Source organism: Pygocentrus nattereri, chromosome 1, assembly GCF_015220715.1.
Source record: "Pygocentrus nattereri isolate fPygNat1 chromosome 1, fPygNat1.pri, whole genome shotgun sequence".
NCBI classification, from domain to species: Eukaryota; Metazoa; Chordata; class Actinopteri; order Characiformes; family Serrasalmidae; genus Pygocentrus; species Pygocentrus nattereri.
Window position 1 is genome coordinate 55,740,753 of NC_051211.1, and position 72,089 is coordinate 55,812,841.

Here is a 72,089-nt window from a genome sequence, read left to right on the forward strand (position 1 = left end):
ATCTGAATTATGAATACGACTTTATTCTAATGTATATTGTGAAAAACTCACTGCTGAGGGAAGCCCTAAAACTTCACAGTGCTGTATTTTTCCCAACCAAGGATGTGCAAAAAGTAACAGCAAGGAAAATAAAGCCAAATCCGTTTTCCTTCAATCACATAAATAAATAAATAAATAAATAAATAAATAAATAAATAAATAAATAAATAAATAAAATGTCCAACTTTCAGTGCTTGTTTTAAACAGTGCAGTCTGAGCTCTGAGCTCTGCTGTCTGTCTACACTACAGCCGCAGGTCTGTAAGGAAGTGGAGGTAAGGCAGCCTCTCTGACTCTCCTGTAGAGGAGACGCGCTCTGAGCGGAGGGGAAAGTGCGGCGAACGTCTGTATGGACAGTTAAACGTCAACGTTGTGTGTAAACGCTTCATTTCAGCGGTCACCCTCTGTCCAGCTGCCCTGAGCGTTCCCGGAGAACTACCTCCTGAAACGGTCAGTGAGTGGAGCCAAACGCTGGTGGAGAACAGAGACCCGTCTGGACCGCCCGTGACCGCAGAGTTTGACCGCACCGGCGGCCTCGGCGCCGCAAACGTAGTCATGTGGAAAGCGAACCGGGTCGCTGTGAAACAGTTACCGGCTCCTCTGGTCCGAACTCCAAGAACGATTCCAGAGAACCGGCATTCCGACAGAACATGAAGCAGGACGGAATTGAACACCAACATCAGTGATCTAGAACAACTATCGCCGCGTCCCAAATCACACACACAATGTGAGAGGGACGCGTGATGATGTCACCAACTAATCTGGTCACCGATTTTAGTCGACCAAGTCGATTAATCGTTGCACCCCTAGTAGCTAGCTAGCTCGCTCATTTTCCTGTTCCACCTTAAAACAGTCCAGCAGTTTGTAACTGCTGCTCCATTTAAGGTGGAACGGGAAAACTCAAAACAAGAGTAGCTGACTTCAGCTTCGTATCATCAGTGAATTAACGGCAGGCGATAAATAGTTGTCTCATACCGTCTCGAGGAGCCGAACATGTCTCTTCTCTACCACCGCTGAAGTCGGGCCGGGGCGCCTACAGAGCACCTCTGGTAGCTGTTAATGAGCGATGTTTTCCCATTGGCCCCTTTCACCAGCCAAGATTAACCAAGGGTTTAGGGTGACACTTGAAAACAAGGGGTAGAGGTAAAAAGAAGAAATGGGACTGGGCCCAAGCCTCCTGTGAAACGAGTGCGGGAGAGTCGTGTTAAACCCTCCAACCAAAGCACACCCCCAACACTAGAACTGCAATGTCCTGCCAAAGCCTGCAGGCAAGATGGCAAACAGTGCTTACCAGACAAGACAAGCTCTTGTAAACTGAGTTGAACAAGGTGTTGGTAAAACATCTAAACCCAAACCCACTCCTAACACAAAGGATTAAAACCACAGCAGAGCTCAGGTCAGCAGTCTTGGAGGCCTCTTTTAAAGAATAGGCTCCTCCCCCAATTACACCAGCCAGGATTCTAATCTGGTCGCTCGCGGTCTGAAAACACAAGTGAAGTTTTACTTGTAGAATCAGTGATGCTGAGAGTAGACAGGAGGCAGGAGGCAGGAGGCAGGAGGCAGGAGGCAGGAGGCAGGAGGCCTGGGTCAGTTCCAGAGTAAGAATGGCAACCATAACAGACGGGGCAAAACAGGGCAGCGTCCACAAAACAAGCGATGAGTCAAAACCATGAATCCAATAAACCGGGCAGAAGCACAAAAGGGCAAATCCAAAAACCAGAGTCAACAGGAAAACAGGCAGAAAGTCAAACACCAGTTCAGAACAAAGGACCGCAACACTTCCCAGCTAGGATGAACTAAAGCCTGGGCTTATACGCTGGTCTAAAATAGTCATGTGACTAACACTCAGCTGAGGAAAGTTAGTATTCAGGCGCCCGTGAACGCCGATAGGAGGATAGAGCATTTTCAGAAATCATGTGACTTTGCTGAGGAGTCTGGGTAATGGAGTTCGAGTCTGGGTAATGGAGTAAAGGGATATAGCTCCGCCTCGTGATTCCCCAGAGGATTCTGGGAAATGCAGTTCATGTCCGTTTGCGGACTGGCTGCACGCGTGACGGTAATAAAACACAAGCGGGTTGAAGTACACAGGGAAAGTCATTGCAGCGTTAGAGGCCCGTCCTGAACCCGAGGCAGCCGAGTTTTAAACTCACTCTTAACACTGTTTATAAAATCAATTAACATAATAATGACACTTAATCAGCCATTATATCTCCAATTAGGTGTGCATTCCAGTGTTAAACCTCACTGTGAGATTGAGAACATGACGACACCAGATATCAACAATCTGATTGGTCAACACTCGGTTCATTTGCATAAAGTTTGTCCAGAACTATGGATTAGAGTGAGGATGTGCATCGGTGGGTTTGATAGGGCAGTTGTGTGTATATAATGTCATCTCTTGCCTCATTATAGCACGTTATGACACATTCTGTTTGATGTAAAATGATCAAAAATAATAAATTAATAAAAAAGATAAATCCTTTTGCATAATGTCATTCTTCTCATCACACATTTGTTGTTTAAAATGTCAGCACCCCCAGCTAAAATCATATTCTTGCAGCGGGCAGCTGCGTCGTTCTTGCGATGTCAATATTCTCTAACATTTTCAAAAGGGCTTCTTGAAATGTGGGACATAAATGTGGTTGGATATATATTTAGTCCAGCACTGGTAAGATTTTTCACAGATTCCGAGCTTAATTTAGGAATCTTCTCATCTTGCAGCATCTTATCTCCAGTTAGGAAACCTTAACCTACTAAATGAAAGTCAACAATCAGCTGTCACGTCTGCTGCCAGGCAACCGACCATCAACACACAGCTGAAATGTAAGCACATCATTAAAATAACGTTAAAAATGTAAGTTAAGCTGCTGTTACTGATGTAAAAAAGGTTAAAACAGAACTAAAGTGTGATAAACGCCTCCTGCTGTTTATCAGAGCGTCCCTCTCTGCAGTTTCAGTCTCCATTTCCCAAATGCTTTAGCCAAGCGCGTTCCTCCTCCTAATAAACAGACACTCGTTCAGCTCCGCCTCCTCATTATTCACCACCATCACTGTAATCCTCCATCATCTACATTAACACAGGAAGGTGATCAGAGGGGCGGTGGAGTTCGAGTCGGCAGCATCTGAGATGTTTAAACGCAGAGTTAGAAGAGAAAAACATCTCCCAGTGAAAGCCGCGTTTTACAGTAGGAATAAATGGAGCTCATTATGCTGGTAGTGAACTACGCTGCCTGACTCAGCCGCCTCAGAACCAGAGAAACGGGCCTTAAACAGAAGTCAGGACCCTGCTGGGGTTCATCCTGAAGTCAGGACAGGATTTAGGAGGTTTAGTCCAGTGAGGATGTTTGTGTGGTGCTGTTTTCTGATCTGGAGTTAATGCTGAGATGATGAAGGTGGAGCTGGTATTCTGGAATAGCTGTTGAGCTAAATTCAGTCGTCATGGAGACCAAACAGATCAGATTTCAGAGTTAAGATTTTTGAGTAATACAGCTCCAGCACACAAAACAACAAGTGTGAACTTCGGGTCAGTGAAATTCCTCTCCTGTAAAAGTAGACCACAGTTTTTGGCCACTTTGAGCGATAAAACCCACCAGACTCTCTCGGAGGAGTCGAGACGAGTACAAGACTAGCTAAAATGGGGGCTTATAATCTCCACTTTTAATTGTTTGTTTTTGATCATTTGTTTGTTTGGGTTGCTGTCACGTCTTTGGCCATGTAACGCCACTAGACTGGTCCGCGCTTTTGAAGGATGACTGCATTCATTGACTCACTCGCAGGAGCAAGATGTCCAGCTGGTTTGGATCTCCTCTGCTCTGTAGACGGTGACGGTTCACGCCTGGCACGTCTCGTTACAACATCGTACAGGTCACCCTCTAACTAAGGCCGGCTGCACATAGTAGCTTTTATGCAACTTTAGTTGCTTGAAACCAACATAAAACAAAATCGCACTTGTGGCATATGATGTAAAGGATCCTGCAACTCCTGTGAAACTTACATCAGTTGCAGCCGTTTATGAAACATTTCAACACTCCGATTTCACTGGACAAGAAACTGAAATAGGAAGTGGACAGCTGAGAGGGAAACTCACTTGATTAACTACACAAAGCTGGTACTTTTTATTTTTGTCACAACAACAAACGAGTTTGTCAAAGCCAACGTCACGGTAACCAGCTGGATGACTCATAGCTGTGTAAACAGCTGCTTGTATCACCATCTATTCATTTATTTGTCTCTTGACGACCCCTAATTTTACACAGGGATCCAAATGATGAAAATAATGAAAACCGTGTCAAATGAGCCAGAGGGTTCAAGCGTTGGGGCTACTTAAATATTGATATTCTAAAGCTTATGCACTGAACATGTTTACCTTGAAATTGACCTTATAGGTGTCACGCATTTGGGACCTCCAATGGAGGAAATGAACTCCATCTCCCAGAATGCTCTGGGAGATCAGATGACGGAACAGTCGCAAGTGAACTCCATTTCCCAGGATACTCGGGAATCTCACGTAACCTCCAACTCGCAACCACGCTCCTTTCAGCAGTCTCAGTCTCCTGATGATATGATTCACCTGTGTTGTGTCCTATGAGTATATAGGCCGTAGATCTTTTAGGTAGATCTTGTGAAATATTGTTTCTCTGAGATTACTGAGCGTTTACCTCTCGTTCTGTTTGATCCTGTGTGTTTTGACCTAGTGCTTCGTTCGCTGACTTCTCGACTTCTGCCTTGTCCTTTTGTACCTTTGCCTGTGTTTACGGATCTGTGTTTTTTGACCCTTTGCCTGGACTTTGACTTCGTTGCTGTCTTGCCCTTTTTTGACAACTGTTGATTTGTACTAAATGCCCCTTGTCTTTGATCCACACTCGTCAACATTACAACAGGTGAGAACAATGTATCAGAAAAGACGACCTGCTTTGGCTCGCTATGGGAGCAATCACATATCTTGCTTGCAAATATAATTGTTTTTTGTTCGTATTAAAGCATTCAGTTGCAAGGAACCAACTCACAGGATGCAACTAGTTGCATGAAAGTGTCACCATGCAAGGCCGGCATAAAATCACTCCTTTTGGCCATCCCTGGTGAGTAACACTCCAAGTCCAGTATTCAAAATGAGATTTTTTTGAGGTCTTCAGAAGGAAAAGCCTGATAAAGGATTGGTTTTGTTCAGTTTCCCCTCATCACTGTCACAGCATCCCAAAGAAATTCAACTCTGTTTAGAATATTTTCCTAAAAAAAGATTATTCTCCAAGGGTTCTTTAGTGAAGGGAACAGATAAACACTGAAAGAGCTATAGTCTTTACTAAAGAACCCTTCTGTAAAGAACAATCTGTAGTGTAGCGAAAAGCTTCTTCAGATTGATGGACAGTGTGGAGTTTGAGATTCCATACAGAACCTTTTGGAAAAAACCTCTATACAGCATTAAAAAGGGTCGCTATAAGCTTGACACTTATTCATTCATATACAACACATTCTCCATCATTCTGACTGCCCTTTTCACCATGCAGAGAAGCATGAAATGGTTTTATATAGAACTCCTGATTATGAATAGAACCGTTCTCTCTACTGAAAAGCCTTTAAAGACCCATCTTTGTGGAGAGTGTAGGGTAGAGATCTGATATGGTTGCTGTTACAAAACAAACAGGCTCTTGATCTGAGAGGCATCACACGACAGTGATATGCAATCATCCTGACACGACCGTGACCTGCCTTACTTCGCCGTGCCTCCACAAATCCCGATGAAATCATTAACCTACATCACGGATGCTGCCAGCCTTCCTCAGAAGCCTGAGCGGTTTCAGAGGCAGGCTTTGATGCGGGCGTGCTTACACATGCGAAGCCCCGTGGTATCTGCGTGGCTCATTACAAAACCGCCTGCTCCTCCGACCGAAAAATTCAAACAAGTGCTCAGATGAATATTTCACATACGGTTAGAGGGGAGACTGCACTCTGGGCGGCTCTACGGGAGGACAAATTCATTTTCTTCACAACTGTTCATACAGCGCTGCGGAATCAAAACGTCACAGCAGAATGAATGGCAAGGTACGTCTGGCGCAGGAAGCCTTGATGCACTTTCCGCTCCCGAGGAAGCGTTTGAGAGGAATGATAGCAGAGTTTTCCTTTCTGTGTGCACTTCCAGCCAATTCTCACCGGATGTGGTTCTGACGACATCTGACGGAGCAGAGACACTGCCATCAAAATCAGCGCTTCAGTCCACACAAGACTCTTAAAAAAGGCCAGCAAGGTCAGTAAAGACAGTGGTTCTATACATCATTTGCAGAACATAACTCATGCTTTGAACTGGTGAACATCTTTTGGCATCTACACTTTTAAAAAAAGGATGGTTCTTTAAAGAATGTGCTTCTATACAGAACCATTAACCCTCTAAGAACCATCTGCATCTTAAATTGTTCTTTGCGTGGTGAAACGGTTCTTCAGATCGATGGAGAATGTGCTGTAAATGGCTCTATACAGAACCTTTTTGGAAGAGGTTGAAGGCCCAAGCTCAGCAGGGCTTCTGAATATTGTATCTGGGTGGTTGCCATACAGTAAATATCTGTGCCAAACTGATAATAGCTGCAATAAAAATATTCATTAATGCCCAAATAACACTTCAAGCATCATTAATTTCAGCTCTGTTCAGAGCTCCCTGGCAATAAGCAGTAAAAGCACATCCTTATGGCCCACATCATTCATATTCCCTTTCAATAGAGAAGATTATAGCCTTCTCATATTAACCTCAGCACCAAGAATGAACACAACATCATCGTCCAAATTATACTCTAGTGTTGAAAAGTTGGGTTGTAGTGAGAGTTTTAATTAGTACATATACAGTAATGATGTATACAGTGTAGATTTAACTCATAACTACACACATGAAGGGTTCTTAAGTAAAGAAAATACTAATAAACACTCAAAGAACCTTTTGTATGATTGAAGGGTTTTATTGCATTATGAAAGTGTTTTCTTCAACTTGGAGATCGCAGAATGCTAGAGATGGTTCTATACACCACCTTTTTGAAAAGGGTTCTGTGTGGTTTTCAAAAAGGTTCCATATAGAACGCATTCTCCATCAATCTGAAGAATGCTTTCACTGTGCAAAGAACTATTTAACCATGGAAATGGTTCTTTGAGTGTTTATGGTTCTACTTAGAACCATTTCTTTATGAAAGAACCCTTGAAGAGCCCTCTTTTGTAAGAGTGATGTCTCAGTGTTCAGTATTTCATAGAATCTCTTATGTGCTGCAAACGATACACTGTAATAATCTGTGTACAATACATTTTATTCAAATTATTTACTTTGAACTTTGCTATATTTGTATTTGGAAAGCAGCAATCAATGTTACACTTAATTATCGATGCTGTCTCTCTGTTAATATTGAAAGCAGTGAAACCATCCAGGCATCCTCGCTGCCTCTGTTGCTGTCCTCCAGTCGGTCTCTGCTGCCGACCCTCACTCTGCCTCTTCTCCACCATCTTTACCGCTGGTCCTCACCTCACTGCTTCTTATTCCACAGTTTTTGGCCAGGCTCTGTCTTATCTACCATCTTTGAGTTTGTAAAAGCACTATTCCTCTCCAGGGTGCTTTGGGAGAGCTGTCCCACTTCTGACACCAGTGTAGCATCAACCTCCCATCCTCCCACGGCAGCATGAGCCATCTATTTGTTGGCAACCCTATTCTGTGATGTGTTTGACAGTTTCCTTTCAACGATCCTTAAGACCCTCTCAGAAAATGGGCAGTTGTAGATAGAATGCAGTGTCTGAAATTGAATCCACATTTTATATTATTGTACATTTTATGAACACAATGCTGTGGTCTGTTTTAACCTCACAGCAATAACAAAACGGCATTGCCCTGTGCTCTCTCTGTGTTTGTCAGATAAACGTGGTGGTAGAAAGCTAACCAGCACACAGAACCGAGTTAACATCTGTCTGCTTTAAATGTATTTATTATTTAAATTTATTTTTAGATATTTAGCAGAATGAATGTGGATGAATCTGATGACAAAGAGAATTCAAAGAGAACTCAATCTAACCTTGGAGAAGGAGCGTCTCTGAGGATGTTAGTGAATTATCCACATCATCAGTATGATATTGATTGAGATCATTTGAGACGTAAACGTTGAGCTGGACCTTCTTTCTGGGTCTGTGTGTGATGTTAATATGTAAAGATGAACAATGTGGTGTGAAAAACTCGACGCCTCTGACTTTTAAATGGTTATTTCAGGCTCTACAGGGCCTCACAGCAGCACGCACTCACCATATTTTAGTCTGTTTATATTCTTACTCAGTAATGACACTTCTTCAAATTTAACCAACAAAAGTCTTACATAGAGAAGCTTTAATGAGTAGGTAGTTCTTAAAATGAATCTCTGCAAAGGAGGACCCCAAAATAACAGTGTCGGCCTTCTGGACCAACTGAGAAGATGAGCTGAACCAAATTGTTGATGTAACCACACCCACACAAGCTACAGGCTTCAAAGCTCAAACGCATAAGGAGATTTAACAGTTGAGAAATAAATCCAATATGTTAAAATTATCGCATTAAATTATTTTTTAAAATATTTTTTAGGCCACTTTGGGTCTCAGAACTGGCCCTCAACTCCACTGGCCAAAACCCGAACCTGCATGTTTGTTAATGACATGGCCTCCAAAGTGGTCAACAGTTGGTTTGGCTCAGTGTTATGAAAATGCAGCATTGACTTAAACAGTGAGGAGGGATTATGAAAATATATATGACATAGCAATAGGAGAGAAGAGCCCTCAAACAGAAGGTTGATGGTGACAGATTGGGCATAGGTAGGTAGCAACATGTCGAAACTCCCATGTAGGACCAATAAAGTACAAAATATAATAAGAATAGCCTTAAGAAAGGGCTTTATGTTCAAATTCACTTTAATTCTTTAATATTTTGCTATATTTATTTAAACAATCCAGAAATCTGGACTTCCGGTGTCCCTGTTTCACTTCATGTACACCTTTGACATCCCTTCATGCTTTTTTGCATCAGCAGAAGTGAGTGGGATTTAATTATCATTCTCATCCCTAGTGTTTCATCCTTTTACGACTTCTTCTCACGGCTTAATTGCTAATTTCACAATATCTGCGGGAGCAATGACATTTCAGACAAGTCTATGGGAAAAGGCTTTAATTTGCGTTGTAAATGGCCTGCTTGGGCTGAAGCAGGTCAGAGTTACACGGAGAAGCTGACGAGGACGGGTTGTGGCTCCTTGTCTTCCCTATCTGTTCATGCTGTGGCCTTTTGACCGTTCCATAGAACTACCCAGGCTATCCAGGAGGTCATGAAGACACACATTCTATAATAAAAGCCCTTGAAGGCATAAATTACCAAGCCAACCCACAGAGAAACTATCACCATACTGACCTTGAAAAACAGCAACTCTGATAATGTGACATTTTAATCATGTTTCTTTAGTTTCCCCCCCCAAAAAAAAAGTGGACAGTACAGTCAAATCTGATTGACTGATCACCGTCAGCAAATTTCAGTGACAGGTTTGTTGTTCATCAGTTTCACCTGCACCATCAAACTCATGTGTGGTTTAACAACCTGAAAACAAACAAATGCTTGATTTGCAGTGAACTTACAAACTACTATCAATAGATTTTATTTAGTGTGTAAATATTTGAATGCAGATACTTCTATACACCGGTCAGGCGTAACATTCTGACCACCTCCTCGTTTCTACGCTCACTGTCCACTTTATCAGCTCCACTGACCGTATAGCTGCACTCTGTAGTTCTACAGTTACAGACTGTAGTCCATCTGTTTCTCTGATACTCTGTTACCCTGTTCTTCAGTGGTCAGGACCCCCATGGACCCTCACAGAGCAGGTACTGTTTGGGTGGTGGGTCACTCAGCACTGCAGTGACACTGACGTGGTGGTGGTGTGTTAGTGTGTGTTGTGCTGGTCTGAGTGGATCAGACACAGCAGTGCTGCTGGAGTTTTAAATCCCTCAGTGTCACTGCTGGACTGAGAACCAAAAATATCCAGCCGACAGCGTCCTGTGGTCAGTGTCCTGTGGGCACTGATGAAGGACTAGAGGATGACCAACACAAACTGTGCAGCAGCAGATGAGCCGTCGTCTCTGACTTTACATCTACAAGGTGGACCCACAAGGTAGGAGTCTCTAATAGAGTGGACAGTGAGTGGACACAGTGTTTAAACACTCCAGCAGCACCGCTGTGTCTGATCCACTCGCACCAGCACAACACACACTAACACATCACCACCACCACGTCAGCGTTACTGCAGTGCTGAGAATGGCAAACCACCCAAACAGTACCTGCTCTGTGAGGGTCCATGGGGGTCCTGACCACTGAAGAACAGGGTAACAGAGTGCAGAGAAAGTACAAGGTGCACCTATATAGTAAGTATAGTTACTGGGCTTGTACAGTGTGGACTGTACAGTAAAGAGCCTTCAGGGGTTGTTGCTATGGTGACTGCATGTTCATTTTCGAGTGTCCATAAACTCGGTCACTGTACTGTCTTCCCATCGACAAGCTCCATTCTAAGAATTCCATTTCAGCAGGGCGGCCACTGCGAAGATGAGCCCCGGAGCGGTGAGCGGAAGGCTCACAGTGATGGATGCTGGGGAGAGATTAGAGGGACTGTGGGCATTGTCTCGGCCAGTGATGGATCTCGTGGCGGCTGGAGTTTGTTCACTGTGAGAGTTATGCCTTCATATTTGCTTGTGAACATTTTCCCCACTTTTATTTAATCATCTCGATCAAAGGTATATCTTTCCTACAGCCTCAGCGCTTTCTATGAGATGATCAATAAAGCCAGCGCTGACTCTGCACTCTTGGATTTAGAGCTGCGGTCAGACTGTCCAGATTGTACACACCAGGATGAAGGAAGACAAGGATCCACAGGATACGGCTTTGAAACAGTGTACTGTAAAAATGTTCGTTACGTAATGTAATGAAAGTAAATGAAGTGCAGACTGTAAGCCACTGGATAGAAATGGTTACATAAGCTCTGTTGTACACTGTGTCTCCAAAGGTCCAGAAAACATCTGCTTATCAACCAAATTTGCCATTGAGCTGTAAGAATTGAACATATTCTAAAATTTGATCATAGATGGACTCAATATGCTCATAGACGGAGCCACGAGCCAATGGGGGAGAAATGTATATTTTGTCCAGAAAGACTGTTTTTAACTATATATTTTACCTAAAAGAAGTGGAAATGTCTAAAAAAAAAAAAACTTTAGTAATTTCATAAAGCTTTTATAACTGTCTCATAATGAAATATATACATACACATAATTTATAAATCTAAAAATAAATATTGTTTCTGGCAGTGTAAAATAGTATAATAATAGTAAAATAATAGAAAAAAAATAGTAACAATAAGTAAGAAAGCACACACACACACACACACACACACACACACACTTATTTATTCATTCACTTCTTTTTTTCTTACCTTAACCTCAAAAAGGTAAATATAAATAAATAAAATAAAAATATATATAATTATTTGATATAGCTAATATTTCTCATTATGTGACTGTTTTAAAAATATTGTAACTAATTCTTATTTGTTTTGACTTGTACTTTAATCTAATGAAAGTGTCCTGTTCCATTAGCAGATTTTACTTGTTTTAAGCATTATTTCTTAAATTAAAATCAGCTAAATTCTCAATTATTTCTCAAAACCAGAAATGATCTGACACTTTCACTACATACAATTACTAAATTGACACTAAGGCGTCATTTTCTGTGGTGAATTGTTGCTCGTGATGTTAAAGCGCTTGTGACAAACTAGTTCTAGAGCTAATGGCTCAGTAAAGACTTCACACACAAAACCATGAACTCTCAAAGAACCATCTGCATGATTAAAGGGTTCTTTAGATCCTGAAAAGGTTTTTCAGATTGACAAAGTTCTGCAGCAGTAAAAGGGTTTCTCTATTACGACAAGCTTGAACTGAACATAGAAAATAGAAGAGAACTACATTCTCCATCAATCTGAAGAACTTTCACCATGCAGAGAACCATTTAATCAGGCAAAGGGTTCTTTGAGTGTTCATGGTTCTATATAGAACCGTTTTATTGAGTAAAGTAATGAAAGTGTAGTTTGACTCAAACTCAAATTTAGTTTACAGACACTAACATTTACACAGTGGCACCAAGTAACAGTTTCTGTATGCACTCTTTAAAAAGATGGTTCTTCAAAGGTTCTGTGGTAAAGACAACATGACACCGAAAACTTGTAACAATACCAGAACCTTTTTTGGTGATGTACAGAACCACGTTCAAAAGGTTCCAAATATCTGACGAACCATTTCACCGCATAAAGGTTTCGTTTTCTTCACCAAGAACGTTCAGGTTGTGCCACTGGCCAATCATCTCTTTATTACCATGTTCTTCAAATGATTTCACTCCATTATAAATGGGCTGAAATGTAAACAGGGCGGTTTGGTGTAAAATACTCTGTTCTAGATAAAATTACTGAGCCAGAAATGTTCAGTGGTGGTGATGGGAACCAGACGTCCATCTCTAAAAGCTCCCTCACAGAAAGTTGCATGAAATTCTTAAATTATTAATAAATGGAATTGAAGTAACACTCTTGACCCAGAATGGTGAAGTAAGCCAGCCTGGCTGCCTCATTTGGTTTTTTTATTGAAGTTAATAGAATGTAACACATTGATTACGGTTCTGTAGACTTACTATTAGAGGTTCAGTGAACTGGTCACCGCCTTCATGTTCTGTTGCTTAAGTAAAATCTGCACACAAATTGTATCATATGGAGTATTCGGGAATGTTATGATCCGACTGTGATTGGAAGAAGTTGCAGAGTCCTGTTCTTTTAAACTGGGATTAGACCACATGACTTTTACCCTGAGTTTAGCCCCAATTCACAGTCTGTCTGAGTCTGAACTGGTCGGCTCAAGTCTGCCGAGGTTTGGGTTCGTTGTAGTCGACAGTTGGAGAGAGTAGAGTCGTGTTTGAACGGCACACGGTTCATCAAACTCAGACCTATCTAATGTAAACTGACTCAATCTGAATGGATTCATACAACAACCAATGAAAACAGAGCATGGAAGAAGAAGTCAAAGAAGAATGGCGAGTCCCTCACGTGTGGAGCGAAGCTTTTTAATGAGCCGAGTTTAAGGCAGTCAAGTTTATGCACAGTCGAAACTCTAAAGTACCAAACTGATCACATTTTTAAATCCATGACCGCCACATAAACATGCGTACCTGCTGCCTCTTTACCGTGTCCGCACAATGGCAGAGAAAACAGAGGCAGCGGCGAGCCACTCTAGCTTTGTCTCCTAGTTAGTTGAGAAGGCATGAGTTCTCGTGAGTTTGCCAAATTTAGTGAGTTCCATTCGGTTAAGTAACAGCTTAGAGTTGATCGTTTAGTGTGGATCCCCAATATTTCAGTCACCCAAAACAATCTGCAAAATCCAGGCAGATGACGCCCAGTCTTTTTAGAATGTGTTAAGACACATAGTGAACCCAAGGCTTTAACTCGAATACTAAGCTGTACTTTATGATGCAGACGTGGCATTAATACCGCATTGTGCGTAGCCTCAGGTTGAGGATGGCCTGAGGCCACTTTAGCATTCGTTCACATCAGTATTTCACCTCCCTGGGCTACGTATAGCCAAGGGCTAAGCATTGTGCCCAACAGCTCTCAGCTAAGAAGTCAAAAAAGTGGTACGCGATAAGGGTGTATTGTCTTTTCACAAACATCTGTCGTGAAGAACAGCTGGAGATGGCACCTGCACATCGTACAGGTTTAATTACTGCTTAAACTAACATGAAAGAGTGAGAATAAAGAACAAGACAAACATGTTTGGAGCCAAGATGCTGTGCATCTCAGCAGGGTCCAGTTACATAGATGGAAGTACTGTTGATATTGTCCAGCTCCTGTTCTCAGACATATCTTCACAATTTTGATTGTCCATCAAATAAGAATATCAATGTAAACATTTTAAAGTTTGAAGTGTATCAGGCTTGATAAAAATGCTATATATGGTATTGATATGATATTGGGCTCTAATATACACTTGGTTGTTTGCTATCTGAAAGCACTATGTAATGCAATCTGACATGGTCAAGGCTCCATGTGTGTGAATGGAGCCCGGACTTGGGGCTCTAGGTCCCGGGGGAGAGAGACGGGCCCCTCGTTTTCTCCCTCAGCTTCAGCTTATTCTAAAGCCATCATAATAGGAACCAGATGTGGACTATATGTCAAAAACAACTGGGGTATAAATTCATGGACCCAAACCTTTGGGGCAGAGAACATTTGGCACATTTCTCTCCAAGCTGTTTCGCGAAGGCTTCATTCCGACTTCGATCTCTAAAGAGACGGGTGTCAGAGTTTCTTCCTTCACAGCATCGCTACTGAAATAAACTACAAGTTTCAAAGCACACAGTTCATTCTCTAGTCTAATATACATGAACACTTCACACTGACATTCCCCTGATTTGAGATAAAATGCAGGGCAGCCAATCAGAACAGAGGTAATAAACACAGTCTAAAAGGTACATTAACATTCTTAGGGACAGAAAATGGGCATGTAATAATGAACCGTAACTCTTTGTAAAAGTGGACCTCAGGAAAGAATTTAAATAGAAGTTAAATTTTGAAAATGGGCCATTTAAAAATGTATGCAGGTGATTCCTTCAGATGTATTTGGGTTTCTGCATAAATGTCCCCTAAAATGGAGTCTAAGCATTACACTGTATTTAATGAACAACATTGCCATGTCTTTAGTGAACAAACTGAGCAATCAAGGCTATTGGTTGAAAACCCAGCTCAGAAATCAGCGAAGTCATTTAATTCAGGTTTGAGTTTGACCACAACTGTTTTCTTCCACTCTTCACAACAGAATTGGTTCAGCTGCAGTGTGGCCTAATGGACGTGAAGTGCAATACGACCGGATGTGGACCTGGAACTGGAAAAGGTTACAGAAGGACTTGTACCTCCGTCAGCCCACAGTCAGACAGTTTATAAATGGAAGAAATGCAGCACCGCTGCAAAGGTAATGTTAAGAGTCTTGCCAAAGGACTCTTATTGGTATAGTGCAGGGTGGTTACCCAGACGGGGCACTGAACCCCAGTCTACAGCATAGAAGGCACTGTAGAGGTGTTACCCACTACACTATCCCAACCACATAAGCTCCAGACATAGGCATGTCCTGCACTTTCTAACATCTGAACTCAGGAACCGATCATAGGAAAAACACTGGACCAGACTGGTGTTAATGGGAAGTTACTGTGGGGAAAAACCTGCCCGTCTCAAATTTCCAACAGATCATCTGGATGCCTAGATGTACGCAGCACTACAGGATAACACTCTGTGGAAAAAAGTTTCTGGTTTCTGAACTAAAACTGATGTAGGTCCTCTGCGTGCCTCCAAAACAGCTCCAACCAGCCAAGACAAGGACCCTACAAGACCTCTGAGGTGCACTGTGACATCTGTCACCAAGATTTTAACAGCAGATCCTATAAGTCCTCAAAATTGCCAGCTGGAACCAAAACAGCTCAGACGTGTTCTAGCACATCCCACAGATCGATCGGATTGAGGCCTGGATAATTTGGAGGCAGAGCAACACCTTGAAATATTTGTCACATTCCTAATAGCGTTCCCAAACAATGTGTGCAGTGTGGCAGGTCCTTATCCACTGCCTTCAGGGAATACCATCGCCATGAAGGGGTGTATCTGGTCTGTGACAGTGTTTAGGTGGGGTTTCTCAGCAAAACATCACCCAGAGCATCACAATCCCTTCCCTGGCTTTTCTTCCCACAGTGCATCCTGGTGCCCTCACTTCTCCAAGTAAACAGCACACATATATGATGTAACAGAAAACAGGACCAGGTGACCTTCCATCACTCCAGGATCCAGTTCCAATGCTCACTCTAACAGTTTTTCACTATTACTCTATTTTTCCATAAACGGACCTGTCCTTTTAATCAGTTTCTCTCTCCTTCCTCTCTCACTCCCTTTTATTTGAGCCCTTGAGCATCGTTTGCCTGCCGCCACACGGGAACCACCAGAGCTGCTAGAGTCACCACCAGAGTTTCAACCACCATGGAGCTTCACGCCTTACAAACCTTTCCTGCTTTGCAGTGTAATGTTAGACTAACACCGTTTGCTGTCTGGTGTCGACCAGAGGAGACATGGGTTCCCCTTCTGAGTCTTGGTTCTTCTCAAGGTTCCTTCCTCCTGTTCTTAGGGAGTTTTTCCTTGCCACTGTCGCCACTGGTGACACTCATGGTGGCTCGAACCCAGTAGTGACAACACCTGTAGAAAGGGCCATATAAATAAACTTTGACTTGACTTGCCCATTGTAGGTGATTCTGATGTTGGACAGGGATCAGCATGGGCACCCTTAGTGGTCCATTCCTTCTGTAACCATCATTAAACCTTTCCGTTATTTGTTCCTCAGTAGCCTTTCTGTCGGTTCTGACCAGATAAGATAGCCTTCACTTTGTACGTCAATGAGCCCTGGGTCCCCAAGACCCTGTTGCTGGTTTGTGGTTTGTCCCTCTTTTGTCCGCTGTCGTTCGGGACACACCACTGCCGACTGGGAGTGCCAACACGGTCATCTGGCCACAGTGGTTTGGTCCTTGTTTCTCAGGTCTTTGCATGTTTCCCCACATCCAACATGAGAACCAACTGTTCACGTGCAGTCTAATATGTTCCATTACATTATTGCAAGGTAATCTGAAGTAATTCACTTCATTTGTGAGTAGTCATGCTGTCTTGGTGCATCGCTGGACATTGCATATGAGCACCAAAACATCATCCATGACAGAAGCATGGCGGCGGTAGTATCATAGGCCTATTCTGAGTTTTTTTTCTTTCTGCGGGTCATTTTACAACATGAGATTAATATAAACTGGTGTTTATAAAGTTTCGTATATCAGGATTATTTCACCTTGGGTTATTTCTATGGTTTATTTTAGAGCACAGGGTTATTTTAACCTAAGGTTATTTTAGTTTGTTTTAGAGAAGTCTGAAGCTGTAGGAATCTTTACTGACGTGGGAGTCTAAAAAATTAGACATGCTGGATTTGGACGGGTCTAAACCCACTGAGGTAATAATTACTTTATCCCACCTGTCCATGTAAAACTAATGCACTTAGATAAGTGGCAGAGATAAATGAGAGTGCAGTCGTCGACGGCGCTGCAGATGCCTGCAAAATAGTTTATTTACCAGAATATCCAACACCACAGGCAGGAATTAGAGGACAGTCCTGTCACTCCACTTCTTCGTTAGTCCTCTGCCCTCTGGCTATCCGGCAAATTACTTTAAATGGATGATGAGATGTCATCATGGAAGCATCAAATAAACAGCATTAGAAAGCTGATCGCTCCACGCAGAGCCGGATGTCCACTGAACATTCATCTGCTTCCAAGAACGAGGCTTGAGCATGTGCAGCTGTGTGACTGGAAGTGCAGTGCGGTCTGTGGCTTTTGCTGCTTCTCATGTCTCAGTGGCTGCACATCTCCCCCAGAACTCAGCAGCCTGATAAATCAAGCAGAAGAGCCCAGAAGTGCTCCTCTGAAACGGTGACGACCCTCAACCCGCTTCAATTACCTCTGGTTTAAATTTTAAATTCATAACCTACTAAGAAGTACGGAGGTGACAAAAAACTGGTTTAAAAAAGTGACTTAGCGTTCCCTTGAAAATGTTTTGCAAATGTTTCTCAAATGTTTCATGTTCCCTTGCAAAAATATGCATCATCACAAACGGTTTGCAAAAGCTGTGCTTTGCTGAAGCTCAGACACGGAGCAGCTCATTGAATTTTAGATGGATCTTGGATTGCTTGCTGTCTGACAAGCATACAGTACTGTGGGAAAGTCTGAGGCCCCCAAGACACTTTCAAAATCTATTTGTGTAGTTTGTGTTTATTTGCTGAGAAAAGTGTTAATACTTGAATAAACTAAATTTATAGAATATTAATTAATAATTATATTATATATAATAAACAGTGATGTTCTGGATGTTTGTGTGTGTGTTGACCCGTCTCCAAGCCTCTCCTCCTCGAGGAAGCCCAGTATTATATGTAGTTATAAAGCAGCTCCTGGTTTGACCAATCAGTGCTCAGTAAATTGAGCTCATGATGTAATTGATGATATTAACGAGTCTCTGTGGCGGCTGTGAAGGTGTCCAGGAAAAATATGGACCCGAGAAATTCTTGTTACTTTATAGTTTGTTTGAGTTATGAATACGACTTTATTCTAATGTATATTGTCACTGCTGAGGTCAACTGTTTAAAACTTTGCTTAGACGCCTGAAACTTCCGCTCAGTGCTGTGTGTTTTGAAAGGGAACGCAAATGTCAGAGTTTTCTTTTCTTTTTTTTAACCACGGCCCCTTAGGGGCTCCGTAAAAAGGTCAGAATAAATGAATTATTTTGTCAAAGAAACTACATTTGCTTTGTTTTAGTACACAGAGGTGTCAACTCATACAGTACACCCATTCAGCAAACTCCTGACTGGACTTCATTTCCCAGAGTCCAACGGGAGACCATGTGCAGCCGCAATCGGACAGTGCAGCCCTCCCTGGAGTTCTAACTGGGTTCACCTATGTAGACGGTCAGACGACTGAGAGTTAGTATATAAGCCCAGGCTTAAATCAGGCTAGTGGGGAAGTTGAGCTTTACATTCTGCCTGCCTCTGTTTCGTGGTTCTGACCCCTGCTCTGTTTACCTGTTTACAAATTTGTGCTTTATCCTTTTTTCCTCGTCTCTTTGGATCTGTGTTTCGGCTTTTTGGCCTGTTTACGATTTTTGTCTTGCCCTTTTCTGCTTCTGCTTCTTTATGCATGCCTCCCCTTTTTTCTCAGTGTATCTATGCTCTGCTGTTCTGATCAAACCTGAGTACAGGCCGAGTCTCTGTGGTCATCTGAGTTTCTCCCAGCTGGCTGGACTCTCGGAAGGACGGAGGGCTTCTGGCTCACAGCTTTGGTATTGAGGTTGAACCATAGAACCTAAAACCATCAAACTCATCCAACAAAACAGCTCTTACTTCTATCTGCTAGTGTCTGGATTCTGTTGATAGGTCACTTTTTGACAAACAGTTTGCAAAACTTGTGATTTGCTTAAGCTCAGACCGTCGGGCTCAGGTCAGACACTTGCGGACGTGAGGGTAAAAGATGAGCTTTAGTGTTGAGGGCAATTCCAAGAGAGAAGTCGAACACAGTCCAGGTCCTAAATACCAAAATAGCAAACAACCAACAGGGCAAGGGCCAAAACACGAAAGACAGCAATAATGGAATAACGCTCAGAAGGCAGGTAAACTGGCAATACTTCCCATAGAGACTAGGCAATCCAGAGCTTAGATAAGGACCAACACAGGTGTGTCTAATCAGTCCTCAGGAGAGGGTGAGCAGGTGCGAGTCCTTTGATTGGTTCGAGGAACCTGGTTTTCCTGCAAGGTGTTCTGGGAAATGGAGTTCATGTGAGAAGACTGATCCTTAGTACCGCCCATCGGTGTGACAGACATGAAGCAGTTCATTGAATTTTATGTTGATCTTGGATTGAAATGTAAAGACGTGGTGTCGCTTCTCACAATCAAACATGATTCTGCTGGTGTTGAGCACAAACTAAACCCGAGAGAGTTTCCTCATATAGTCAAAGGTACATTTACACTCACCGGCTACTTCATTAGGTAGTAAAAGCTTGGACCCCCTTTTTCCTTCAGAACTGTCTTAATACTTCGTGACAGACTTTCAACAAGGTGTTGGAAACGTTCCTCAGAGATTCTGGTTGGTGATTTGAGTTCCTGTTGTCTTTCTATCATCTGGAACCAGTCTGCCCGTTCTCCTCTGACCTCTCACATCAACAAGGCATTTTCGTCCACACAACTGACCGCTCACTGGATATTTCCTCTTTTTCGGACCGTTCTCTGTAAACCCTAGAGATGGTTGTGCGTGAAAATCCCAGCAGATCAGCAGTTTCTGAAATACTCAGACCAGCCCGTCTGGCACCGTTCAAAGCCCCTTAAATCCCTAACCCTAACTGCAGAGAAGAATAGCTGAATAAATTCGGCGCAGACTGGTGAAGCTGGGAAAACAGCTTTTAACGTTAGTGGTGCTGAAACGAAGCTCTGATGTAGGTCATGTGGTTGGGCACCTCTGGTCCTACATTGGCTTGCTGTCCGATGAGCACAGATTTTGGGAGGGAATGCAAAGCAGTTGCGAGGGAACACAATGCCGTTATCTTTATTTTTTTAACCATGGTTCCAAAATAAATAAATAAATAAATAAATAAATAAAATAAAATAAAAATCACCTGTGAAGGTCAGAATAAATTATTTCATGAAAGAAACTACATTGACTTGGTTTGAATAAACGTGGGCGTCAAGAGCCTCAGAGCTTCTGAATAAAATACTTTGTCATGGCATTGGAGGTGCACGACTGTATAAAGCGGGGATCCAGGAGATCTACACACTACACTACAGCAAATTGTGGCTCTTCAATCATTAAATCAAATTTATTTGTAGCACTTTTTACAACGGATGTTGTCACAAAGCAGCTTTACAGAATTTCAGAAAAGACAAAGTTTCAACAGGACTAAATGTACAGAAACCCTCTTCAAGGGTTCTTTAGTACAGAAAATGGTTCTATATAGAACCATGAACATTGCAAGAACCCTGTGCATGATTCAAGGGTTCTTTGCATTATGAAAGGGTCCTTCAGATTGATGGAGTAGACGGTTCTGTATAGACGCTGTTTGAAAAGGATTTTTTTTGCTATATAGAACCCTTTCCAAAAAGGTTCTTTCTAGATCCATCTGCAGCACATTTTCCACCAATCTGAGGAACCCTTTCATGATGCAAAGAACCCTTTAATTGTTCTTTGTGTTCTATATAGCACCAAAAAGGGTTCTTTGTTATTATGAAGTCAGGCTTGTTACAATAGAATCCTTTTTTGGTGCTGTATAGCACAACTATAGCACGTTATAACCCACCTGAAGGACCTTTTCATGGTAAAAAGAACCCTTAAATCATGCATAGGATTATTTGAGTGTTCTATGGGGCACCAAAAAATGTTCTATTGTTATAAAGTTAGGCTTATCAATAGAACCCTTTTTGAAAAGGTTCTCTATAGATTCATCTACAGCACATTTTCCACCAGTCTGAGGAACCCTTTCATGATACAAAGAACCCTTTACTCATGCAAAGGGTTCAATGAGTTTTACATAGAACCATTTACCATGTTCTTTTTAAAAGTTCTATACAGAATCATTTTCATTTTGTTTTCTTTATTAAAGGAGTCTTGAAGAACCATAATTTCAGTGTGTAGTCCGACACCAGCTTTCCACACTTGATGGTTCTCCAAGTGTTCTTCAGTAAAGACACTTAGGTTGGTCTGACCAGCTGTTTTTTACAGTGTAGACTAGAATGATTGTCAGAGAAGCTTATACAACAATAGAGAAGCCAGCTGAGGTGGTTCGGGCATCTGGTAAGGATGGTTTCTAGATGCCTCCCTAGGGAGGTGTTCCAGACATGTCCAACGGGGAGGAGACCCCGGGGAAGACCCAGGACACATTGGAGGGATTATATCTCTCGACTGGCTTGGGAACGCCTCGGTATCCTTCTGGAAGAGCTGGAGGAGGTGGCGGGGGAGAGGGAGGCCTGGGCCTCTTTGCTTAGGCTGCTGCCCCCACGACCCGGACCCGGATAAGCGGCTGAGGATGGATGGAGAAACCCAGACCTGGACGGTCCGCTGATAAACCACTGCTGAGGAGTTTAACAGGAGAAATCATGAAAACAAGAATAAAGTTTTCACCTGTAATGAAAACGCAAAACGTTCTGTCACTAAAAAGTTTTCATTCGTCGTTTTGATCACTGAGCCTGAAGGATGGCCTGGCACAGGTGCTGTAGGCCTCAGACTAGAAGAGCCTAACTTGTGTAGTGCCAATAGACGTGATGCGCTGGAACACAGAACAATCGCCTTTCAGCCAGAGAATGATCAAACCCTGCTAGACGCATGTCTGGACTTCAGCTTCATGGGACCAAAAAGGGTTCTAATAACAAGCCTGACATTATACCAATAGAAGAACCCTTTTTAGCACCATATAGAACACACATAACCCTACGCATGATTAAAGGGTTCTTTAATTGGTTGGTTAGTGTAGTGGTTAACACCTCTGCCTTCTACACTGTAGACTGGGGTTCAATCCCCCACCTGGGCAAACACCCTACACTACACCAATAAGAGTCCTTGGGCAAGACTCCTAACACCACCTTGGCCTCCCTGTGTAAACTGATCAAATTGTAAGTCGCTCTGGATAAGAGCATCAGCCAAATGCTGGAAATGTAAAATGTTCTTTGCATCATGAAAGGGTTCCTCAGAGTGGTGGAGTTCTTTAATAAAGAAACCAAAGTGAAAATGATTCAGTATAGAACTTTGAAGAGGAGAATGGTTCTATATATGGTTCTATACAAAACTATGAACACTCGGTGAAGCTTTTGCATGATTAAAGGGTTCTTTGTGTTGTGAAAGGTTCCAGATTGATGGAGTAGATGGATCTATAAAGAACCTTTTGACTTGAAGAGCCCAACTTTTGTAGTGCAAATAGACGTGACATGCTGGAATATGGAGCAACTGCCTTTCAGCCGGAGAACGACGACCCCTGCGAGACGCGTGTCTGGACGTGGGCTGCGGGTTCACTGAGAGACAGACGTTACCGGAAGGTGAGCTGAGAGCCGCAGCGTTCGGAGACGTGAGCTTGTTAACATGTAGAACTGAGGCGCGCGCGTGTGTGTGTGTGTGTGTGTGTGTGTTTTATCTGCACTGCTTAATTAAAACTGCCATGTAGTGAATGAAAAGGCCACTTTTGCTCAAAAGACTTGAAAGGGAACATAAATTGGATTTTAATTAACCATTTGTGTCAAACTAAACGGCTGTACAAAGAGGCTTTGATGGTCGGAATCAAGCTTTAAAAGATACAGAAGCCCAAACTGAGCTTTAAAAAACAGGACACTTTTCTACAGGAGTCTGTCGCATGCTGGACGTGTTGGCAGGTTGAGAGGTGCTACGCTGGCCTGTTCAGACAGAGGAACGCCGTCTGTGGACAGAGCCAGGGGAAAGCAGTGTCCGCTGATGCTGTGACTGATGCAAGAGTCTAGCAAAACCTAATCACAGCATGTGTAAGCTGCCAATCCCCTCAGCTTTTACTGAACAGAAGCAGAAAACGTCCGAATGCAGGATGTTTCAGCCGCACTTCTTGGCAGCGCAGGGGCGGATTTAGTGATTACGCAAAAACCCCGAATGGCCAACTGGATGCAGTTTTATTTTAGTTCATGTACCAAAAAAGTCTTTATTCATTCCTGCTTGACCATTTCCAACCTCCCTTTATCCCCCACAACCAATCAGGCCGTTTTTGTTACTGCGCCTTTAAAACTCATATATGTAAATGAGCTCTGTTCTGATTGGCTGCTCTGTATTGTGTCTCACTCAAAGCAATCTGGACTGAAACACTTAACTTCCGGGTGCGTGGGCAGGGCTAAACTGCTAAAGGGATGATATCGTATGTAAATGAGTCGGGTTTTTCATTACGTCACAAAAATACTTAATTCAAAACAGGCTGTTTTTTTTTCCAGCTTGAAATGTAAACAATATCTACGTTCTATGTAAGTTTGTTTAATTTCAAAAAGCTAAGACACTGGTTTATGAGCCATTAAAAGGATGGTTCTTCAAATGTTCTTTAGTAAGGAACAGTTCTATATAGAACAATGAAAACTCAGTGAACCCTTTGCTTAATTAAAGAGTTCTTTGCGTCATGAAGGGGCTCATCAGATTGATGGAGAATGTGGTGTAGATGGTTCTATATAGAACCTTCTTGAATCTGCTCCGGATAACTGGAAGTGCTATTTCTTTGAAATGGAAGCATCTAGGAGCAACAACAGCTCAGCCACGAAGTGGTAGACCACACCATCACAGCTGAACATCCCAAACAGCATCTGGAAGCAACAACATCAGGAGCTTCATGATAAGGGTCTCCATGGCTGAGCAGCTAAAAGCAAGTCTTAGATCATTATGCGCAATGCCAAGCGTCGGCTGGAGGGGTGTAAAGCCATCACTGGACTCTGGAGCAGTGGAACCGTGTTCTCTGGAGTGATTAATCTTCTCCAGCTCTCAGTCTGATGATGAATCTGGGTTTGGTGGACGTCAGGAGAGCATTACCTACTGGAATGCAGAGCAGTAAAGTTTGGTGGAGGAGGGATGATGGGCTGGGCTGGTTTTCAGGGTTTGGGCTCTCAGTTCCAGTGAAGGAGGTTATCTGCTTCCAGCTTTGGGTCAGCAGTTTGGGGAAGAGCCTTTCCTGTTCCAACAGGACTGAGTCCCTGAGCACAAAGCAGCTCCATAAAGACATGGAGTGACCAGCTTCGTGTGGAGGAACTCCAGTGGCCCTCACAGAGTCCCTGACCTCAACCCCACTGAACACCTTTGGGAAGAGCTAGAACAGAGATTGTCAGCCAGACCCTCTCGTCCAACATCAGTGTCTGACCATCTGAATGGACACAGATTCCCACAGACACTCTCCAACATCTCTCAGCTTTGAAGATGAATGGTGGGCTGCCCATGATTTTAGAACCCTACCCCAAGTGTGATGGTGAGGTGTCCACATACTTTTGGCTGCATATTTTGTTCCAAGCATGTCTTATGAGCTCTACATGTCAGTACTTAAGCTACATCCACCATGTACACTCTAAAAAAGATAGTTCAAGAGTTCTTCAGAAAAGACAGTGGTTCTATATAGAACCATGAACACACAAGAAGCCATTTGCATGCCTTGCTTGGTGAACTGAGCTTGAGAACCATCGTCTTTACTAAAGAACCCTTGAAGAACCATCTACTAAACCTGATGTGGAAAAATGGATGTGGATTTTGAAACAGTGTATCTAATAATCTAATTTAATCTCAGTATATATGATCAATAATACATAACGGTGACCAACAGCTGAAACACTCTCAGGAACGTCATCGTAGCGGTTTTTATTCCCGGAAAAGCTGAAGTTAAACCGAAGTAACTGAAAGCAGGGATGTGTCCGAGTTCTGTGTGGCATCTTGTCAGTTTAAATGGACGTCTGCTTGACTGACGGGTGTGGGGGTCCCAGGCTTATAAAGGGACACTGGCCTTAAATGACACTGGTCATAATCAATATAGCACATGTCATACAAAGACAACTGAAACGTGATATCAGTGTGATCACAAACCAGCCGCTCCCTTTGGTTCCAACTGTGGGAGATACGTGACGGTAGAAACCCAAGGATTAACCCTTACTGAGTCTTTTCTGATTGAAGTTGAATCAATTTTAGTTTTACAGTCTTATTTTTTTTGGTTTTTATAGTGTTGCACCAGTACCAAGTTGTACTGCGGTATCAAGTAGACGGTGAAGTAGGCAGACTTTGGTATCATTATCCGAAAGGAAACAGGTTGGTATCCTGCCTTCCGCCCGAAGACTGCTGGGATAGGCTCCAGCACCCCCCCGCGACCCTGACGGAGAAGCGGCTAAGAAAATGGATGGATGGATGGAAGGAAACAGGTTGGTAGGGTCAGGTTTCTTTAGGATCAGGCCATAAAAGAATGGTGTGGTTTGAAATGGATGCTTTGTGAATGCGTGCAGTGTGTAAAGTGCAAACCCCAGTTGGAATCTGGGTTTGGTCAAATGCCAAAACCACAAACACTCCAATAATAACAACACTAACTAACCTCAACTGAGCAAAACAGCCAAAAAAAAGACAAACACTTTACCTAAAACCCCTAATCAATCACAAAACAACCCCACCCCAACAAAACGGCAGCCAAGCAGAGCATCAGGTGACGCCGTTTACCAAAACACACAAAAAGACAATTATATAAAATACAAATTGTCGCTGTCCAATGAAAAACATGTATCTCCAAAATACTAACTTTACAGGAGAAGACAAGAACGCTCTAACCTTTTGGAGCAAGGCGCGAGGTAGTGGACGCATGTGTGGAGGTAAGCGACTTTTATTGAGGGCAAATCCAAAATCAGGGTCATCACGGTCCAGGGTCATTGAGCCAATACGGATAGATTGTGTCAGGCATGATTATAAACCAGAGACAACCAACAACACAGGTTCAAACAAAGCAGCCAAACACAGACCGGTACAACAAACAAAGACCAGCCAACACTAAGGCCAAACACAGGGCTTAAGTAACACAGGGACAATGAGGGTCAGGTGCAGACAATCAGGGGCGGAGTTACAAAACAAGGGGTTGGACTAGGACCACAACAAAAACGCACATGGACAGGACTGGGAGGGGCCAACCGGGACACCTTTCAATGTAAGTCAATGTAAAAAGGTTCTATTGCGTTTCTATTGGTCCATTCATCATGAGATTTTTACACAATCTAAAGGACAGCTGGTGTGTTGAAATGATGGTTTTTGACGAAATGCGAACAGGTTTAAACAGGTTAGTCTAAATTATCAAAAGCAGCCAAACCTACACTGGACTCGGTTATGCTGTGGTTTCCAGGTTGAATGACATTTTTCATCGAACAGGTGTGAAATGGTGCGCAGCAGGCTTTGAGGTGTGTTGTCTCTCATTTGATGGGCGTATCAGTCGTGTTACCCAATCATGACATGTACATAAACCCCACCCTATTAAAAAGGCAGCACACAATGGTTTCTATTAAATACCTCTACAAATGCTGCTGCTGGAGCTTGGTGTTCAACAGCTGAAGATGTTAGAAGATAAATTCTTCTAAAAGGATGCCAGGAATGGCCTTCTCAGCGTTTAAACACCACCCGTTTCCGTGTGAGCACACGTTGTGCTACGCCTGCTGTGAGCAGCCCTAGTGAAGCTGTTTACAGAAATAAACTGCCATGCATCCCTCCGGCTCGGAGGCACACTCAGACTCCATCTCCCAGAATCCTCCGAGCGATCACCTGACTCTCGTGACCCCTGAGCTTCCCTCGGACTCCGACCAGCACTCACAGTCTCCTGAACTCTGTTCTAGGTCACATGGCTTGTTTGGTTCCACATTTGGAGCATTTTTCTGGTTTTCTGGTTTTTCCCTTTTGTCTTGCCCTCTGGTTCTGGCTGACTTTTGGACCCATGCCTGTTTACTGACCATGATTCTTATCAAACCCTTATCAAAACCCTCTTATCAAACCCTCATCAAATCTTTTGTTTTTGCCATGAGCCTCTGGCCCTTTCTGTCTCATTACACAAATAAAGAGAGGCTACACATCGCTGTTATCAGAAGAAAACCTCGTATCTCCAAAACGGTAACTTTACAGGAGAAGGAAAAAACACACTGTACTTTTAATGTAAGTCAATGGAATCAGAATTATTTCCAAGTAATTTTGCGCCGTTTATTTTGGTCCATTCTTCATGTAATTTGCATACAATGTAAAGGCCAACATGCATTTTCAAACTATGGCAAAACTGAAAAATGACAAAAATACGAGGTTTTCCGACAGCAGCGATGTGCAAGGCTTTAAGGGGACTGTGCTACATTGAATTCAACAACAAAGCCGAGCCAGGAGGCCAGACGGCCAGAGATTAACCAAATAAGCTACAAGCAAAAAGCTGGTGGCGAATCAGAGCAGACCTCTTTTGTACTCCCCACCAGATGATGTCACAGCGAGCAGTGCAGCTTGTGGACGATGTGCGGCGGAGTATGAGATACGATGGAATAAGTTGTGTAGACTCAAATTTGGCGATGCGTACAATGCAGATCCAAACGGAATGTAATTCACTGCATAATGTCCTGTCATATGTATGTAAGTACACAATTAGATTTGAGTAGTATAGCAAAAGAAAACAACTTTAAAGGATTAAACGAAGCGGCATTGAAAATGGAGCATGGGGTCCCAGTTTATATTGTCTCTAATAACTGTGTAGTTACATGTGAACAACATATGCAATAACATTGTAACTACTAATGATTTAGTCACTGTCACAGGTGTATTGCAGCCATACACCTTATGTAATTACATAGGTGTATCAGCTTCAGCTTTGCCTCGTGTAATTACACAAGTGTATCTTAATAGCAGTAACAGCCTAATTCTCTCTCATAATTACACAGTGGTAATAACAAATGTAATTACACTCAATCAGACTGAAACAGCAGTTTTGTGCTGCTATTGCTGTGACACTGTAACAGTTTGAGCTTTAACCCAGTCTGTAATGAGACAGAACAGCAGACGCCCTCTTATCTTAACATGGAACTTCATTAATGACATTAATTAAATGTGTTGCATTTCCCTCCAAAGCAGCGTCTATATTACCACTCAATTATTACACAGTAATTACATATCAACTACACAGGAACTGTCCACTTATTTTACAGTGTAACTAACACTGCACCACAGGGAAGTTCCCGTGTTGGTGTAAAAGTGCAGTGTAATTACAGAATGGTATAATCGGTGTTATGTAATAAGGTCACCTTGTTATAACACAGTTATTCCAGAGTAATTAGAATTATAAAACTAAACAACGCTATGTAAAAATATTACCGTTGGCTGCTGGAAAAGACTTCTGATCTGTGTGGATCAATAAAATACACTTGTTTAATTACACCAGGCAAAACTGAAGTTGATATGCATGTGTAATTACACAGGCTGTAGTTTAGTAACTCATTTGTAACATTGGCTAAATCGTCAGAAGTTAGTGTTGTATGTGTAACTACACAGTAATTAGAGACAATATGATTTTGCTATGTTTTAATTATTGTTTTATTTTTATTATCTTATATATTATATTATTATGTTTATTATTAATGTTTCACTTTTTTATACTTACCTGATTTGTCTTTATTTACTAAATTAACTTGGCAACATTGTAAATGAGGGGCGCCCTCAATATTCTCCGAGATTAAATAAAGGTAGGTAGGTAGGTAGGTAGGTAGGTAGGTAGGTTGATAAGTAGTTAGGTAGGTTTGTTGGTTGGTTGGTTTGTAGGTACGTAGGTAGGTAGGTACGTAGGTTGATAAGTAGTTAGGTAGGTTGGTTGGTTGGTTGGCAGTTAGATAGGTAGGTAATTAGCTAGATAGGTAGGTTGGTAGGTAGGTAGGTAGGTTGGTAGCTAGGTTGGTAGGTAGGTAGGTTGGTTAGTAGCTAGATTTGTAGGTTGGTTGGTTGGTAGGTAGGTAGGTAAGTAGGTTGGTTGGTTGGTAGGTAGGTAGGTTGGTAGCTAGATTTGTAGGTTGGTAGGTAGGAAGGTTGGTTGGTTGGTAGGTAGGAATGTAGGTAGGTGGTTGGTTGGTAGGTAGGTAGGTAGGTAGGTAGGTAGGTAGGTAGGTAGGTAGGTAGGTAGGTAGGTAGGTTGGTTTATAGGTAGGTTGGTTGATTGGTAGGTAAGTAGGTAGGTAGGTAGATTGGTAGCTAGATTCATAGGTTGGTAGGTAGGAAGGTTGGCTGGTTGGTAGGTAGAAATGTAGGTAGGTGGTTGGTTGGTAGGTAGGTTGTATGGTGGTTGGTTGGTAGGTAGGTAGGAAGGTTGGTTGTTTAAGTGGCTCCACATTGGGCATTGGGCATGGTGACCTTAGCCTAAGGCTGCTCCAGAGTGTCCCATTCTATTGGCCAGTTCTTTTTTATGGAGACTATACAAGCTGAACACCTGTGTCAGCAATGAGTGAACTTAAAGTAGCTAAACCAAGTCATTACAGAGGCAGTTGGACATGCAGTGTAGTTTAAGAGGGAAAATATAAGCATTATTCAATCTGGAGATGTCTTCAGTGTGTATGTATGCATGAGTGGTCTACTAAGGTCACCACTCACAGACATAGACTGCATTGAGTGCTGGTGACACTTCCCGAAGTGAGTAGGAGGAGAAGAAACTACTTTACTGACCTCACAGACCTTCACATTTACTAACATTTTGATTCAGCTTATAAAAGATGTGTGGCTTAATGTTGACACATTCCCTTTTCACCAGGGATGCAAACACTTTTTTAATAATAGGTGGGCTAGCAAAGACCCTCGAATTATCAAAAACACATCAAGAACGTCAACCTCAGGGCAGCTTCAGCAAGTAAAGTCCTGAAAATAAATGGCTAATGCGTTCAGCCACTTTAAAAACTGGCTTTGGGTTTATTTTACGCCATCTCAATATTAAGCCCACTGGCAAGCTGCCAAAGTTTATATCATTTTTTTCTCTTTCGTACAAATCTAGAAATGAATTATTGAGTTTTGTACATGTTCATCTGTGGAATAATACAATGCAGAAGTCAAAAGGAGCTTTATAGATTTGCAATAAGCATAAAAGTAAACTGACTTTTTCTATTTGTAATTTAATATACTTACATGATGATTTTCCACTAATAAATGTCAACATAAAAATGTACACTCTTAAAAAGATGGTTCTCCAAGGGTTCTTTAAAAAAGGCAATGTTGCTGTATAGTAGCGCCAGCACACAAAGAACCATTTGCATGCCTAAAAGGTTCTTTGTGTGGTGAAATGTCCTTCAGGTTGGAGATTGTGTTGTACATGGTTCTGTTTAGCTTGTCAAACTTGTAACAATAAAAGAACCTTTTTTGGTTCTACATAGTACAGGTTCTACATAAAACTATGTACAACACACTCTCCGCCAATCGGCAGAACCATTTTACCATGCAAAGAACCCTTAAACCATGCAAATGGTTCTTAAATTGGGCATGGTTCTAAACAGTCTTTACTAAAGAACCTTTGAAGAACCATCTGTTGTAAAGGTGCACATGGCAGCTGTAGCTTAAGCACTGGTGTGTAAACTCGTAAGACATTGATGGAGCATGTGTTACATATGGTCCTTTGTAGAACCTTTTCTGAAAATGGTACTATGATGATGCAGCTGCTCAGGATGCTCTCCACAGTCCCCCTGTAGAACATGGTGAGGATGGGAGGGGGGAGATGAGCCTTCTTCAGTCTCCGCAGGAAGTAGAGGCGCTGCTGGGCTCTCTTGGCTATGGAGTTGGTGTTGAGGGACCAGGTGAGGTTCTCTGTGATGTGGACACCGAGGAACTTGGTGCTCCTGACGATTTCCACAGCAGAGCCAGTGATGTTCAGTGGGGGGTGGTCACCTCGCACTCTTAAGTCGACAACCATCTCCTTAGTTTTGTCCACATTCATAGACAGGTTGTTGGTTCTGCTCCAGTCCATTAGCCGCTGCGCCTCCTCTCTGTCCGCTGACTCATCATTCTCACTGATCAGACACACCACAGTCATGTCATCAGTGAACTTGATGATGTGGTTTGAGCTGCACTTTGCAGTGCAGTCGTGAGTCGAGTGAACAGCAGTGGACTGAGCACACAGCCCTGAGGGACACCGGTGCTCAGTGTGGTGGTGCTGGAGATGGTATTTCCTATCCTGACTAGCTGAGGTCTCTCAGTCAGGAAATCCAGGACCCAGTTACAGAGGGAGGCGTTCAGTCCCAGCAGGCTCTGTTTTCCAATCAGCTGCTGAGGAATGATGGTGTTGAACGCTGAACTGAAGTCTATGAACCGCATTCTGACGTAGGTGTCCTCATTGTCCGGGTGGGTGAGAGCCAGGTGGAGTGTTGTGGAGATGGCGTGGTCTGTTGAGCGGTTGGGGCGATATGCAAATTCCTTTGGGTCCAGTGAGGGAGGAAGCTGGTCTTTAATGTGCCTCATGACAAGCCTCTCGAAGCACTTCATGATGATGGGACGACTGCAGTGCTCAGAGAGATGTTGAACATGTCCGTGAGAACATCAGCCAGCTGTGCGGCGCATTCTCTGAGCACTCTGCCTCATATGGTGTCGGATCCTGGTGCTTTTCGTGGGTTGACTCTGTGTAGAGTTCTCCACACATCAGCAGTGGACAGACACAGTACCTGTTCACTTGGAGGAGGTGTGGTTTTCCTCACCGTCGTGCCGTTCTGTGCCTCAAACCGAGCGTAGAAGTTGTTAAGCATGTCTAGAAGGGAGGCATCACTGTCACAAGCAGGTGGAGGTGACTTGTGGTTGGTGATAGAGCAGAGATATCTCCTGGTGTCCAGGTTCTCACTTGCTTAAGGCCTGATGAGTGGTCTGTATGCTGGAGTGAGGGATGTGGTCCAAGTAACCGTAGTGGGAGTGGGGCTCAGCTCAGCCCACTGAATCTGGAGTTAGTCCAGTTCATTCTCCAAGGAACAAACGTTTGAGAGAAGAAGCGATGGAATGGCTGGTCATCTGGGATTAGCCATTAGTCTAGCGCGCAGCCTCACTTCCACCTACTCATGCGTCGCTTTCGGCCAGCAGGCTCACGCAGCGCAGTGGTTTGTAGAAGGCCCGGCTCGCGCAGCTCTTTCCACAGTCCGTCTGGAAGTAGAGATTGGCTCTGGCGTTGGTAAACATTGGTGCTGGTTGTAGCTGTCATGACTCTTGAGTTTTGGCCATGTTACACGACAGATAGTAAAACAAAAATTATAAAAGCACCGTTTTGTTGTTCCCCAAGTGGCCGCGGCAGCTACCCGCCATGCCGCCGCAACCAGGAGCATTCCTTCAACGTTTTAACAAGGCAACGGCCCCAACCATACAGCCAGAAAAACTCCAGCCTTTCTTCAATCCCACTGAGCATTTTACGGAGGATTTCAAAATTGTGGGACCATCAGGGGGACCCTCGTAATCTTGGGGGGAATTTCCAGATGTTATGAGCCAAAACTGAACCACAAAGCTAATTTCTTCTTAGTGTAGACATCTAGAAGCTGCAACTGCCAACAGACGCTTAGCAACTAGTACCGATGTTTCAGTGCTTAATTAATTTTTTAAGCATTTGTTGTTTCCGCTTGTGAATATACACTTCGTCCTCTCACTGCACAGAACATAAATATTAAACCTGCTTAAAAGGGTCATTATTTTTAACAACAATGTGCATCAGATCAAAGCACACCATGATACCTTTTGACACCAAGCTCTGAAGAAAAACGAAGCACTCATTTCGAGTCCACAGCTCGGCCCTGAGGGAACACAACCTCTCAGCGTAAATGGGTCTGTCGTTTCCTGTACGTGTATTTGTGTACTTGAACCTGTGCCACGCTGGAATGTGTTGGTCCTTTTGACAAAGCCACGAACTGCGTCTCCAGGTGGCTTTGGTATGCAAAAAGCACAGGCATCAAAAGGTCAACAACAGCAATATGAGTGCAAATAGAGACTTCGCAGCAGCTGAAACAGACTGAACTGATGGGCTCAAGCCGAAAGGTTAAGCAGGTTATCTAGGAGGCACACAACAGCGGAGACGGGGGAATGAAAGCGCTGAGCAGTGTGGAGGCTTTGAACCGTTAACATAGGCGCAGGATGAGATTAAGGTTATGAGTTCAAGGTGAAGTGGAAATATACAGTTCAGTTTTTAAATGAAAGCTTTACCGTCTTAGTGCCTCACATTGTGCAGTGAAACAATAAGCAACAGGCCATGCGCTGCACGGTTAAGGGATGCTGTTAGCCAGAGTTCAGTAAATTCTTTCATTTCTTATTAATATTAATCTGGATACTAATTCTTCCACCAAGGAACGTAGTTTGCTGTGGTTGCCAAGTAGTGCTGCAGGTAAAGTGGTAGTAATTATAATTTCCCTGTAACAACGTACTGTAATATAAAGTAGTATAAGCTCTTGTAGTCACATTAAAGCCACACGTGTATATATATATATATATATATATATATATATATTTAATGTGGAAAGCACTCAAAACATACCCTAACCATAACCCTAACCCTATTTTCTCTATATAGATCATTCTACCAATTTAGTTCAAGCTAAAAAATTGGTTAAACTAAAAACAATCAAATTTTTCCAAGTCTCATTAACACAGATAGTAAAAACCTAAATATATTCAATATCATCATTTAAAGAATTCCTTCTATTGGGAGGTATCTGTCTTAAACCCGAACCCCTAAATCTGTACTTGTGAAAATAATGTGCAATTGTTTTAGTAATTTTTTAAATATCTTTTTGATTTCTTTGAAAATTTAACATTTATCATGACTTTTATTTTAAATAAAAAATCACTACTGAAACACAAAGACCTTTAGTCTGTAGGCGGAGACCTATTTTAGCCACACCCCTGTATCTCAGAGCAGGCAGTGATGCTGCATCCCTGCCCCTCATGGCCACATGGTGAGCAGTTAGATCCCAGTGTTCTGAAGTAAATGTGTCCCAAAGTCTGAAAGTCAGTGAGGAACATTAAGAATCTCCATATTTTCTGCAGTTCAGCTCTTTTTAGTGTTTTAGTGTAAAATATGGTGATTTTCTGTGTGAACAGCTGCTCAGAGCTGAGTTTGCTGGTCATGAGCTGCTGAGTTTCTGAGCTCAGAATGAGCTGAAACAGTCACGACGGACACATTCGGTCCAGTTCGGGTCGAGTTCTGACTGATTTGGAATGTTTAATCAGTAGTTTTAATAAAATAAACATGATCAAGGTTTACAGTCACTCAAAGGATTTTGGTCTAAAGCCCTGAATGTTTTCAGACTGAACCAGTTCATCAGTCTAATCGCTCTGACGGATTTACGGCCACTGATGTTCTCACTGCAGGTTCATTCTATAGGGAGGGAGGAAGGAACGTTTAGAGATGATTGTGATTGGCTGAGAGGTGTGTCAATCCATTGCTTTGCAAACGGCCGGTTAGATAAGCTTGTTCTCAAGGTTTTATATGCAAGACTAACACACCGGCCTTGTTGAAAACTGAGTATCCTAAATTTTGTTTCTTCTCTCTGTGATCCGTGCGGAGAGGCGGCCCACGTTACCATGGAAACACAGTGCGCTTTCAGCTCACACGAGGCACTGCAAGCAAAACTTCACTTGATGTTAGATGAATGACTCAAAGAGGGTCATAAGCAATTCATTTCTGCATAATTAATAACAGACGTTTTTCCACAAAAAACCCATCCCAGTCGCCCCAGCACTGTTTTCACAATAGATGCTCAAACAGAAGGAAAGCTCTGCTCACAAGACAGCCGTCTTGCCTTAATCTCTCTTTAGGCTGGTGGTACTGATGCTTGTTCTGGGTGGTTCGGTGAATGGGCTCCTAACTCTCGTCTGATTTCAGTTTTTCTCCTGCTAGAACGGCTGCGTTGTTCTCCTAAAAGCAATAGCGAGCAAGAAAGCCAGTGTAGCTGTTCGACTTGTGGCCACAAGGGATCCTAAACATGTCAGGGAGACGCAAGTTCACCACCATTCAGTCTTCAGTGATGACTGGGCTGTACAGCACTTAGGGTGGTGCACTGCTGTTGTGTGTTGTTTAGTGTGCAAGAGACACTTAGAAATGAAGGGTTTTGCATTGAACCGGGATATAATGTGATGTTTAATATCATATGGGGCAGTCGTGGGCTGGAGGTTAGGGAAGGTCACCGGTTCGATCCCCAGAGCCGACAGTCCATGACTGAGGTGTCCTTGAGCAAGACACCTAACCCCCAAGTAGCGGATAGGGCTGCCCACCGCTCCGGGCAAGTGTGCTCACTGCCCCCTAGTGTGTGTGTGTGGTGTTTCACTTCATGGATGGGTTAAATGTGGAGGGGGAATTTCCCCACGTTGGGACTAAATTTCCTTCGGGAATAATCAATAAAGAATCTATCTATCTATCTATCTATCTATCTATCTATCTATCTATCTATCTATCTATCTATCTATCTATCTATCTATCTATCTATCTATCTATCTATCTATGTCAGTCTATCTATCTATCTATCTATCTATCTATCTATCTATCTATCTATCTATGTCAGTCTATCTATCTATCTATCTATCTATCTATCTATCTATCTATCTATCTATCTATCTATCTATCTGTCTGTCTATCTATCTATCTATCTATCTATCTATCTATCTATCTATCTATCTATCTATCTATCTATCTATGTCAGTCTATCTATCTATCTATCTATCTATCTATCTATCTATCTATCTATCTATCTATCTATCTATCTATCTATGTCAGTCTATCTATCTATCTATCTATCTATCTATCTATCTATCTATCTATCTATCTATCTATCTATCTATCTATGTCAGTCAATCTATCTATCTATCTATCTATCTATCTATCTATCTATGTCAGTCTATCTATCTATCTATCTATCTATCTATGTCAGTCTATCTATCTATCTATCTATCTATCTATCTATCTATCTATCTATCTATCTATCTATCTATGTCAGTCTATCTATCTATCTATCTATCTATCTATCTATCTATCTATCTATCTATGTCAGTCTATCTATCTATCTATCTATCTATCTATCTATCTATCTATCTATCTATCTATCTATCTATCTATCTATCTGTCTGTCTATCTATCTATCTATCTATCTATCTATCTATCTATCTATCTATCTATCTATCTATCTATCTATCTATCTATCTATGTCAGTCTATCTATCTATCTATCTATCTATCTATCTATCTATCTATCTATCTATCTATCTATCTATCTATCTATGTCAGTCTATCTATCTATCTATCTATCTATCTATCTATCTATCTATCTATCTATCTATCTATGTCAGTCAATCTATCTATCTATCTATCTATCTATCTATCTATCTATGTCAGTCTATCTATCTATCTATCTATCTATCTATGTCAGTCTATCTATCTATCTATCTATCTATCTATCTATCTATCTATCTATCTATCTATCTATCTATCTATCTATGTCAGTCAATCTATCTATCTATCTATCTATCTATCTATCTATCTATCTATCTATCTATCTATCTATCTATCTATCTATCTATCTATCCTTAAAAGGTAATAAAATGAATTGAGTGACTGGCATGTAAACTGAGGAGTGATGTTCTTGTCCTCTGTCGGCAGATCACGTTTTCTTGTTTACAGGAAGACACTACCCAGAAATGTCATTCATCACAATTATTATTATTTTTTTTCCTGAGGCCTTGCCCTCTTGTTTTATAGCCATACATTAGTGATTTTATGACCAGTAAAGGAGTTTTGTGGTTTGTCGCTGCTTTTCAGTGTTCTCCAAAGAGTTAAGCCGTCGTCTCAAGGTCATGAATAAATGCAACTCAATCTGAACTCATGTTTACACAAAGAAACAAACTTTTGAGAGTCACTTGTCCTTCTGGCGCGTCCCCCACTGCGTGCAATCTGTTCAATCTGCGAGATTCCAAGTGACAAATTGAAATGGCTGCAGTCCAGATCTGACCTGTGGCCCCTCCTCCCTCCGTCTTCATCGCCTCTACTTTCAGCTCACTGGCATTTAACTTCACTCCGGACGCTCTCTCCACAGACCCGGGGCTCGCCCAGAAGAATTAAATGAGATTTGATTTTTCTTTTTAATTGTTCTGCTAGGAAGCCTGTCAGCTTGTCTCCCGAGTCGCAGCCTATCGAGCAAGCAGACTTATGTGCTGGGGCGGATCAATGGCGCTGAAATGATTGAAACGGCTTTTTAAGAAGAGTGGAAGTGATTTCGTGAACTTGGTGCTCCCACCGGAAAAGCTGGAGCTTTCGCAGTTTGAGCTACGGAAGGTGAGGAGGCGGTGAAGTGATTCAGCAGATGTGCATGAAGACGATTCCACTCATTAACTGAAGTGTCATGACTGGTTCCACCAAGCTGCTAACAGCTGCAGCAATACCGTCGAATGTCCTGCACAGGGGTGTGTCGTCCATTAGGGGTGCTAGAGTGCTGCCCCATCTGTTACCATGAGCAAAACAGAAGAAACACCCGAGTATTTATTAGGATTATTCTACTAAATGCATCATTTTGATTGCTAATAGTTTAAATTTTGGTAGAGGATCAAAAATGAATGCCTGTGTATGAACCACACTGTCGCAAAGGTGGGATTCCAAACTTTTCCATTTCCACACACTGCCAGGTTCCAGTCCACTACGCTGGAGAAAAACAGCAAGCGACACTTTACCTTTAACGACTGGCCACGACATGGAAAACCTGGCTAATGTACCGTGAGAGTTCAGGCGCTAATTCAAAACCATCTTGAGACGAATCTCAGACAAAACTTCCTTACATAAGCGGAAAAAGTACTCGATAATTATTCTGGAAAACACGTCGGATTACAGACTCAGTCTGAGGTGTTTATTCTCGCTCTGTTCAACAGTCTGATGAAAATCTTCGATTACCTGCTTGCTACCAAGTAATCCGATGCAAAGTGATGCGCATGCGTGGAGCAGCGCTTAGAGTGCGCGTTACCATGACAACGAGCATCACGTGAGGTCCAGTCGTGCTGAACGGTATAAACGCGACGCGCATACGCAGACCATACTTACACGTTCCGATAGGGAATGTAATCGGATTCAAGCGTTTACACGGATATTATTCTTCTATTTAATGGATTATTTACAGGATTACCCACCTCGTTCAATCGGATAGAAACTGTATTCCGAATGGCCTCAATCGGACTAGACTGTTCTGATTGAGCTATTAGTCGGATTATTAGGATTATTAGGCTGTATGTAAACGTGGCTACTGAGTACATGTCTGATATTTGAGACTGCAGCTCCCTGATCCATCACAAGTCCAGCTCTGTGTTTTGTAGGTTCAGTATTACTGGCTAGTATATGAGTGAATAAAACTCCCTGTTTTCTCTCGTCCCAGCAGTTTTTAACATCAGGACATTTAGCATAAAATGTGTTCACCGTTTTAATTTTAACATTTCACTTAAAAATCCTTATTTTCTAAAACATTTACACAGATTAAGAAAAAAATGTGATTAATCGCAATTACATTTTTTAATCATTTGAGCAAGACACCTAACCCCCAACGGCTGCCCGGGCGTCGTGGATAGGGCTGCCCACCGCTCCAGGCAAGTGTGCTCACTGCCCCCTAGTGTGTGTGTTCACTAGTGTGTATGTGGTGTTTCACTGCATGGATGGGTTAAATGCGGAGGTGGAATTTCCACGTTAGTGGGATTACAAAGTATTCCTTAAATGTGAGAATTTTCTCCAATAACAATTTACGATTAACCATCGGTTTATCTTAGTTTGATGTAATTTCTTTGTATTTTTGGTCATTTTCTTCATAAGAAACTTAAAAATCACCAGTAGTGCTGACGTCTCAGTAGCTAGGCTAAATTTCCTGTTCCACCTTAAATGGTCAGCAGTTACATTCTGGCACCAGAGCTGCTGCTCCGTTTAAGGTGGAACGGGAAAATTCGAACAGGAATCTGGAGAATCTCTGATTTCAGCTTCATATCACTGAAGAATTAGGGGGGGTGGTGATAAATAACTGCCCCCCTCTTTGAAGGCGGATGATCCCTAAATGTAACTAAAGCCCAGCAGTGAGGAGCTGAACTTTCCCCTCCTCTGCTGTCCCTGCAGACGGGCAGGGTCGCCTACAGAGCGGCGCTAGTAGCTGTTAATGAAGTGATGCTCTTTTATTAGAGGGTCTCATTTCAGAGGAAGATCTCAACCACTGCCCTGTAGCTCAGGAACAAGGGGCAACACTCGAAAACAAGGGGTAGGGGTAAAAAGGAGAAGTGGGACTGGGCCCAAGTTGTCTTTTATTGGTTGCTAAAGTTGACGCTCATGTTCTATACTGCCCCCTGCTGGTGTTCAGAGTTAGAGCAGCTGCCGTCCAACACTGTGCAGAACACAGCAGCTTATTCAGCAGCTCGCTTTCTACATCAAGCGACCTTTTCCTGACCAGTAGACCAACACATTCATTAATCCTGTGGGGCAAATGTCAAGACAAATATGATTTTCTCAGCGCTTCGGGTGCTGCATAAGCACAGCGTACCTCTGAGGGAAAGGGAGGAATTTAGGAAATGCACACTGGTTTAATTCTGTGCTCTTCCCTGTAAGTGCTGCTCCTTCAAAGGAACCGGACTTTCCTTTTCATCTCCAAAGATCCAATACGCATACATGCTCTCTCTCTCGGTGAGTCACAGAGCGGCAGCCTGAAGCAAGTCAAAGAAAGTCTCTCGTTCTGCTCCTCTCCATCGGCTTTGCTCTGTTCACGCACTGCGGTTTATAAAATACAGAATTTTCAGCAAATGTAGCAACGATCACATTCCCTTCCAGAGTCTGAAGGACCCACAACATGGAAAACTCTCTCTTAGGATTTTTAAAATAAAAGGGTCAGATGTCAGAAAAGCCAAGACACTTACATACATCAATCAGGCAGAACTTTCTGACCACCTCCTCGTTTCTCCGCTCACTGTCCACTTTATCAGCTCCACTGACCGTATAGCTGCACTCTGTAGTTCTACAGTTACAGACTGGAGTCCATCTGTTTCTCTGATACTCTGTTACCCTGTTCTTCAGTGGTCAGGACCCCCATGGACCCTCACAGAGCAGGTACTATTTGGGTGGTGGGTCATTCTCAGCACTGCAGTAACACTGACGTGGTGGTGTGTGTTGTGCTGGTCTGAGTGGATCAGGCACAGCAGTGCTGCTGGAGTATTTAAACACCTCAGTGTCGCTGCTGGACTTAGAACCAAAAATATCCAGTCAACAGCGTCCTGTGGGCAGCGTCCTGTGGGCAGCGTCCTGTGGGCGGCGTCCTGTGACCACTGATGAAAGACTAGAGGATGACCAACACAAACTGTGTAGCAGCAGATGAGCTGTCGTCTCTGACTTTACATCTACAAGGTGGACCGACAAGGTAGGAGTGTCTAATAGAGTGGACAGTGAGTGGACACAGTGTTTAACCTCCAGCAGCACTGCTGTGTCTGATCCACTCGCACTAGCACAACACACTAACACACTACCACCACGTCAGTGTTACTGCAGTGCTGAGAATGACCCACCACCCAAACAGTACCTGCTCTGTGAGGGTCCATGGGGGTCCTGACCACTGAAGAACAGGGTAACAGTGTATCAGAGAAACAGATGGACTACAGTCTGTAACTGTAGAACTACAGAGTGCAGCTATACGGTCAGTGGAGCTGATAAAGTGGACAATGAGTGTAGAGACAGGGAGGTGGTCAGTGTTACGCCTGACCGGTGTATATAAGTTGGTTTCAGTTGCTGAGGTTTTTTCCGTGATCTGGTCTCTTTAGCGTATTTCCGTTTTCAGTGCTCTGTGACAGAAAATGTGTAACACCACACAACTGATCAGACGCCGGTGGATAAGGTTAGAAAAGCCTTTACAGATTAACGGCGAAACCCAAACAATCCAGCACAAAAGAACAAGCATACAAAACAGGCAAAGCCAAGAGGGGCAGAAACCACAGGACAACTCACAAAAAGAGCAATACAGGGAAAACCCGCTGACCAGCTCAGGAGAACGAAGCAATACCTCACGATATCCTGACTTAAGCCCAGGCTTTGAATACCAACTACTCCTAGTCACATGACAGGAGCAACTGATCAGCACCTCGGATAAGGGGAGCCACGATTGGTTCTGGTTGGCGGAGCAGTCATGTGAGCTCCAAATGAGTTCTGGGAGTTGGAGTTTGTTAGGTTGAGGGCTCCAGAGGCCTCCAGCCCTGCCAGTATATGTTAAGCGTAAATGGGATCACCAGTAACGAGGCACAGAATCCCAAAGCATTCCGTCAAGTGTTTCTCTTTCCTCGTCTTTGATCTAGAGATCCAGTTCGAGAGCCACACGGTGCTCCTGTCCTCCACTGCAGTAGCCCTTTGGGAATGTGGGTTGAATTTCCATCCCTCTAAATGTCAGGGCCAGGAAACGTCTTTAAAAATTTAAAACATTCATTTCTACTGACATTATCCCACAAGTTCCGAGCAGAGGGTCCAGCACAGCCCTACGCGAATACTGACAGATTCATCTGCAGTGAATATTTACGCTATTTGAGCTGCTGGGTCCTTAAATCTCTCGAATCGGCTCCGACTCGTTCACTGTGATTGCCATGTCCATATAACTGGTGATTGGGGCGGAAAACATGCTTTATTTAAATAACTCTCGTTTATTACAGTGGTTAAAAAAACAAAATCGACGCCCGAGCCGGTTGTGGAACATTAGCATCCCTCTTTTTCCTTTTTCTCTTACACTGCGAAAAAAACGAGTCTCGTCAAGTAAAATGATCTTCAATGTAGTCAATAAATGTAATATTTCTCTTGTTGAGATTGTTGTGAGCTTAATTTAAGATTAACTGCATCATTTCTAGACAGCTTTTGCTTGTTTTAAGTCCATTTTTTGTAATAATAATAACAAACATATATTTAAAATGGGGTTGTATTTGTTTTTAATTTTAATTTTAATTGCATTGATTAAACAATCTCACTATACTGGCAGATATTTTGCTGAATTCAAGTTCATTTCTTAAAATGAGCGCAATTATCTGCCAATATAGTGAGATAACTTTACTTAATGTTACTTAAAACACCCAAGTCTCAACTTTTTTTGGAAATGGTGGTGTAAATAATGTCCAGAAATGAGGTAAATAATCTTAAAATAACTGCACAACTGTCACAAAGTGGGAAATATTAGATATATCGAGTACATTTAAGGTCATTTTTCTTGACAAGACACAGTTTTCATTGCGGTGCAGATGCTTCGGCTTAGGCACATCATTTAAAACTGTTTAATGGCAATAAATGTGTGGAAAGTGGTGAAAAAAGTGGTACAATTTCATTTTTAGGTCTTCTTTTCAACAATCAACTATCGGCAAACAGTGATGTAGTAAAGGGAAACATATACACTCCTAGGCAATAAAGTGGGTCGTGAAAATGTAATAGATAGATAGATAGATAGATAGATACTTTATTGATGCCGTAGGAAATTTAGGATGGTGTGAACTGACGGTTTGGGCTGGTCAGGGTGCAGATTGAAACCCGATGGAGATTGTTTGGTCTAGTTTTCCGGCTGTTTGAAGCCGTCAGTGCTGAGTGGATCAGTACTGGCTCTTCTTTCTGTAAAAGATCATCTGCACATTTACACACTAAACTCCAAGTCTTAGAGAAATCCGAGTGAAGCGCTTTCCTCACTGACTTACGGCATCTGTTTGTTTAATGATTTGTTGATAAGACCATTAAAGACTTAGTGTTTTGTCCAGGGGTTTATATTGTAGGTGAGTTAGAAATGTTTTAGAAATACATTTATGCAGCAGGTAGTTCCGGCAAAGCGAGCTGATTGGTTGAGAAGAGTTTCACAAACACCGTATCACTCCAGCGACATGCTGTTGCTAAGCAACGACTCTGACAGCTGTAGGAGACGCTTGAGCCGTCTGAACGTTTTTACTTCTGACTTTGCCACAAACAGAAAACGGACACTGTTAAGACCACATCTGACCGACAGCCGATTTGGTCCGACTCTGAAGACGAGACGACGCTAAATTCCAACAGCTGAACCACCTGGAATCAGCCAGAAATGAACAGATATGTTTTCGTGCAGCTGTAGATCCAGTAAAAGTTCAGCGTTCACTCTCTGTCTTGTTGTATTGATGATGCCCATTTTTCACAAACTCTCACACATCATGCGACTCCAAATGTCCAGTATACAATTTATTTACGAAATAAAAAACACTTAATACTTTATTGGAAACGTAGCCGAGAACATGCTTGATGATAAACAGTGTGAAGTGTCCAGTCTTTAGGCTGAGGACAGTAAGTGCTGCTCAGTTTTGCATTTACACTACGTTGTCATGCGATAGTGAATAAGGATGTTCCTGAAGTGGCTCGCCACTCTTGTCTTCCACAAACGAGGCGCCTCGTCTTTCTTAGTGAACTGATACTCCATCAGCCTCGTGATGTGCTCCGCTACTGTACTCGGACTGTCTGTCCACAGCCGCTTCAGCCGCTTATCGTCCACTCGTAAGTCTTACAAAAGCGCCCAGGAGAGACAATATTGCTGTATTTCACTACCACTTCTGCTTCATTAGCCTCTCAGGCTTAAACAAGGAGGCTAAACAGCAGCTGATCCAGATGCTGTCAGCAATTTACCCGTTACTAACGCTCTGCCAATGCCCTGCTATCGGCGTTTACCAGCCATCTCAGCTCTACAGTTCAGTGGGTTTGTTTACATGAACACTAATGACATGATCTCTCTCTGATCTGAGCAGCGGAGGTCGAGTTAGAAGCAGTGATATATCACATTAAACCGTTATACATTAGCAAGAAATAACCCTTGAATTATTCAGCTTGTGTAAGTTTAATCTTCAGTAAGTGATTAAAAAGAAAACATATTTACTATTAAATTAAAGCATTCCAATAGATTCTGAAATGTTTCATGTACTTCCAATGTTTTTCCATACCTATTTCATCTTTTATACCCATTTATTATATTTTTACTTTAATATAGGTTTTATCATTTTTTCTGCCCTTTTTACTTTCCATTACTTACTTTCTCTGATTTCTGTTTCCAATGCTGGCTTTTATTAAAACCACATTTAATTTAAATTATGCATTCTGAGTGAAACTGACCGACGGACACTCAGGACATCGCTAAGGACTGACCGTCACGCCGGAAACCCTTCGTTCTTCGTTCAGTCCACATCGGAGACTCGTGTGAAACGGCGTCAGAGAGTTTCCAGCTGCTGAAGCTGCTGCAGTGGGTTTGTAAGTAGTGATGAAGATAAGATTAAGATTAAGTGACCCTTATTAGTCCCACAGTGGGGAAATTCCATCCATCCATCCATCCATTTTCTAAGCCGCTTCTCCGTCAGGGTCGCGGGGGGGTGCCGGAGCCTATCCCAGCAGTCTTTGGGCGGAAGGCAGGATACACCCTGGATGGGTCGCCAGTCTGGGGGAAATTCCACCTCTGCATTTAACCCATCTGGGCAGTGAAACACCACATACACACTAGTGAACACACACACTAGGGGGCAGTGAGCACACTTGCCGGATGAATGGGCAGCCCAATCCGCAGCACCCGGGGAGCAGTTGGAGGTTAGGTGTCTTGCTCAAGGACACCTCAGTCATGGACTGTCGGCTCTGGGAATCAAACCAGTGACCTTCCGGTCACGAAGCTGGTTCCCTGACCTCCAGCCCACGACTGCCCCTAACGGTAATAAATAAAGATAACGGAGCGTTTAGATATAAAACACATGAGGATCCTGTTCTATGAAGAACCTTTAAAGGAGAGATTAAGAAGAGATGGACACATCAAGATAATGAGCTCAGAACCCAGAGGGTTAAATGCCTACATGGTCATCATCCTTTGCTTAGAGCAGCACTCCAGTACATCCAGCACACGGGCCAGCGAGTGGTAATTATCTCCTCGCAGTGTGAACTGTTTACCCACTGAGTTGAAAATACAATCTGTTATCTCTATGTCAAAGAAATGAACTAAAATCTATAAACATAATAAGCCTCAGTGAACCTTAAACGGGATAAAGAGCCATGATGATTAGTTGGTGGGGCATCGCCCCAGTAAGTGCCGCTCTGACACCAGGCCTGCTACAGCGGCTGCCCAGCAGGGAAGCCAGAATCACCCTTTTGATCCGTTTGGTTGCTGTTTTCTGCTGTTCTAGTATCATAGATCTTTGTGTCTTTCCCAGCTTTGGTGGAAGCATTTCAAACAGCGCTAGGTACACATAAAGAGCTCGATCTCATGGGTTTCCAGGCCGAGATCCTCTCCAGGGACATAAGAAAGGTGATACAAGCAGAAGTGACAAGCATACGTTCAGTGACTGGATTAAACAAGCATTGTGGAGCTGCAGCACTGAATCCTCCCTTGAGTATTACAGCTGTTCATTTCGATTAAAGTGAAAGAAGAAAAAGAAAAACGATGCTCCCACAACTCGGCTGGTTCTGGGCTGCCAATGAAGACCCGTTCATTGGATGCCTGTAACACGTAAACAGACTGGTGCAGGCTAAGATGCACCATCATGCTTTTGTATCTTCCATAAACATATGCACCAATTCAAAGACACATCATGCATATTTAAAACCTCTCGTGTTTGCAAGAGAAGCGAACGGAGCTTCAGTGGACTCGCCTTAAATGTTTCATGCTCAAGTGCTTTCTCCCTGCTTCTCATTTGACTACAAAAGAAAGCTAAAAAAAACAAAAACAAAGGCAATCCGTGTTGTACAGAACGGCAAACACTCTGAGACGGAGCTGAGACAAAGGCAGCCTGCTTGAGAGGTTTTATGAAGGCCTTCTGAAACGACACGTTCGTTTGAGATGCCCGCTTGCTACCTCACTGCCATGCTAAAGGAATTTCCGCTGGGACTTGGGGCCACAGATTGACTGAGGACGGTCTCGCTTTCTGAAGCCCTTTTGTTTTCTCTTCTTAGCACAAAACATATACAGTTAAATACAGTAGCATTGAGCCCACCAGTTTCCATGTATTATGATTGTCAAAGCTTGAAAGATTTTTATGTTGTGATTATAAAGTTAAAGACAAAAAATAAAAAGAACAACCACAGTAAAAGTAGCCTTAAGGCCACGTAATGTCATTAAGCTTTAGCCACTTTATTACATGAACAAGTGATCTATAGAAAAGAATGAGCAAACCATACCAAAATACCAAAAACTACCAAACCATACCAATAACTACCAAACCATACTGACATACCAAAAACTACCAAACCATACCAAGAACTACCAAACCATACAGACATACCAAAAACTACCAAACCATACCAATAACTACCAAACCATACTGACATACCAAAAACTACCAAGTCATACAGACATACTAAAAACTACCAAACCATACCAATAACTACCAAACCATACAGACATACCAAAAACTACCAAACCATACCAATAACTACCAAACCATACTGACATACCAATAACTACCAAACCATACTGACATACCAAAAACTACCAAACCATACTGACATACCAAAAACTACCAAACCATAGCAAGAACTACCAAACCATACAGACATACCAAAAACTACCAAACCATACCAAGAACTACCAAACCATACAGACATACCAAAAACCTACCAAACCATACAAACATACCAAAAACCTACCAAACTATACTGACATACCAAAAACTACCAAGTCATACAGACATACCAAAAACTACTAAACCATACCAAGAACTACCAAACCATACTGACATACTCAAAAACTACCAAACCATACTGACATACTCAAAAACTACCAAACCATACAGACATACTAAAAACTACCAAACCATACTGACATAGTAAAAACTACCAAACCATACAGACATACTAAAAACTACCAAACCATACAGAGATACCAAAAACTACCAAACCATACAGAGATACCAAAAACTACCAAACCATACTGACATACTAAAAACTACCAAACCATACTGACATACTAAAAACTACCAAACCATACTGACATACTAAAAACTACCAAACCATACAGACATACTAAAAACTACCAAACCATACAGACATACTAAAAACTACCCAACCATACAGACATACTAAAAACTACCAAACCATACTGACATACTAAAAACTACCAAACCATACTGACATACTAAAAACTACCAAACCATACAGACATACTAAAAACTACCAAACCATACAGACATACTAAAAACTACCAAACCATACAGACATACTAAAAACTATCAAACCATACAGACATACTAAAAACTACCAAACCATACAGACATACCAAAAACTACCAAACCATACAGACATCCTAAAAACTACCAAACCATACAGACATACTAAAAACTACCAAACCATACTGACATACTAAAAACTACCAAACCATACAGACATACTAAAAACTACCAAACCATACAGACATACCAAAAACTACCAAACCATACTGACATACTAAGACCTACCAAACCATACAGACATACTAAAAACTACCAAACCATACAGACATACCAAAAACTACCAAACCATACTGACATACTAAAACCTACCAAACCATACTGACATACTAAAAACTACCAAACCATACTGACATACTAAAAACTACCAAACCATACAGACATACTAAAAACTACCAAACCATACTGACATACTAAAAACTACCAAACCCTACAGACATACTAAAAACTACCAAACCATACTGACATACTAAAAACTACCAAACCATACAGACATACTAAAAACTACCAAACCATACTGACATACCAAAAACCACCAAACCATACAGACATACTAAAAACCTACCAAACCATACTGACATACTAAAAACTACCAAACCATACTGACATACTAAAAACTAATAACCATACAGACATACTAAAAACTACCAAACCATACAGACATACCAAAAACTACCAAACCATACAGACATACCAAAAACCTACCAAACCATACAGACATACTAAAAACTACCAAACCATACAGACATACTAAAAACTACCAAACCATACAGACATACTAAAAACTACCAAACCATACAGACATGCTAAAAACTACCAAACCATACAGACATACTATAAACTACCAAACCATACAGACATACTAAAAACTACCAAACCATACAGACATACTATAAACTACCAAACCATACTGACATACTAAAAACTACCAAACCATACTGACATACTAAAAACTACCAAACCATACAGACATACTAAAAACTACCAAACCATACAGACATACTAAAAACTACCAAACCATACAGACATACTATAAACTACCAAACCATACAGACATACTAAAAACTACCAAACCATACAGACATACTAAAAACTACCAAACCATACAGACATACCAAAAACCTACCAAACCATACTGACATACTAAAAACTACCAAACCATACAGACATACCAAAAACTACCAAACCATACAGACATACTAAAAACTACCAAACCATACAGACATACTAAAAACTACCAAACCCTACAGACAGTAATTCCCTGATGTATGATGATGTAAATGGAATGCTCGGCAGTCTCTTGTTCATTTCCTTTTCTTCGGCAGGTGAACAGAGAGGGTTCTGTCCAGCTGCAGAGTCGAGAGCAGAACTTTAAAGCAGAGCGTTTCGAGCAGTGTGGATGGTGTGATGGGGAGGAAGCCCGTGGCAGTGCCCCCAGAACTGCTTTTATTTCCTCTCCGTGAGACTTGCATGCTCTGTTTGTATGTGGAGCAGAGATAACAGCCTGGCTCTTCCTGCTCCTCAGCACCTGTGGCTATACTTCTGAATCTGCTCTGGTTTGTGAAAATGACTGAATCTCCTCAGAAAGATGTGCTGCTATTCACCGTCGTCTCTGCAGAGGCTCCTCTCCTCAGAGCGAACTCTGTGAATTCCACTTTCCAACAGTCGCCAACACAAATTTTCAAACCCCTTCATGCTCTTTTGTGAAATACTGATTTGAGTTTAGTGGCAATTTAACTGTGATTTGCAATATTTCAGAGGATGTGTGTGTGTGTGTGTGTGTGTGTGTGTGTGTGTGTGTGTGTGTGTGTGTGTGTGTGTATACAGTCACACTTCTTTCATAAAAAACAACAACAATGCAAATACGTGCAAAATTATACATTTAAAATAAAGGAAAAAACATATTTTATTACATGACAGTTTGTCCGGACCTCGCAGAAGGAAAGTGGGAATCATGCTGGTTAGGAAACCAGTACAGTGGGAACTGGGCAAGTTTGGAATCATGCTGGTTCAGAATAAGCATGAATTGTGCCAGTTTGGAATCAGCGGAAATCATGCCACTTTGGCATCTGCAGGAATCGTGCCAGTTCAGAATCAGCAGGAATCATGCCAGTTTGGAAATGAGAAGAAATCGTTCTGGTTTGGAATCAGTGGGAATCATGCCAATTCAGAATCATCAGGAACCATACTGGTTCCAAATAGGCAGGAATTATGGTAGTTTGGAATCAGCAGAAATCATGCCAGGGCAAATAGAGCAGGAACTGTACCAGTTCAGAATCAGCAGGGAATCGTGCCAGTTCAGAATGGTCTGACGGAGCCTGGGTGGCCTCGGCCTCCTTACTTGTGCCACAGACCCGCCCAAAATGACTGCGCAGATTATTTTCAATAATAAAATCTCAAAAGAAAAATAACCAAAATATGAAGACGTAATGAGAATGCTCTCACAACATATTAGACATTCCATTTTTGACACTGACCAACCAAAATCCAGCGGCAGAATCATCAAACAGCTCATTAACACAGGAGGCATAATTACCATAAATCTGCAGTGGATAAAAGGTTTTTTGCTCCCGGTCAAATTTACATATTTGTCATGCCGATCCAAACGAGCAGTCCTGGCACTGCGATAAGTATCTCAGAAAGACACGAGAAAACTAACAGGAGATGGAGAGGCTACTGTTCACAGTGATATAAACCGAGTCCGTTCTACAGTTTCTCATTAGACTGAATGAATAACCGGCTCTAAATGTAGGTATTGTGATATAAACCGAGTTCGTTCTACAGTTTCTCATTAGACTGAATGAATAACCGACTCTAAATGTAGGTATTGTGATATAAACCGAGTCCGTTCTACAGTTTCTCATTAGGCTGAATGAATAACCGACTCTAAATGTAGGTATTGTGATATAAACCGAGTCCGTTCTACAGTTTCTCATTAGGCTGAATGAATAACCGACTCTAAATGTAGGTATTGTGATATAAACCGAGTCTGTTCTACAGTTTCTCATTAGACTGAATGAATAACCGACTCTAAATGTAGGTATTGTGATATAAACCGAGTCCGTTCTACAGTTTCTCATTAGACTGAATGAATAACCGGCTCTAAATGTAGGTATTGTGATATAAACCGAGTCTGTTCTACAGTTTCTCATTAGGCTGAATGAATAACCGGCTCTAAATGTAGGTATTGTGATATAAACCGAGTCTGTTCTACAGTTTCTCATTAGACTGAATGAATAACCGACTCTAAATGTAGGTATTGTGATATAAACCGAGTCCGTTCTACAGTTTCTCATTAGGCTGAATGAATAACCGACTCTAAATGTAGGTAATGTGATATAAACCGAGTCCGTTCTACAGTTTCTCATTAGGCTGAATGAATAACCGACTCTAAATGTAGGTATTGTGATATAAACCGAGTCCGTTCTACAGTTTCTCATTAGACTGAATGAATAACCGACTCTAAATGTAGGTATTGTGATATAAACCGAGTCCGTTCTACAGTTTCTCATTAGACTGAATGAATAACCGACTCTAAATGTAGGTATTGTGATATAAACCGAGTCCGTTCTACAGTTTCTCATTAGACTGAATGAATAACCGACTCTAAATGTAGGTATTGTGATATAAACCGAGTCTGTTCTACAGTTTCTCGTTAGGCTGAATGAATAACCGACTCTAAATGTAGGTATTGTGATATAAACCGAGTCCGTTCTACAGTTTCTCGTTAGGCTGAATGAATAACCGACTCTAAATGTAGGTATTGTGATATAAACCGAGTCCGTTCTACAGTTTCTCGTTAGGCTGAATGAATAACCGACTCTAAATGTAGGTATTGTGATATAAACCGAGTCTGTCTACAGTTTCTCATTAGGCTGAATGAATAACCAGCTCTAAATGTAGGTATTGTGATATAAACTGAGTCCGTTCTACAGTTTCTCATTAGACTGAATGAATAACCGGCTCTAAATGTAGGTATTGTGATATAAACCGAGTCCGTTCTACAGTTTCTCATTAGGCTGAATGAATAACCGACTCTAAATGTAGGTATTGTGATATAAACCGAGTCCGTTCTACAGTTTCTCATTAGACTGAATGAATAACCGGCTCTAAATGTAGGTATTGTGATATAAACCGAGTCTGTTCTACAGTTTCTCATTAGACTGAATGAATAACCGACTCTAAATGTAGGTATTGTGATATAAACCGAGTCCGTTCTACAGTTTCTCATTAGACTGAATGAATAACCGACTCTAAATGTAGGTATTGTGATATAAACCGAGTCCGTTCTACAGTTTCTCATTAGGCTGAATGAATAACCGACTCTAAATGTAGGTATTGTGATATAAACCGAGTCTGTTCTACAGTTTCTCATTAGACTGAATGAATAACTGACTCTAAATGTAGGTATTGTGATATAAACCGAGTCCGTTCTACAGTTTCTCGTTAGGCTGAATGAATAACCGACTCTAAATGTAGGTATTGTGATATAAACCGAGTCCGTTCTACAGTTTCTCGTTAGGCTGAATGAATAACCGACTCTAAATGTAGGTATTGTGATATAAACCGAGTCCGTTCTACAGTTTCTCATTAGACTGAATGAATAACCGACTCTAAATGTAGGTATTGTGATATAAACCGAGTCTGTCTACAGTTTCTCATTAGGCTGAATGAATAACCAGCTCTAAATGTAGGTATTGTGATATAAACCGAGTCCGTTCTACAGTTTCTCATTAGACTGAATGAATAACCGGCTCTAAATGTAGGTATTGTGATATAAACCGAGTCCGTTCTACAGTTTCTCATTAGACTGAATGAATAACCGACTCTAAATGTAGGTATTGTGATATAAACCGAGTCCGTTCTACAGTTTCTCATTAGGCTGAATGAATAACCGACTCTAAATGTAGGTATTGTGATATAAACCGAGTCTGTTCTACAGTTTCTCATTAGACTGAATGAATAACCGACTCTAAATGTAGGTATTGTGATATAAACCGAGTCTGTTCTACAGTTTCTCATTAGACTGAATGAATAACCGACTCTAAATGTAGGTATTGTGATATAAACTGAGTCTGTCTACAGTTTCTCATTAGGCTGAATGAATAACCAGCTCTAAATGTAGGTATTGTGATATAAACCGAGTCCGTTCTACAGTTTCTCATTAGACTGAATGAATAACCGGCTCTAAATGTAGGTATTGTGATATAAACCGAGTCCGTTCTACAGTTTCTCATTAGGCTGAATGAATAACCGACTCTAAATGTAGGTATTGTGATATAAACCAAGTCCGTTCTACAGTTTCTCATTAGGCTGAATGAATAACCGACTCTAAATGTAGGTATTGTGATATAAACCGAGTCCGTTCTACAGTTTCTCATTAGACTGAATGAATAACCGGCTCTAAATGTAGGTATTGTGATATAAACCGAGTCTGTTCTACAGTTTCTCATTAGACTGAATGAATAACCGACTCTAAATGTAGGTATTGTGATATAAACCGAGTCCGTTCTACAGTTTCTCGTTAGGCTGAATGAATAACCGGCTCTAAATGTAGGTATTGTGATATAAACCGAGTCTGTTCTACAGTTTCTCGTTAGGCTGAATGAATAACCAACTCTAAATGTAGGTATTGTGATATAAACCGAGTCCGTTCTACAGTTTCTCATTAGACTGAATGAATAACCGGCTCTAAATGTAGGTATTGTGATATAAACCGAGTCCGTTCTACAGTTTCTCATTAGGCTGAATGAATAACCGGCTCTAAATGTAGGTATTGTGATATAAACCGAGTCCGTTCTACAGTTTCTCATTAGGCTGAATGAATAACCGGCTCTAAATGTAGGTATTTTTATATAAACCGAGTCCGTTCTACAGTTTCTCATTAGGCTGAATGAATAACCGGCTCTAAATGTAGGTATTGTTACATAAACCGAGTCCGTTCTACAGTTTCTCATTAGGCTGAATGAATAACCGGCTCTAAATGTAGGTATTGTTACATAAACCGAGTCCGTTCTACAGTTTCTTATTAGGCTGAATGAATAACCGACTCTAAATGTAGGTATTGTGATATAAACCGAGTCCGTTCTACAGTTTCTCATTAGGCTGAATGAATAACCGACTCTAAATGTAGGTATTGTGATATAAACCGAGTCCGTTCTACAGTTTCTCATTAGACTGAATGAATAACCGGCTCTAAATGTAGGTATTGTGATATAAACCGAGTCTGTTCTACAGTTTCTCATTAGACTGAATGAATAACCGACTCTAAATGTAGGTATTGTGATATAAACCGAGTCCGTTCTACAGTTTCTCATTAGACTGAATGAATAACCGACTCTAAATGTAGGTATTGTGATATAAACCGAGACCGTTCTACAGTTTCTCATTAGGCTGAATGAATAACCGACTCTAAATGTAGGTATTGTGATATAAACCGAGTCTGTTCTACAGTTTCTCATTAGACTGAATGAATAACCGACTCTAAATGTAGGTATTGTGATATAAACCGAGTCCGTTCTACAGTTTCTCATTAGGCTGAATGAATAACCGACTCTAAATGTAGGTATTGTGATATAAACCGAGTCTGTCTACAGTTTCTCATTAGGCTGAATGAATAACCAGCTCTAAATGTAGGTATTGTGATATAAACCGAGTCCGTTCTACAGTTTCTCATTAGACTGAATGAATAACCGACTCTAAATGTAGGTACATCTACAGTTTAGATGTAGTCAGTTGTATTATATACAAGGTATTTGGAATATGCGAACCGTCAGTGTGGTCAGTGCACTGAGCACATTAATAAACACCTTGAAACCAATTAAGCGGTCGCATGTCAGCGCTGAAGGAAAAGTGTGTTTTGTACTCCTTGTTAAATTAATAAATGGGTGGTGCTGTCCTGAGGAACCCGAGCGGCAGGCAAACCAAGCTTGGCACCCATCACATTTAATGTGCATTTAACTAGCCTCGTGGTTGGAGCGCTGCGGTTTAAGGGCACCTTCTTTACATAGCAGGAAAATCTCGGTCTGTGCAGCAGAGAACGGCAGAATGAGCAGAGTCTCCATAATTAACTGTCACAATGTCTAAAAACTAACAAATGCACTTGGTGTCAATGAGGAGCTATTTATTTTTCAGCACTTCATTCATATCTCGGCCTATGATCTCCAGTAATGCTGCCTGGCTGCTTATGTCTCCCTCATCATATAATGAGACGCACTGTTCTGGGAATGTTCTGGGTTTTGAGCTCGGAGCCTCGCCACATTCGTTTCCTTTAGGTGGAACATACGCGGCTACCAGAATGACTTCAAAAGTCTGACAATTACCAAGAGGGGTTCAGTCCAGCCAATCAAAACTTCTGAATGATGAGGAGGGTTGGGATGTAACGGAATAACCAATCACATTGATTTATCAGTCTACTCAGACTTTAGCAGAGCTCAGTAACTCTGAGATTAATAACTGATCACATTGATTTATCAGTCTACTCAGGCTTTAGCAGAGCTCAGTAACACTGAGATTAATAACTGATCACATTGATTTATCAGTCTACTCAGACTTTAGCAGAGCTCAGTAACACTGAGATTAATAACCGATCACATTGATTTATCAGTCTACTCAGACTTTAGCAGAGCTCAGTAACACTGAGATTAATAACAGATCACATTGATTTATCAGTCTACTCAGACTTTAGCAGAGCTCAGTAACACTGAGATTAATAACTGATCACATTGATTTATCAGTCTACTCAGGCTTTAGCAGAGCTCAGTAACGCTGAGATTAATAACCGATCACATTGATTTATCAGTCTACTCAGGCTTTAGCAGAGCTCAGTAACACTGAGATTAATAAATGATCACAATGATTTATCAGTCTACTCAGGCTTTAGCAGAGCTCAGTAACGCTGAGATTAATAACCGATCACATTGATTTATCAGTCTACTCAGGCTTTAGCAGAGCTCAGTAACGCTGAGATTAATAACCGATCACATTGATTTATCAGTCTACTCAGGCTTTAGCAGAGCTCAGTAACGCTGAGATTAATAACCGATCACATTGATTTATCAGTCTACTCAGGCTTTAGCAGAGCTCAGTAACGCTGAGATTAATAACCGATCACATTGATTTATCAGTCTACTCAGGCTTTAGCAGAGCTCAGTAACGCTGAGATTAATAACTGATCACATTGATTTATCAGTCTACTCAGGCTTTAGCAGAGCTCAGTAACACTGAGATTAATAAATGATCACAATGATTTATCAGTCTACTCAGGCTTTAGCAGAGCTCAGTAACACTGAGATTAATAACCGATCACATTGATTTATCAGTCTACTCAGGCTTTAGCAGAGCTCAGTAACGCTGAGATTAATAACCGATCACATTGATTTATCAGTCTACTCAGGCTTTAGCAGAGCTCAGTAACGCTGAGATTAATAACTGATCACATTGATTTATCAGTCTACTCAGGCTTTAGCAGAGCTCAGTAACGCTGAGATTAATAACTGATCACATTGATTTATCAGTCTACTCAGACTTTAGCAGAGCTCAGTAACGCTGAGATTAATAACTGATCACATTGATTTATCAGTCTACTCAGGCTTTAGCAGAGCTCAGTAACACTGAGATTAATAACTGATCACATTGATTTATCAGTCTACTCAGGCTTTAGCAGAGCTCAGTAACGCTGAGATTAATAACCGATCACATTGATTTATCAGTCTACTCAGGCTTTAGCAGAGCTCAGTAACACTGAGATTAATAAATGATCACAATGATTTATCAGTCTACTCAGGCTTTAGCAGAGCTCAGTAACACTGAGATTAATAACCGATCACATTGATTTATCAGTCTACTCAGGCTTTAGCAGAGCTCAGTAACACTGAGATTAATAACTGATCACATTGATTTATCAGTCTACTCAGGCTTTAGCAGAGCTCAGTAACACTGAGATTAATAACTGATCACATTGATTTATCAGTCTACTCAGGCTTTAGCAGAGCTCAGTAACGCTGAGATTAATAACTGATCACATTGATTTATCAGTCTACTCAGACTTTAGCAGAGCTCAGTAACGCTGAGATTAATAACTGATCACATTGATTTATCAGTCTACTCAGGCTTTAGCAGAGCTCAGTAACACTGAGATTAATAACTGATCACATTGATTTATCAGTCTACTCAGGCTTTAGCAGAGCTCAGTAACGCTGAGATTAATAACTGATCACATTGATTTATCAGTCTACTCAGTCTTTAGCAGAGCTCAGTAACGCTGAGATTAATAACAGATCACATTGATTTATCAGTCTACTCAGGCTTTAGCAGAGCTCAGTAACACTGAGATTAATAACTGATCACATTGATTTATCAGTCTACTCAGGCTTTAGCAGAGCTCAGTAACGCTGAGATTAATAACCGATCACATTGATTTATCAGTCTACTCAGGCTTTAGCAGAGCTCAGTAACACTGAGATTAATAACCGATCACATTGATTTATCAGTCTACTCAGACTTTAGCAGAGCTCAGTAACACTGAGATTAATAACCGATCACATTGATTTATCAGTCTACTCAGGCTTTAGCAGAGCTCAGTAACGCTGAGATTAATAACCGATCACATTGATTTATCAGTCTACTCAGACTTTAGCAGAGCTCAGTAACGCTGAGATTAATAACCGATCACATTGATTTATCAGTCTACTCAGGCTTTAGCAGAGCTCAGTAACACTGAGATTAATAACTGATCACATTGATTTATCAGTCTACTCAGACTTTAGCAGAGCTCAGTAACACTGAGATTAATAACTGATCACATTGATTTATCAGTCTACTCAGGCTTTAGCAGAGCTCAGAAACGCTGAGATTAATAACCGATCACATTGATTTATCAGTCTACTCAGGCTTTAGCAGAGCTCAGTAACGCTGAGATTAATAACTGATCACATTGATTTATCAGTCTACTCAGACTTTAGCAGAGCTCAGTAACGCTGAGATTAATAACCGATCACATTGATTTATCAGTCTACTCAGGCTTTAGCAGAGCTCAGTAACGCTGAGATTAATAACTGATCACATTGATTTATCAGTCTACTCAGGCTTTAGCAGAGCTCAGTAACGCTGAGATTAATAACTGATCACATTGATTTATCAGTCTACTCAGACTTTAGCAGAGCTCAGTAACGCTGAGATTAATAACTGATCACATTGATTTATCAGTCTACTCAGGCTTTAGCAGAGCTCAGTAACTCTGAGATTAATAACTGATCACATTGATTTATCAGTCTACTCAGGCTTTAGCAGAGCTCAGTAACGCTGAGATTAATAACCGATCACATTGATTTATCAGTCTACTCAGACTTTAGCAGAGCTCAGTAACACTGAGATTAATAACCGATCACATTGATTTATCAGTCTACTCAGGCTTTAGCAGAGCTCAGTAACGCTGAGATTAATAACCGATCACATTGATTTATCAGTCTACTCAGGCTTTAGCAGAGCTCAGTAACGCTGAGATTAATAACCGATCACATTGATTTATCAGTCTACTCAGGCTTTAGCAGAGCTCAGTAACGCTGAGATTAATAACCGATCACATTGATTTATCAGTCTACTCAGGCTTTAGCAGAGCTCAGTAACGCTGAGATTAATAACCGATCACATTGATTTATCAGTCTACTCAGGCTTTAGCAGAGCTCAGTAACGCTGAGATTAATAACCGATCACATTGATTTATCAGTCTACTCAGGCTTTAGCAGAGCTCAGTAACACTGAGATTAATAACCAATCACATTGATTTATCAGTCTACTCAGGCTTTAGCAGAGCTCAGTAACGCGGAGATTAATAACCGATCACATTGATTTATCAGTCTACTCAGGCTTTAGCAGAGCTCAGTAACACTGAGATTAATAACTGATCACATTGATTTATCAGTCTACTCAGGCTTTAGCAGAGCTCAGTAACTCTGAGATTAATAACCGATCACATTGATTTATCAGTCTACTCAGGCTTTAGCAGAGCTCAGTAACACTGAGATTAATAACTGATCACATTGATTTATCAGTCTACTCAGGCTTTAGCAGAGCTCAGTAACGCTGAGATTAATAACCGATCACATTGATTTATCAGTCTACTCAGACTTTAGCAGAGCTCAGTAACACTGAGATTAATAACTGATCACATTGATTTATCAGTCTACTCAGGCTTTAGCAGAGCTCAGTAACGCTGAGATTAATAACTGATCACATTGATTTATCAGTCTACTCAGGCTTTAGCAGAGCTCAGTAATGCTGAGATTGACCTTGGGGGTCATTCAACCGGCCCACGACGACCAATCCACTTTCTAGGAAACTGTTCATCTAGGAATGCTCGGACCTGACACCCATAATGTAGTGGTGCACCATCTTGCTGGAAGAACTCAGGGAACATGCCTGCTTCCAAAGTGGATTGGTCATCATGGGCCAGTTGAATGGCCCCCAAGGTCTCCCGATCTGACCCCCTTAGACTTTTATCTTTGGGGTCATCTGAGGGCAGTTGTCTATGCTGTGAAGATACAAGATGTGCAGCACCTGAAACTGCGGATCCTGGAAGCCTGTTCCAGCTTTTCTTCTGCGGTGTTGCTCTCAGTGTGTGAAGAGCGGGAGAAGAGGCTGCACTGATGATCCAACACAATGGGCAGCACTCTGAACACATTTTATAAGTGGTCAGAAACTTGTAAATACCTCATGAAAGAATAAAGTTATATTAAAACCAACCACACCACTGTTTTTCTTGTGAAATTCTCAGTAAGTCTGATGCGTCACACGACCCTCTTCCCATCGAAAAAACTAAAGTTGGATCCAAAATGACCGACTTCAAACTGGCCGTCATGGTCACCACCCATCCTGAAAAGTTTCCCCCCTCCCATAAACTAATGTGCCACAAACAGGAAGTTCATATCACCAACCATTCCCATTTTATTTGGGTGTATCCATATAAATGGCCCACCCTGTAGTATAAGGCAGTTCAAATTATTGTACCTCTCAGTTATTGCATATTGTTATTATTACACATATGAACAGTTTGGTATTGAGTTTTGTGAATCACACACTGAGGGAGGAGTTATAGAGTTTGATGGCCACAGGTAAGAATGACCTCCTGTAGCGCTCTGTGGTCATTTCGGTAGAGTGAGTCTTGAGCTGAATGAGCTCCTGTGTCTCATCACCGTGTCATAGAGTGGGTGGGGGCCACTGTCCATAATGGCCTGCAGCTTAGACAGCGTCCTCCTCTCCGACACGGCCGTCAGCGAGTCCAGCTCCACACCCACAGCATCACCGGCCTCGCAGATCAGTCTGTTCAGTCTGTTGGCGTCTGCCACCCTCAGCCTGCTTCCCCAGCATGAAACAGCATAGAGGACAGCACTGGCCACCACAGACTCATAGAAGATCCTGAGCAAAGTCCGGCAGATGTTGAAGGACCTCAGGCGCCTCAGAAAATAGAGACGGCTTTGGCCCTTCCTGTAGAGGGCGTCAGTGATCTTAGCCCAGTCCAGTTTATTGTCAATATACACACCCAGATATCTGTAATCCTCCACAGTGTCCACACTGACCCTGCTGATGGACACAGGGGCCCTCCTCAGTTCCACCACCAGTTCCTTTGTCTTTGTCACATTGAGCTGCAGGTGGTTCCGCTCGCAGCATGCGACAATGTTTGATGAATAAGGTCCACTTTACTGTAAATTTGAAGTGGATGTGGAGTGGAAGTGCTTGTTTCACCCTTAGTGTAATGTTTTTTTGATGAATTATTCATGCTTGCTTATAGAGTGAGATGATTGGTGGGAGGAGGTGCTCTGATTGTGACAGAAAACCTGTTGCCTCAGATTCACCTACAAATGCAGTAGATAGAGATCAGACATCCTGAAATTCATTTCCTTAAAAGCACTAAATCTACACCACGACCGCTCTGAGAAACTGCCTCTATTTTAGTCTCCATGCAGCGTGAGCTCTCCTCAGAGAACCCAGACAATCTCGAAAAAAATTCTCAAGTGCTGCTTCCTGTCTTGGTTAATCTTAACTAAATGCTACACAACATGTTCTATCAGGCAGCGGAGTGAATTTCATCCATCATGGGCTTTATTACATTTCAAATAAACCATCAGCGCGACTGCGGAAAACATTGTCTGCAGAAGCCACTGTGGAATTTTCAGCAGTAATTTAATCAGCACAGTATTTATGTCTTTTCTCTGGGTTTTTAACTGACAACAACAGATTTAAACACATTCAAAATATTCTTGCTCATCTCTGAAGTTAAGAGGTCACATTATTTCTTGAAACAAGTAGAATGACCTGCCACTTGCAGTACATACGGTTACTTGGAACAAATAAAAACTTTGAGAAACAGGTGGAAGGAATACAGGATGCAAGGAGTCGAGGCCGTAAAGGTGGATGACTTCAAATATCTTGGGTCAACCATCCAGAGCAATGGACAGTGTAGAAAAGAGGTGAAGAAGAGGGTGCAGGCAGGATGGAGTGGGTGGAGACGGGTGTCAGGGCTGATGTGTGACAGAAGGATAGCAGCAAGAGTGAAAGGGAAGGTCTACAAGACAGCAGTGCGTCCTGCTATGATGTTTGGTTTGGAGACTGTGGCTCTGTCTAAAAGACAGGAGGCTGAGCTGGAGGTGGCGGAGATGAAGATGCTGAGATTTTCGTTGGGAGTGACAAGGCTGGACAAGATTAGAAATGAGCAGATCAGAGGGACGGTGAAGGTGGAGCAGTTTGGAGATAAAGCCAGAGAGGCCAGGTTGAGATGGTTTGGACATGTGTTGAGGAGGAATAGTGGATATATTGGGCAAAGAATGTTGGAGATGGAGCTGCCGGGTAGAAGGAGAAGAGGTAGACCTCAGAGAAGGTTTATGGATGTAGTGAAGGTGGACATGGAGATGGTTGGTGTGAAAGTAGAGGAGGCAGTGGATAGGGCAAGATGGAGGCAGATGATCCGCTGTGGCGACCCCTAAAGGGAGCAGCCGAAAGAAGAAGAAGAAGAAACAGGTGGAAAAATTGTGTACTATTCTTACAGCCATCTCACATATTAGATAGAGAGATATTAGATATTATAACTATATTTAAGATGTCACTTGCTAAAACATTTTTTGCAGGGTATGTTCCTCAGCCCAGCTGCACGTCTTGTCAAGTGAAAAGATTGTAAATCTCGTCTATATGTGTAACATTTCCCGTTCTGAGATGGTTGTGCACTTCTTTTAAGATCATCTAGCTTAATGAGCTTAATGCTGGACATTATTTATTTATTTTATGTAGTTTTAGGTAAGTTCAGTAAAATGATCTCACTGCACTGGCAGATGATTTTGATGGTTGTAAGCGAGCCCCCATGAGCATCGCCAGGGGTGACAGTGACAAGGAAAAACTCCCTAAGATCAGGAGGAAGGAACCTCGAGAGGAACCACGACTCAGAAGTTGTTGGCTATCCAGCTTTTGATATTTTTAACACATTCTTCAAGATTGTTTAGATTTAGAGCCTCATTCGGTTTAGCAGATACGTAAAGGTGCATGTCGTCCACCTAGCAGTGAAAACTAACGCAGGATCTGTGCATTACCTGACCAAGAGGTTGCATGTACAGAGAGAAAAGCAGCGGCCCAAGCACAGATCCTTGGGGGACGCCATATTGCACAAGCGTGCAGAGTGTTTATTGTTAACACTGACAAATCAGTCGGTCTGTCAGATCAGATCAGACCCAGGACAAAGCCTGTCCTTTGACACGGACCACATTTTCCAGCCTATCAAGGATGATAATATCAAATACTGAGATCTAGAACGACTGGTATGCAAATATGACCACTGTCAGGAGACACGAGGAGATCATTTACTACTGTAGTTAATGCTGTTCCAGTACTGTGAAAGGGTCTAAAGCCAGACTGAAACATCTCATGGAGACAGTTTTCTTGTAGATAGGAGCTCAGTTGATGTGAGACCAAGCAATGAAAGGGAGATTGGAAATTGGCCTGTAGTTAGCGAGTTCACTGGGATCGAGATCTGACTTTTAAGTAGGGGTTTAACGACTGTGAGTTTTAATGATTTTGGTACGGATCCCAGACTGAGGGACACATATATTACAGACTGCAGAGGTTTAACAGAACAGGGATGATCTGTTTGAGCGGTTTTGTGGGAAGTCGGTCATGAATGCGTGTTGATGATTCAGATGAGCTAATCAGTGAGACTAATTCATTTGTTTGGACAGGACTAAAAGATAGTAGCTGGACTTTAGGGCTGGCAGGGCGCTCATCACGTTGTGATAGTAGATGTATAGGCAGATTTTGGATTTGTAGTCTAATATTTTCTATTTTATCATTGAAAGAGCTGCTAAAATCATTTCTGCTGTATGTTGTGTGAATATCGTCTTCAAACCCTTTAATGTTACCAGTGAGTTTGGATGCAGTCGCGAACAAGATCTTAGGATTTTTTTTGTTATTCTCTTCTTTTATTTATTTATTTATTTATTTATTTATTTATTATTCCTGGGCCAGGACATGCACCCCCCCCCCCCCAGCCCCCACCCCCTTTTCCCAGGGGACATTTTTTTTGCTTGTTTGTTTGGGTTTTTTGTTTGTTTGTTTCTTTTCACTTCACTATTAATGTCACAATTCATTGTTTATTAACGATCATATAGATATAAGGTGATGTGGCACCACAACCACCCAAAACCCCTCCAAACACCACCCCCCAACCCCCTCACCCACCCCCTAATTTGAGTAAAGCAAAAAAACAGAAATAATAGAGACAAAACAGAGAAAGGATGAAATAACAATAAGAATAATAATAATAATAATATTAAAATAATACCAATAACAAGAATGATAACAATAACACTTAACAATGGACAAACTGGACATGTAGGACAGACAAACACAAATACTGAAAAAACAATAAACAAAGCAGTAATGCCCCTTTCTCCTTTTTTTAATTAGTAATTTTTGTTATTCTCAATTAGTGATGAAAAATATGACGCTTTGGCTGCGTTTAGGGTACGCTTATATTCCATGATGCTGTTTTCCATTCGATTCAGAATCAGTCTAGTTTTGATATGCGGCATTTACGTTCCAGACTACGAGCTTTTCGTTTTAGTGAACGCGTATGGCCGCTGAACCACGGTGCCGGCTTTTTCATCTTAACCGGTGCCACGTTATCCAGATGACTGAAGTGTGAATTGCAGGTAAATAATCTTAAATTAATCTTACGACAATCTCAAATATTAGATTTATTGTCTATATTTAAGAGTGCAACAGTGTACTGGAGGTTTATTTTTACATTCTTGTAATCTGCTACCAACTGGGTGTGGGTAGTAATCCATTACATTACAAATCCATTACAAAGTATGAGTTAGTTTTTACAGTAATGGGATTACTATCCCTGTTGTTACACTAGCAAACAGCCAGTTACACTTAAAATTATGAATAGTATTATAGTATTATAGTATTAATTCACTGGAAGCAGTTGCCTAACACCTTGCAACACGTTTGTACCAGGTATTCAGTGCTCTTAACGGCTTGGATCGGGTGTTTGAAGCAGTTAGAGCAAATAAATGGACGAGCTGGGGGTCCCTGAGGTCTTGTTAAAGAACATTGAGTCTAGAAAATAGGACTAGGAACTGCTGCAGCACAGGCTACATGCAAGTTGATATCACTGCACATTTAAATGAGATCATAACAATGGAAAACTCAGCAAAACATCCCACACAAACCAGCAAGCTTTATCCAGTGTGGTAGTTAAAAGGCTTTGGCAACAGTAGAATGCAAACCGAACAGCTGGTGTTGGTTTAGAACGATCAGGCATAACATTATTCTACACTCACTGTCCATTTTATCAGCTCCACTTACTGTATAGCTGCAAGAAATAACACACTGCGGCAAATACCTCAGCAACTGGAACCATCTTATATACATCGATTGGGCGTAACGTTCTGACCACCTCCTCATTTCTGCGCTCATTGTCCACTTTATCAGCTCCACTGACCGTATAGCTACACTCTGTAGTTCTACAGTTACAGACTGTAGTCCATCTGTTTCTCTGATACTCTGTTACCCTGTTCTTCAGTGGTCAGGACCCCCATGGACCCTCACAGAGCAGGTACTGTTTGGGTGGTGGGTCATTCTCAGCACTGCAGTAACACTGACGTGGTGGTGGTGGTGTGTTAGTCCAGTCGTGAAATTTCCTCACTACTAAATATTCCACAGTCCACTGTCAGTGGGATTATAACAAAGTGGAAGCGATTGGGAACGACAGCAGCTCAGCCACGAAGTGGTCGGCCACGTAAAATGACAGAGCGGTCAGCAGATGCTGAGGGGCATAGTGCGCAGAGGTCACCGACTTTCTGCAGAGTCGATCACTACAGACCTCCAAACTTCATGTGGCCTTCAGATCAGCTCAGGAACAGCGTAGAGAGCTTCATGGAATGGGTTTCCATGGCCGAGCAGCTGCATCCAAGCCTTACATCACGAAGCGCAGTGCAAAGCGTGGAATGCGGTGGAGTAAAGCGCCGTCACTGGACTCTAGAGCAGTGGAGACGTGTTCTCTGGAGTGACCAATCACGCTTCTCCATCTGGAAATCCGATGGACGAGTCTGGGTTTGGTGGTTGCCAGGAGACGGTACTTGTCTGACTGCATTGTGCCGAGTGTAAAGTTTGGTGGAGGGGGGATCATGGTGTGGGGGTGTTTTTCAGGAGTTGGGCTCGGCCCCTTAGTTCCAGTGAAAGGAACTCTTAAAGCTTCAGCACCAAGAGATTTTGGACAATTTCACGCTCCCAACTTTGTGGGAACAGTTTGGGGACGACCCCTTCCTGCTCCAACATGACTGAACACCAGTGCACAAAGCAGGTCCATAAAGACGTGGATGAGCCAGTTTGGTGTGGAAGAACTTGACTGGCCTGCACAGAGTCCTGACCTCAACCCCATAGAACCCCTTTGGGATGAATTAGAGCGGAGACTGTGAGCCAGGCCTTCTCGTCCAACATCAGTGTCTGACCTCACAAATGTGCTTCTGGAAGAACGGTCAAAAATTCCCATAAACACTCCTAACCCTTGTGGAAAGCCTTCCCAGAAGAGCTGAAGCTGTTATAGCTGCAAAGGGTGGGCCGACATCATATTAAACCCTATGGATTAAGAATGGGACGTCACTCAAGTTGATATGCGTGTGAAGCAAGACGACCGAATACTTTTGGAAATAGTGTGTATTAGCAAATAATTTTGAATAAGGAAAATAATTCTTTGTAAGTGCACGGTAATCTCAAAACGGAACATTTTAGATACATCGATTTGACAAGACACTATTTTTTTGCAGTGTAGCTTTAAATCTGGACTCCAACCAGCCAAAACCATCAGTATAAATATAATATTTTGGGCTTGACTTTTGTATTTGCCCAGGAGTGTGTATGAAAATAAAAAAAATCTGATTATGACGTTTGGTAAATCGATTAAAAGGTTTTCAAGACAGAATTGCGATTAATCTAAGGCCTTGTTCAGCCTGCCAGCCCAAATCTGATTTCTGCATATCCAGACTGTATCCAGCTTGATGTTTGATAGTCTGGACAGCAAAAACACATGAAATCCTTTTTTTAGCGGAGGCTTGATACGCGATTCCAATCAGATGTTCACAGATGGACGCTCTGGACGCCCAAATCAGATTTCAAAGCGTCTTTTTCGTCAGTCGCCACACAACAAACAACAACGACGTGAAATCCAGAGTGCTGAAGTGCTGGGATTCAGGAAGAGCGTTCTGAAGAGTTTGGAGGGGAGATGATGCTCCTCCATCTCTCCTGCATCTGTGTTTGAAATCCATTGTAGCCATGTAGTTACCATTGCCTACGCCGTTACCACGGCAACTCATGGAGCTAGACTGTTGACGTCTGGACACACAAATCCGATCTGATCACCTGGAAATAACAGAGTGGACATTCATCTTGAATGATCTGATTTGAGGGAGCCGCTTCGCCTGCAGCCTGACGGGACTAACACTAAGAAACTGCAGTGGGTCTGAGCAGCACGATGTGATGAGCTGGTTCCTCTCCGGTTCTGACAGCGCTGTCGGGCTCTGAAGGCCTCAGTTTCCAGCGTGAGAAGGCTGCTGCTGGCTCGGGGTGTTTAGTACTCTTCACGCGCGTGTTTGCCTGATATGTTAAAAGCAGCGTTTATGCCGGAGCAAGCAATATTTTTACCCTCTAACTGTCAAGGCTGGACTTTTAATTGATCCGATTTTTTTCCATCCTCCCTCTTGACACCCAACAGTTGGCGGTCAAGATCTCTGTCTCAGCGAAAAATATCCCCCGCTAAGCCTCCAGGTTCTCCCGCCTGCCCGTATTCATTTTAACAAGCACCTCTATTTGGTAAAGCAGACAGCAGAGAGCTTTTAACCCTCACCTCAAAGTTTAGAGACGCAAGTCAAAAATAACGCGGCGAGTTCGATTTGAGCGGCTCGCGAACGGAAGTGGAGCACTTACTAAAAGCCAGACTCACATCAAAGCAGGTGAACACTTCAAACAGATAGTTCTTCAAGGGTTCTTCAGTCAATAGAATGGTTCCATATAAAACCATGAACGCTCATAGAACCTGTTACACGATTAGAGATTTTTAGTTTGTGAACCGGTTCTTCAGATTGACCCAGAATGTGGTGTAGGTCGTTTAATATAGAACCTTTTTGAAAAGGGCTCTACACAGCACCGAAAAGGGTTCTGCTATGGTTATGACGCATGCTTAAAAAGATTGTTCTTCAAGGGTTCTTTAGCAAAGAAAATGGTTCTATATAGAACCGCAAACATTAAACCGACAGCCAAAATGGGTTCTGCTATGGTTATGACACACTCTTTAAAAAGATGGTTCTTCAAGTGTTCTTTAGTAAAGAATATGGTTCTATATAGAACCATGAACTTTAAACTAACAACCAAAATGGGTTCTGCTATGGTTATGACACTCTCTTTAAAAAGATGGTTCTTCAAGGGTTCTTTAGTAAAGAATATGGTTCTATATAGAACCATGAACTTTAAACTAACAACCAAAATGGGTTCTGCTATGGTTATGACACTCTCTTTAAAAAGATGGTTCTTCAAGGGTTCTTTAGTAAAGAATATGGTTCTATATAGAACCACAAACATTAAACTGACAACCAAAAAGGGTTCTGCTATGGTTATGACACACTCTTAAAAAGACGGTTCTTCAAGGCTTCTTTAGTAAAGAAAATGGTTCTGTATAGAACCGCAAACATTAAACCAACAACCAAAAAGAGTTCCACTATTGTTTCTAGGTTGACATTGGACCAGAAGAACCTTTTTTGGTTCCAAGTAGAACCATCTACAACACGTTCTTCATCAGTCTGAAGAACCATTTCACCATGCAAAGAACAGTTCTAGAATGAAATGGTTCTATATAGAACTCGTGTGTTTTAATTTCACTTATCCAAACGCTTCATACGGACTTGTCTCAATACTGTGACGTCTGCTTTCTGGAAGTGGAGGAGTTTGGTCTTTTTATGGTATGAGGGTTTAAAATGTTGGTGAAATCGGAGTTTTGTGGATTTATACACTGGAAACCGACTCTCTGAGCAGCATCTGTACTCCTGCCCTGAGTCTAGAACACTGCTTCATCATCAGACACAGTCCGTGTCCTCATAATCGCCTCCTCTCCCTCTGCTGCTCATGCATAGGTGTTAAAATGCGATCAGCGTTCTTCACCTGTTCCATTACCATCACAAACACATTCCTCTTTCCGACCGTGCACTTCCGTTCATCAGGAAACGCGGGATTGCCAAGGTCCTGGAGAAGCTGCCGTAATGTATAACATTTACAAACAACCCCACGTCAGGCAGAGACGCTGCGGCGCGAACGGCATCCGTAATCGTGCCACATAAATAATCTGCAGCAGCTGCTAAACGCTGCTTTTCGCCAGGCTGGATGAATAATGAATTAGGCAGACAGGGTTCTGTCACTCAGGCCTGCCCGCTTCATGAAATGGCGCTGTGGTCAGAACGAGCAGGTGGTAGATGTTCTGAGCTTGTCTGATGTGGAGGAGCGGCTGGGGAGGCGAGTGGGTAATGAGAGATGTGTTGTGGGGACCACACAGCTGACCTGAGCACAAACTCTGAGGATTCAGCAACGGCACACTGGATGTACGGAGAGGAATACCAAGTGGTTCCCCCGTGGGTGTTCTCAAAAATCCAAAATGCTGAATAAACAACACTTTAAATGCTATAAAAACGCCTTGACCTTGTTTTGTCAATATTCTGGGAAACTGTGTGGCTGAAATGTCTCCCACTGTGACATAAACTCATAAAAAGTTGGTTATTCAGAGGTTCTTCAATGGTTCTATATCAAACCATGAACACTCAAAGAACCATTTGCATGGTTAAGCAGTTCGGCAACACTTTCTATGAATGTCACGTTTGTAAGCAACTATAAACACATTCATAACAGGTTATGCATTCATAAGGAATCATATATAAATATATATATATATATATATATATATATATATATATATCATACATGGACATAAATATTTATGAAAATGCATTACACATTATAACCATGCTTATTATGCATTATGAATTGTTAACATAATGCATTATAAGCGCTGTTCATAACAAATTATAAGAGCTTATGAGCTGTATTTGTCAGCTCTAAGTAAAGTGAAGCGTACTGGACTAAAGCCGCCTCCAGGGTTAAGAGTTGAAGTATTTAGTCCCACTTTATATTAAATGTCTTTAATAACTGTGTAGTTACATGTGAACAACATGCCACAACAACGTAACCACTAATGACAGTCACTGTTACACCTTACGTAATTACACATTTGTATCAACTTCAGTTGTTATATAGGTACAGTGCCATTACCGAGTGTTAATTATAGAAAGGCAAATAATGTGATGTGATTAGTTACCTTGTTACAACACAGTTATTACACAGTAATAATGTAAAACATTATGTGGAAAAAAAAACTCAGCGAAAAGATACACATGTGTAATTACAAGAGGCAAAACTGAAGTTATTACACATGTGTAGTTACACAGGCTGTACTTCTGTAATCCATCTATAACATTGATTAAAACATCGGTAGTTACAGTCTTGTTACACATGTTATTGATGAGCACCATCGACGCAGGTCACAGGACCGGTTCCCAGCCCACGACTGCCCTTCTTTACTAAAGAATCCTTGGAGAACCGTTTATTTTAAGAGTGTATTAAGTGTCCTAGTCAGTTGCTTCACATGTTTCCTCACATAAATAAATGTATAAATTGCCCTCAGTGCTTTCCAGGCCTTTACAGAAGGTTTAATGATTTCAAGACCAATTTGAACCAAATTGGAAACAAAATGATTTTGTTGTACACTCTAAAAAGATGGTTCTTTGATGATTCTTTAATGCAAAAATGGTTCTATATAGAACCATGAGCACTCAAAGAACCCTTTGCATGATTACAGAGTTGATGGCATCATGAAAGCGTTCTTCAGGTTGATGGGGAATGTGCTTTAGACAGGTTTATACAGAACCTTTTTGAAAAGGGTCCTATGGCGAATCCAAAAGGGCACTTCTGTTGTTACGATGACAAGCCTGCAACAATAGAACCCTTTGGGGTACTATACAGAATGCTTTTCAAAAAGGTTCTATATTGGACCATTTATAGCACATTCTAATGGTTCTAGGCCAACCGCCCCATATCATTATCCCTCCTCCACCAAACTTTACAGCTGGCACAGTGCAGTCAGGCAGGTAATGTTCTGGCATTTGCTAAACCCAGACTCGTCCATCAGACTGACATAGAGAAGTGTGATTAGTGTGGTGGCATGATTTATACTGCCGTTTATCCATCTGTTGGCAATGGGTGTGGCTGAAAAAACAAAATTCAATAATTACAAAAGTGTCCCAATACTTTTGTCTATATAGCAGTGCTCTAATAGTCATGGGTTACCACTGACATTTTGTAATGAACAGCATTAGCCAACTTACTGATAATCAATTGAACATAATCATATAGATTTGATATGGACCTTCAACATGCCTCTGCCTTATCACAAAGATGACAGACAGGGATCATTCACCACATCCCTCCTCAGTCTAGACTGCTCTAAAGTTCCTAGAAAGCCAGTCTGAACTATCTGACACTTTCTTTATACCCCCCAACACTGTCCTTTAGAGCTGGAGCAGACTTTGTGGTTCTCCCTCTTCTCCTAGATTAAAAGCTCCCAGGCTTGAAGACACCAGGACACCGAAATGAACCCAAACGAGTCGGGCACTAGAGCTGTAGGAGCTGAAATCGTTTAAACCAGGCATTAAAAGCCACAGCAAGGAGCCGGATGTGGTCGGGGAAAGTGCTGGCATTGAAGTCGCCCAATTAGTTTCAAGATTGCTGTATTAAATGAACACAGACTGCATGTGGCTCGTCCTGTAATCGAGTGTTTGTGTATCCCTAGGTCTGATATTTTACATCATGTCATTGAAAGAGGAGAAAATCACAGTTAAATCACTTGATATTCCAATATATTGGTGTCTGCCGCTTTCCGTCGGATTTCTCTTAGTTTGTGTGTTTATCTTGATGTTTTCCTGAGAAGTTTGTCATCATATCCACTGAGATACTGTCTGAGAACGGTTTTCAAACTGTAGGTCAAGGTCTTATTGGACTGGCTGTTTGTGCAAGTTTTCTGGACTGGGGACCTAAACGAAGTGACAACGCATGACCTGGGCTGGCTGCTTGATTGACGCTGCAATACAGCTGTGAGGCTGCCTGGACCGGTAGTGTCCAGCTGCATGAGCAGCACTATACCGCAGATATGAAGCCTCTTGGGTCGGCTGCCTGGGTGTCGCTGCATTGCAGCTATGAGGCTGCCTGGACTGCTGGTGTTCAGCTGCAGGAAAATGTGGGACTTTCAGCCTTTGAGGTTTCCCAGCCCGGCCGCCTGTGTGATGCATCGTAGCAGCGTGAGACTTTCCCTCACCGCTAAGGACTCTTACTGGCCTGGCTAGCTGAGTGACTCTGCTGTGGTCACTAGAATTTCTTTCCCTAGCTGTGGGAACCGTTACGTGTGTGTGTGTGTGTGTGTGTGTGTGTGTGTGTGTGTGTGTGTATTCTGTATTGTTGATTATGTATTGACTGCAAAGCATCCGTGATGATGGGAAAGGCACTATATAAATAAAAGAGATGATGATGATGATGATGATGATGATGATGATGATGATGATGATTTTCTGCCATAAAGCCACTGAGATAAGAGCTTGTTGAAAAGTTGGCTGAAAATAAAGTTAAATTCTTTTCTTGACCTTCACTGTTTCTCAGTGGAGCCAAAAGCTACAGATAAGGACTGTGCTACCTTATCTGTTGAGCTCCATATGAGCAACTATGGAGAAATATACACAAAATAAGACTCATGCTCTCCCTACAAGATAATGAGACATTAGTTCATGCATTCATAACTACTACATTAAACTACTAACATTTTACTGGCTTTTAGATGGCATTATTGCCCTCTGCTGGACTGGAATGGTCAAGTTAGTATGGTTTTTGGTTCTTGAGTGGATGAATTTCAAAAAATGGTACTGGTGTAGGTGAAGATTTTGGACCTGGACGTGTGTGGACGAGGCTTAAATCAGCTCCACCTAGTTCAGAATGCAGCAACCTGACTCTGACGCCGTTTCACACGAGTCTCCGATGTGGACTGAATGAAGAATGAAGGGTTTCCGGCATGACGGTCAGTCCGTAGTGATCTCCTGAGTGTCCGTCT

General features: G+C 41.9%; 1 long non-coding RNA gene across 1 annotated transcript; it reads left to right on the forward strand.

Moving 5' to 3' along the window:
* Positions 1-6,003: 6,003 nt before the first annotated feature.
* On the forward strand, positions 6,004-15,069 carry LOC119263046. Its single transcript, XR_005130063.1, has 3 exons — positions 6,004-6,076; positions 6,174-6,278; positions 14,900-15,069. It is a non-coding gene; the product is annotated as an uncharacterized LOC119263046 (long non-coding RNA).
* Positions 15,070-72,089: the final 57,020 nt, after the last annotated feature.